Source organism: Centruroides vittatus, unplaced genomic scaffold (genome assembly GCF_030686945.1).
Source record: "Centruroides vittatus isolate TY-2023 unplaced genomic scaffold, ASM3068694v2 contig_273, whole genome shotgun sequence".
NCBI classification, from domain to species: Eukaryota; Metazoa; Arthropoda; class Arachnida; order Scorpiones; family Buthidae; genus Centruroides; species Centruroides vittatus.
Genome location: NW_027121739.1, coordinates 341,492 through 413,580, shown reverse-complemented (window position 1 = coordinate 413,580; position 72,089 = coordinate 341,492). Strand labels below are relative to the sequence as shown.

Genomic DNA, 72,089 nt, shown 5'->3' with positions numbered 1-72,089 from the left:
AAAACATTTCGTGGATATGTACATATTTGTTTGTGTCTGTGTTTGGGTGTGAGGTGGCATCATTTCCTCTTAATATCTCAGGATGTGGTAAATATGAAAAGATGAAATTTTGGCATGCTGGCTTGTATATGAGAGGCATTGACAATTATAAATATTGGTGCTAAAATGTAACGTAAGAAAATAGTGTCATATGTCAATTCGAGAGGAATAGGACTTGATGAAGCTTTTTTTCGTTATTAACAATTACACATGTTTATAAAACTCACCTTATCCCCGAAGTTAAACGTTTTGCCATTTTATTGTAATTAAAATTATAAAAACTTTTATAACTAAATTTCATAACAAATGGTGCCAAACATATATTTATATATTTTGCTTAATAATATAGAAGTTATTTCTTTTAATAAAGTTCTTAACATCCGGGAAAGTTATGTAACTCGTTGCTGTTACTCTTGGCTTTACTTTAAACAATAATCTGTTATGATGTATTTAACTTTACCTAAATTTTAATTTTTCTTGGAGTATTTTAAACACTTTAAAATATGTAGCTGAAATAATTTCTTTCTTCGACTCAGTCAGATTCATAAAATAGGGTATCTAAAATATTGAAAAAAACATTTAAAATTTGAATGAAAGTTGCATAATGTTTATAATAAATTATTACATCAAGTGCAGCAATTTTCCAAACGTAGTCTTTATTCATTTTCTTTCTGAAAATAAAAATTAAAATTACTATTACAAAAAACTTCATTATTATTATTATACTACTATCGCCAATATTCAATGAATAATCGATTGCTTGCAATTGCAAAATTAAAATTTTAGTTAACATTTTGTTTATTGCAAAATTCTTCCTTGTAGGATAATTTATAAATTTAATATATATATATATAAAATTATCATATATTATTAATATATAAAATACACATACGCAGACATATATATGTATACAGTTTAGAAATTTGTTTATTTTTTATTATTATTCGTACTCTTGTGGTATATATGGCAGAGAAAGAAGCCATTTCGTTTACATTGTCATTATGCCTACTAGAAGACAACAAAATTTCTGCGGGAAAATTTAAAAGGTTATCAACCGGAATATGTTTATTATCTAAAAATAAGGTAATCAGTTTTAATCCCTACAGATTCAACTTAAAGGATTGTCAGAGCATACTATCAGGATATATGAGAATAATTAATTAGAATATTGTAATTAAGCTTTTACTTTCTATTTCATTCTCAGTGAAAACGGCTATTAAAGCTATATTAAGTACGATATTTTAAATTATATTAAAGTTTAAAAGAAAATGCTTTAGAAAATAAACTTAAAAAGCAACGTTTTACTTCTTAAAAGCAAAATTTCAATTTTTTATTATTTTATATAAAAATTTTTAGTTATTGTGTATTAAATTAAATTTCAAAATACAGTATTTTAGTAGTCACATGAATAATACTAAATTTAATTTTACTTAATTAGTAAGAATAAAAAAATAATTTTTATTGTCAAGATAAGTAAGATATATATTTCATTATTTTATTTTTAATTAATACATCTTGACAAATGAATAGTCGTTGTGCATTTGCACTGTTTGCATCACTTTCCGAGACAATAAATCAGTAAAGAAAAAAAAAGGAATGCAAGCTGTGAAGCTTACGTTTCTATTTTTTGAAGCACAGTACATACATAAAAACTGCTATACACCAAAACATTCGAAATCCGCAATAATTATACATTATAAGTTGACTTACTTTAAAAAAAGTTAAATTTATTAAGTAATTAAGTTAATACTTTCGGTGTACAAAGAAATTTCATTCAATTTTTATATGACTTTCTATTAAATATTTGCTTGTTTCATTATTATGTCTAAAGCATTTCACAACATTGTCTATGAAAATGATATAGGTTTCATTTTTGTATTTTCTCGGGTAATTTCTACTTAGAAACTGTATACATATTTCATCTCTAGATGTAAACTTTTAAAAAGAGAATTGTTTCAAATCATTTTCTTTAGAAATTGCATAAAATTGGCGTCATAATAAAATTTCTTATAGAAAAATATAAGTAATAACTTAAATACATTATAAATAAATAATATTTAACTTTAAAAATGTTTCCACGAATGGTTCAGCTAAGATACATTTTTGTGGAGATAAATTTAAAATATAACACTGCAATCAAATCAGCAAGTCTTGGGATCTACTGTAATTATCTTAATTTAAATAAAAAGCATCTTTATTAACTTTTTATAAGGGAAAGATAATTTTTTTGAATTGATCGTTTCCATTTTTAAGCTTTATATATTTCTGACGAATTTTTTAGTGTAAGCCATTTTATATCCTTTTATATCTATTAATTTACTTCATTAAATGTTATTTAATAAACAATGTACAAATTAATCAAGTAATTTAAGTTTCTTCACAATCATATTCGTTGATCGTAAATTTTTCTGCTCTTTTGTTCCTCCCTCTCCTTCACCCACTAAGAAGGTTTCTTTTAGCAAGCCCATTATGGGTTTTGTCTAGCTCACAATGCGAAGGCCGGATGGCGAGAGACAGACCACCACCCAAAAATTCCTGGGGTTTCTTTGACGTTCCGAAGTTAGATTCGTCTGAAGTACAACGTATCAATCTATTTACCTGTACAAAATTTATTAATATAAAAAATATTTTTTAAGCTAGGCCCAAACTACGTTTATAAAAGTTATTTCAAATATTTATCTAAATATTATTGTATTTCTTAAATTTACGATTATATAATGTAATTGATAGTTTCTATTCATATTAATTATTAAAATTTGAATTTAGAAATTTAGAAAAAATTTTATGTAATTAATTATTACACAGTAGGAACATTTTCCTGATTATAAATTAAAAGTAAATTTGTTGAAATTATTTTAAGAAAATATTTTAAACTTACCGTTTCTTGTCAACACCCACCAATGTTTTTAATTTAAAAATCGTGTTTACAGAAGTCACTATAACGACCGCATAAGTCTGCATTCAATAATGTCCGTCACATCAAAATATCTTTTTTTATGAAACTTCTGTTACTATAACAATGTAAATTATTTTCAGTAAACATATATTGCGTGTCTCTAGTACAGTGGTTCCTAACCAGTGGTCCGCAAAAGCTAAAATATGGTCCGGAAAGATTTAAAAGTTTTATTCATTTTAAATTACTATTCCCACATTGATACAAACTGAATTTAATTTTTACAAAGAATGTTATGCTTTAACAGTACTATTATAATAGAAAACATGTTAGGCCGCGACTCCACTAGCGTAAAAACTGCCGTAAAACCCTTCGCCGTAGAAGCTTTTAATCACGTGACCTATTTGCGTTTGCGCTCGGATTGGAGTGGAGGTCTGGCTAGCGAACTTTTTACGGCGACGGTGCTGTCGAAGTTACGCCTGTACGGTTGTACACGAGATATCGATATAAAGACAATGATTATATTCTACGAGTTTTCTCTGTACTATAATTACAAATGTAGTAAAAATAATATCTTTACTTTCATATATTAACATTTATTATTGTATTATTAAGATAATATACAGCACTTATAAGCTTAGCTTTTTTATTATACACTCCTCTAAATGAAGAATTTTCTTTTGACCGTCCATATCTCGTGTTTTAGGCATTTATTATTATAATCGGGATACGTCTTGTTGTAGATATATGAATAATTTCAGATGTTTTCGATAAATCTTTCCAAATCTATTCTAGTTCTTTCCCAATTAGCTACGAGAGAACGTACACAAAAGCTCGTTTTCCGCCATTTTCACACGGTGTTACAATGTCCTAGATTTCACTGACTTCTGATTGGTGTATGGTACCGTTTTACGGCCGTATTCGCTTCGAAAGTTGAACACTGCTCAACTCGCTTTTACGTTGTTTTTACGACCTGCTCAGGCGTAAAATATCATGATCACGTGATTAAAAGCTTTTACGGCGAGGGGTTTTACGGCCGTTTTTACGCTAGTGGAATCGCGGCCTTACTCTTGAGTTTAACAATTACTTATGATAAAAGTTTTGATTAAAGTTTATTTTAGATTGACACAGTTTAATTTTTCTTAAATCTTGTGGTCCCTGCTAATAACAATGAAATCAAAGTGGTCCCTGATCGAGAAAAAATTGGGAACCGCTGCTTTAGCACAATTATAAATTTCTTGTCTAATCAATTTAATTATATGTATTTCCAACGGGTTACATTAACTCTTAATTTGACGTGTTCTACTTAAATATTGAGGTGAAAGGAAAAGTGAAATTTGAACTAAGATATAATTATAATATTTAGCAGGCTATATTTCTAATGATATGCCTATAAACTATTCTCTGACTGTAGTTAAATTTTAGCTTTATATATACAATGAAAAGTATCCAATTATATAATTATAGAAACAATAGAATAATTGCTTGTTATTTAAGTGCAATTATTGAAAAAAGTTCAATTCTTTTTAATTTCGTGTAATATATTCAATGAATGTATTATACCATAAACAGACTTCATTATCTGCTTAATATGATATTCAGATATTATTCGAAATAGTGAAAGTTACTATAATTAAAAAAGTTATCAAAAACTACATCGTTTTGAATTCAACACAACACACGCACCATTATTGTTTACAAATGGATTGCGTTTATATTATCAGGTAAGAATAACCCGCGGCCTCCTAGGATTAGGTAACGGTAATTTATGTTTTTGTTTTCTGCTTCGTGCTAGTTTAATTAAGTGGATATTCGTGACAATCGAACTAAACGTGACCAGTTAAAACAGAATAATATATTAAATAGTGTTCGCGAAAGGCGTGTATCCAATATTTTGATACTGTATATTACAATCGAATTTCGACTTCGATTATTATTGATATAAACTGAGAAATAGCTATTATTTTGATGAAAAAATCGCGTCCCCAAAAACCCTAGGAATAAAAATTTCATCTTCAGAACAAAAGTAGTTCCTTGTTGCTTAATATATAGCGCTGTTTAAGGGAATGCGTGACAGGAAATCCTAAACCCATTGTAATAAAATTGTTTTGGTTTCATATAACTTTAATCGACGTTGTTTTTCATATAAACTATTAATTTTAATTGTATACGAGAATCTATACAATTATTATTCAATAATAACTTAGACATTTTCTGACTTTTGTTTTTATTTGGGATGGTAGGTATAGTACAAATCAGGAATCGTTGCCACTCTAGAACCGTAATGGAACAAAAATTCAAATTTTAAGGTTGTTCCTCCAAGTAGTTAAAGTGTATCTTTCGACTTTTCATATAAAGTTTGAGAATAAAAATGAAGAAAAGTATAGTTTCTTCACGTAGCTTTGCCAATGTATTAAGAATTCAGAGTTTTAAAGCATAAACAAAAAAAGCAAACATTCGAAAAGAGCGCGAAAAATTAACTTTACTTTAAAGGAATATTACTTAAAGAAAGTTAAATTAAATTAAATAATATAAACGGTATTAAAATTAGAAACAACTATCTTATTCATTTCGTGAAGCAAACAAAATAAGATTAGTAGGAACCCGCTAAATTAGGGATTAGATATCCGACTCTCGAAAAGTGTTCGTAGTGCCCTCGTTGATCAAAATCATTCATTTCTTTGGAGATTTCATTTAGTAAAAATTGTACACAATAATATTTGTCTACATATATATAATCCTTTTCTTCTACTTTTATTACTTAAAAAAATTATGTTCGATAGTTTTAGTCGCCATGTTACACCGTTGAAGTGTCGTATAGTGTTTTAAAAGTTAAAGTGAATATTAATTGTACTGGAATATCTTCAACTTATAGCCTATTAACAGAAAATATGTGTAGTCACTACCTTATATACTTGAATGAAATTATTTATTCAAGTATGTATTTATTTGATATTCTTTTGTATTGGATAACTATTAGTGTTATAATTATTATATTGGTGCCATGTGTTTGTAAGGTAATGAGGGTTCGTTGAACCCGAAATACATACCTGAATTTGAAATGTGATTATTAAAGACTACATTTTTGTAAAAGATCTGGTCCTTTTTCTGTCAGCCTTGGTGTGATAAGCCCTCAAAATTGTTAAATCCCATTTATTAGGATATCTAACTCTATCTAATTTAATTTACTTTTGTTATACGTACAGAGCTAGTTCAGGTAGATGCAGGCCAAATCCCCAGGGTCGCTGATAATGGCTGTCATTTTCAATGCCTCTTTTGTCCCATTTACTAGTGTAGCTCAAAGGATGCGACAGATTGGCAGTCATTATTTTTCTTTGGAATTGCTTTATAATCAGGAATTTTTGCATTTTAGCAAATTTTGATGTTGTCTTGACAGTAGCTTGCATTGAATTGTACGAAAAAATTCTAGACAAATCTTTGAACAAAGAATTACTGAGAAGGTTATCTATCCTCATTATCATATTTTTCAATATCTATCATAAAAAATAAATATCCAAGATCTTCAGTGATTTGCCTATTTTAAAGATGCCCAGTGTCTACCTGTCCTCCCAGTCATGAAGTAAACAATAAGAAAAAGAATACACAGTTTTGGAATAAATCAAGAAAATTCGAGTCAACACAATACTCTGTATGTTGATTCAAACATTTTTCTTAGAATAATAAAGTCACATTACTTTTGTAGATAACAGACCGCAGTAGATTTTACATTATTAGAAATAAATAACAGTTTTATTTAAAAAAACATGAATCAGATTAGAAAAAATTCGATATTTGAAAAGAAAACAAATAAATAGAAATAATTAATTTTTTAAAATTAAAAAATTGATAATCGTTTTCTCTCCTTTTATACTTGTTACAGTTAAAACCCGTTTTTAGTTAGAACGCGTTTTAACTAGTTGAAACTAGTTTATACTGGATGTCTTTGTTAAAACCCGTTTTGTCTAGTTAAAACTAGTATTAACTCAAATTCATTTTTGACTAGCAGTAAATTCTAGTTTTTACTAGACAAAACCCGTTTTGTCTAGTTAATTTACTGCTGTACATGTTTTGATTTTAGATAAAACTAGTTTTAACTTTTAACATTAGTTAAAACTAATTTTAGCTACATAAATATGTTTGGGGGAAATAAATAGTTATGTATAGTGATTCAGGGGAAGATGCCTAACATTTTGCTTATGAAGGAAATCCAAGCGATAATTTGGGTTTTGGAGGCGTCGAACGAAAATATCATATTCTGGAGCATGTTTTTCAAATAAAACTTTGGAGTATATGAAAAATAATTGTATGTCATATTTGGAATGACGACTTTTTACGGTCTGGCAATTTACGCATCTCACCCCAAGTATCCGGGTGAGATGCCAAATGACATTAGGGTAAGATAACAAATATAATTGCATAAAATTAATTTTCGAATATCTTAACCAAATTTAATTTATTGCATACGTAGTACAAAGTACTTCATAGTAAGTATAACAGCACAGTATAAGTAATGTTAAGTTTCCGCCCATTCTAACGTGCTCTATAGCTAACTGAAAGCTTTTTTCAGTCCAATAAACTTTTTGAGAAGTCCTTATATAATTTTTACGCATATCCTGCAATAAAACGAGAAAACAAAAATTTATTGAAAATAGGCATATTGGAATTCAATTAACGAAAAATAGGCATGTTACCCCAAGAAAAATGTCGCATCTTTCCCATTTGTCAGGGGTAAGATGCCTAGTGCAGTCACGTGCTATAGGACGTCCGATCGGGATCGGCGGTAGCTCACAATGGAAACTTTAGAACCTTAACTACATCACACATTAATTGTTTTACTCAATTTTTAATAAATTCTATTTTAACTTTTAGTTTTAAAATGATTCTAGAAACATCTCACAAGAAAAACATCGTTCTTATCTTGCTTTTATTCTTTTCATTTAGAGAAAATGAGGTAACGGTAGCCAACTACAGCTTCCCGCACTCAATATTCGCCCAACGATTCATCATACAAACACATGACAATATCTGATGTCATCGTTTGACAATATCAAAAAGTAGGCATCTTCCTCTCCTTACCATCTTACCCCGAATCACTCTATATTTTGCAGTCAAAACCATTTTTTAGTTAGGATGCGTTTTAACTAGTTGAAACTAGTTGATACTGGATGTCTTTGTTAAAACCCGTTTTGTCTAGTTAAAACTAGTTTAACTCAAATTCATTTTTGACTAGCAGTAAATTCTAGTTTTAACTAGACAAAACGGGTTTTAACAAAGTCATCCAGTATAAACAAGTTTCAACTAGTTAAAACGCATTTTAACTAAAAACGGGTTTTAACTGTAACATATTCACACAAAAAGTTATTTAATGTTTACTTAAAGTTAAGTTAGGTTAGAGTTATTTATTATTTCAGATCTTTTCTTATGCATTATTTTTAAAAGATATTACAGAGAGAGAGAGAGTCTATTCATTCTGGTCTGATGCTAATGGCAAAGTTTTGCTACTTCTAAATGAATTAATTAAATGAAGGAAGATAGTGGAAGATCGCCACTATTTGATCTTCACTGACGGATTTTCACTGACTGATCTCCACTTCCAGATCTTCACTGACGCAATAGTCCACAGGATATTGCGTCAGTGAAGATCTTTACGATAATCCGTCTCGAGTTGATTTCTACGACTCGAGAATGTTCCGTTGGTCGGTTCGTAGAAAAGTACACCTCCACACTCAAATTATACACTATTTACAGTTTATTTACAATAGGTAGAATATACAAGCTTGAAAACACAATATTTACAAGATAAACAACAGGTGGTGTCTCACGTGTCAGCTTAACCTTCGAGAACTATTATACTCTGGGGAAGCCTCAGTCAGTCGGAGTTGGCTCAAGTATATGGCCTGTCCAGTCTCCGCACTTACTTGTCCCTGAGATCCTTGTCAGAGGAGTTCACTCCCTCTACGCTCAGCGGACTGCCCAAGTGCCAGAGACTACCGTATTATCAGTCTCTTGCCTTTCTCCCCGTTTCTCTCACCACTCTTACTATTTAAAGAGTTTTTGGACGACAACTTCCGACCAATCAGGATTGTTCTTTTCATCGGAAGCTTTCCAAAACGTCGGCCCTTCCCCGACAAAACAGCTTCCGATAACCTCTGTCACTTGTTTACATTTTTTTCTAGTAAGGTAACATGTGACAAACACATTGCCCGCCCTCGCACAAGTCCCATAAAGAAAGACGATACTCCCTTTGTTTTCCCGACTGTTTACAAATACAACACCAGGTGGGACAAATTTACAAGGTCATGTCGCTTTTGTCGCTACTCCGTTAAAAGCGATCCTTTACAAAGATAATCGAAAGGCCGACTGCTTTTTAAAAGTTTGGAAACGTCCTTTTTAACTGCAAATTATCAATTCGATAGTAAGTGAATCGTAATTTAAAACTCGAATATAATAACTAGTTTGAAGTCAGAATTCCGTTCGTATTTAAATATTAATACGCAATAAACAACAAGATTCGTTTTATAATACAGCAAAAAACATATAATAATATACAGAAACTTAAGAAAAAGCCCACATTATTTTAACTTTGTACGTATTCACGTAAACTCTAATAGTTCGTTAGTGACATGAATAAGTCCATGTTACTAACGAATGTCTATTGTCTAATGTCTAAAAATTCTAGACAAACGTTTAAAAAGTCAATAAAACTAACACAAAATGCCTTCAAATTGGAAGACGCTTTAAGTAATTTCTAATTTTTGGATGTGTTTAGTTAATTAAAATAAATGAAATCAAATAGGAATTATACATATATTTTCAAAAAACTTAAAATTTATAAATTTTAAGTTTTTTGAAAATATTTTTCTTATATATTACTTCAAAAATTTTTATTTCTGTGGGAGTATAATTGTTTTTAGAACCGACTGAATCAGTCGATTCTAAGAAAAACAATCGAATTACCGTATTTCCTCGCGTATAACATGAAGTTTTATTCGTTTTTCATTGCTTCAAAAACCTACGTCGTCCAATAAGTGCGAGCGAAGAATTTTTTGAGTTTTTGCAATAATTTTTATGGACCGCGTATAGTTCATGCAGGGTGCTATCTAGGTCGCTTTCAAAGAGATTGTCCTAAAATAGCTGGTCACTTAGCAATGATTATAAATGTAGTTATTTCATATTTGTTAAATTGGTATTTTTTAATGAATATTTGCACATTTTGAAACAGTAAAATAAACTTTTTCCGGTCATGCGCATTATAATTTTTTGGGTTTGCTATGTGCATGGAAAAGCATTTCACAATTCGGGACGTACTGTATTTTGTTTTTATGTGGCCCGCAGTTATACAGGTGGTCAAGTTAACTCAGTTTCCTATTGTACAGAATGTAGCTTTAACAGTCTACGCAATTTTCGCTGTATATCGTGATACGCTTTTGAAATGAAATAAATATTTTATTATGGAAACTAATTTATGGTATATTATGTATTGCTAAGCATTTCCTTGTTATAAAAATACAGTATATCGTATGTAATGCACAGACGTATGGAAACACTTTTTACGAATGTACAGTACAACTTGTCCAAAAACACAAAATAGCAATGTTTTGAAATTTTTCACATTTTTCGGAAAAAAAAACGAAATTTCACTTTTCAGTTACAAGACATATTCTTTATAGTTTTACGCGATGAAATTCTGACAAACAGAGAATGCGGTATTTCGACTTTTTGAGAATGTTCGTCGCTATATATATACATATATATATATATATTTTATCGTCTCTCTCTATATATATACTATGAAAGAAATTGGTTGTTTTAAAGTTTTTAAGGTTGTATATATCACGTATATATACGAATAAATGAAAAGCATTAGCTTACAAATATACGTTTTCCAGATCGAGTGATATGTCATATATGAATCATATATGACATATGATGCACTGTCGCCTCAAGAAAAACATACAGGCGCGTCATATAAGATGGATAACCAGTTATTACTAGTATAAAAGCTGCTGGTCTGTGTGCGTGTGAATTCTATATAACTCCTGCTATTTTTGTCTAATCCAGATGAAATTTTTGTATTTTTACGATTTATTTGATTAAATTATTGTTTGTAGAATTTAAATTGCAATTTTTTGAAAAGTGGTATTCTTATCTTTTTAATTTTATTGTTTTGTTGAGGGACGTGATCGACTGGCAATGGTAATTTGGCAACAATCTAATAGATATACGTACTTAACACCTTACTCTTGCCGAGAAAAAATATATTTATCAACAAATATTTATAAACAATCTAATAGCTCAATAATACACAAATAATAAACAAAATGAATTTTTTTATTATCGTTTTGTTTATTAAAATCATTTTCTTATTGATCTACTTTCCAGTAAATTTCAAAAATACTGTTTTGAAAAACTAATTAAAGAATGATATTAATATAAAATTTAACAAAAGCTCGCTGATAATTAAGTTTATTTTTATTGCGTATAATTACAAAATTGAATAAAAGTTTTATTAAATTTTTTATGCAAAAAGTGTCGTGTAGTTAATATTTTAGTGTATTATTTGATGATATACGAAGTACTTTAATCAGTGGCGTGCCGTCATTGGAAGCGATGGAAGCGCCGCTTCCACCTTCCAATGACCTTCCCTTGTATTTTATAAAATATAAATTTTCACATTTTAACGTACTGTACTTTGCATTAATTAAAATTAATATTTTATTATAACTGCATTATGTATCTTTTACAAATTTCTATACTACATGTCGAAAAAAAAAAACGATAGGATTGCTATTGTATATTCGAATAATTCGGTGGCGGAAGGAATGTCGAAACCGGGTCAGTTTCTAATCAGCCAGATTATATAGGCATTGGCACATGCGGTTTACAGTGCACCAACCTCGCCCGGTTTAGCTGGTAGAAGCGACACACGCGTAAAGAGTCCGACTTTATATCCCGGAGCGGTTGTGGGCTGTTAGCCGCCTGCTAGATATTCGGCCACCCTCACCTGATTATGTGAATCATGAGCAGACTAGATCAACGGCGGGCAACCCCCGGCCCGCGGGCCAGCTACGGCTCGCGCAAAGTTTTTATCCGGCCCGCGAGATCTTTAATAGATTATTAAATTGGAATTTTTCCAATTCTTTGTAATTTTCGAAAACGATAAAAGAAATAAATGTAGTAATTAACTTTTTATTTATTTATTTTATATTTGCAGACTAAAAAAATTACAAGTGACAAGAAGGCGTCAATTAACTACTACGGCCCGCGGAAAAAACGTAAAATTTATTCTGGTCCATGTTATAAAAACGGTTGCTCACCCTAGACTAGATTTATAACATAACCCAACCGATAGGAATTTACTGGCATGTTTTTATGATAGTTCTGTATAGTTGACAGGAGTTTAAAAAAACGCCATTAAAATATTTGATATACAGTGGTGCCTCGTATAACGTACGCCTCGAATAACGGACGCTGCGAACAACGGACTTTCTGTTTGGCCGTTACGTGACTTGAGCAACGGACTGGCTGCGAACAACGGACTTTCCAGCATAATTGGTGACTGTTTTATCCGTGCGTTATTTAATAGCAGTCGCTTTGCGTCTCCGCTACTACGGGAGTGCGCTGCTGTTTGTAGGCATTTAGGAACGACGGTGAAAGAAAGAAAGATGGCGGCGCCCGCGCTATTTATAGTATCGTGATGGAGGAATCTATAATTCTAAAATATAAGCTTTAAAAGGCAAAAGAAGGGTCCCAATTGTAAAATTCAACCATAAAATGAATTATTTGTTGAAAAAGCATTCAAAATAGACTCGAAAAAAAAATTCGTAAAGACACTTACAACACCGTATGCGCTAACTCGCGCTTTCACAATTTCTAAATTCTCACTCATAAAACCACATAATGGACCCGGAAAGGAAACTATCTGAGCCATGGAGGACGCCATGTTGCTTTCCACCGTAAACTACTGCTACAAGGGGCCGTTTTTGCCGTTCGACGGCGCGCACTCCCACCGGAATTTAGGAACGCATTCCGCAGGAATTTTTAAACGGATGTCGCTCGCGCAGAGTTACGCGGAGGAATAAAAGAACGCACCTCATGTTCATTTTTTATGATACAGTACGGATATTTTATGCTGCGGAACGAATTAGATGTTTTAACATGTATTTCTATGGGAAAATGCGTTTCGTATAACGGACGTTTCACTTAACGGACGTGCACCTGGAACGAATTAAGTACGTTATATGAGGCACCACTGTATTTATTCCGCGTTTATTCTGCTCTCCCATCTTATATTACTTACGGATTTCAATGTTAAACCGGTGATATTACGATTTAGTATGTCCCATCTGTAAGGGGATGCAGAAAAAACGTGTACAATTCTAGTACAGTGGTAAAAATTAACTGTTACTTTGGCAGCATCATTTACAACCAAATTTAATGAATAGAGCTTCTAGAGCTTTTTTTTGTACAATGGTACAAAAAAAGCTCTAGAATTTATTTTCCTTAAATTTACGATTTATATATTCGTTGTCATAAAAATTTGTCTTTCCACTGTTTTCCCAAGACTACAGGTATTCAGGTACAAAGTAACCGGTTTCGACTTATTTCTACTTAAGAAGTAATTAGATAATTAAAAAATTAGGGAATTAGAAACATATATAAAACCCTGATGAAAGAGCCGAAATTTTACTTAAACAGAAGCTTAACCGATCCAATCTCTTGCCGAGTACAGTGGGGTCTGATCTCTTCGTAATATTAGATGTAATAAAGACAGAAATTTATCCAGTTCAATGAGAGTGACCGAAAAGTTGTAAATTTTGGAAATTTCCGTGAACACTCGATCCTAAAACGAATTAGTTAGAAAACGAACGACAGACAATCTGTTAAGTTTAACATATTTAGATTTTTACAGCTATGGTGAGAAACGTTTAAAATCTACAACAACCCCGTCGCGTCCTTTGAGATATACTAGTAATGCGACAAAAGAGGCGTTTGACATTGACCGGTATCGGCACCCTCGGGATTTGGCACGCACACACCTACCTGGACCGTCTCTGATTTCATTCATTAGCCACTCGTAGGGAGCTATTTCACTAACTTGTAAGTGGATTGTTTTAAGATTTAAAAAGTAAAGAATATTTTGTTATTTTTATGTACGTTTCTTCACAAAGTTATATTTAATTATAAGTTTCTTTAAAAGTATATTCATACAATTGAAGAATTTTTTTACTAAGCATGTATATTCATCACACATTTTGTTTTACTAAGTAAGTTTTTTTTTATAATTTTAATTTTAGCCCTTATATCGTGGCTAGTGATTCAAAAATTTATTTTTAAAAAGTTTTGGCTCAAGATTATATAATGGAAAAGAAAACATTATTAAAAGAGAAAGACCAATGCCTAAATTAAATATAAATACGTCAACAAAAAATTTCGACATTTTGACGATAAAATTTATGACAAATGACGATCCTTTCGTAAAATTGAAGCAATTTGGAAATCAAAGAGGAATAGAATTTAACATTGGTAGACAATATAAAATAAATATTGAAAATTATAACAAGATAATTACGATTAATAGATATATCTAAATTAATAGACGTTATATGTTTTTTCTCAAAGCAAGAATTGGCATTTAGAGGGCATAAGGAATTTATTTAATCTAATAACGGAGGTAATTATATTGAACTTTCTTATTTATTAAGTACGTCGGATAATCTATTAAAAATACATTTAAAGAAGTATACGGTTTTTACTGGCTTATCGAACAAACGAATACGAACGGGCCCTGACGCGCAATTAATTGATTGCCCCTGTAAGTCGGCTTCTTACAGAAACACAGCTTCCCTATCATCAAATGTCACGGCACGCCACTGACTTTAATAAAATTTCAATTTCAATTTAAACACGATCAATTTTTCAAATAATGATTATTTTCTAAATAGTCTTTTATGATAATTTAATTAATTCAATTTATTTAAAACTTTAATTAGTTTACATTTTTTTAAAGAAGCTAAACACTTAACTATAATAGAACACCTTAATTTTGCTGAGAAAATATATATTTAATCTCAAACGTTTTCAACCTGATTAACAGGCCATCCTCAGGTCTACAAAACGATAATGGAACATAAACGTTCCAAGTATAGAACATAAATATTTAAATCAAAATTTAGAACAAGAATTTAAAAAATATACCATAGAAACGGAACAAAACATAAAATTAAAATACATAAGTGAATAAATAAAAATAAAGGTATATTAAAAAATTATAACTAATAGTTTTCCAATAACTAATTCTAGCATGAGTTTTCAGTGAACTTTTTAACCTATAAATTTTCTCCGTTGCGTGTCGCTTCGCGTGGAATTTTCTTCGAAGTTAAGCCTAACGTAAATTTTTTAAAACAATAATCGTGTCAATTGTATCGTTAAAATTATTTTTTATTTTGTACAAACGTAATGAATATATTGAAAAATATAAAAACAAACAAAATTATATTTTGGAAGTTAATCTAGTATCAAAAACGTTCGATTCAGCACAACACAGTCCAACTGGATCGCTTTCAGTTAACCGACGTTTCGCTTGATCGGCTTTCGGAATACGACGTTCTACTGTATTTTCAAAAATTAATAAAAGGCAGTTATCGAACATAATTTTTTCAATAGCTGCTTCGGGGATAATGCACTTTGCCAAGAAATACAAAATAGAACTAAATTTCAAAAATATGAATCTACGTAAAGTAATATGTGTATTTACGTTTGAACACAAACATATTAAATTCAAAAATTATTACAGTAATTATATCTAAAATAATAATAAATTATAAATATGAAAAACAGAGATAATTTCTTACTACAGTGTACAGTATATGACTTTTAATATATGTATTGTATATAGATTGGAAGTCATAAATATGTATAAAGAAACAAATTGCGAAAACAAAAAATTAGAAATGCAATACAAATTATGTAACAAAAATCAAGTATAATAAGACAATTGATTTTCTGATAGCTTAGGTCCAACAGTTTTAGTAGATATACCGAAATGATGTAATAACGAATTCATTAATCACAGACAATAAGCAATATGTGGTAAAATACAAAGTATGATTAATCTTCACATTACTGACACTTGTATACATCTTACACTTAACTCTAACTAAAACTTCGAATTACAAGGAAGTCACCTTGTGGGAAAAAATGAAACACAAAAAAGTTTCAGTTAAATGTGTAATTAGATGGTTTAATATAAAATTGAAAAAGCTTATGAAATATTACATTACTTCAAATACTGTAATCTGAAATTCCTAACACGTTCGTTTCTAAACGTTTAGATTTCTTTGCCGTTTTTACATTAAGTGCAAACAAGCATGTATACACATGTCTAACACCATATTTTGCTAAAATTACGATATTTGTTGTTTTACGTGTATAATGTGTAGAGATAATATAAATAGTCTTAATTGAATAGAGTTTCTAAATTTTCAATGCATCCCAATAAGAGAGTATTGTCTAGGAATGCGACAATATCTAAATGTAAAATTTACTTAAATTGCAAATATAATGAATATATTTTTTACACTCCATAAGTTATTTTCACGGAAGTGCTCTTTTCTACTTTTAACAATAGCAAGAAGTAATATAAGAAAAGTGAAAATTGAAAAAAAACGTGAATCAATACTTTCGAGTATGTGTACAACATTTTTTAAACAATGCTTTTTTCATGAAAGACTGTAACAGTATAAAAACTTAACTGTTAAATTTTTTGTATAGTAATAGATTTATAGATTATCCGTTATCATTTGTTAATAATTTCTATTAGACTTAGCGAAATAACCAATTATCAATTCACCAACAACGCAAATAAGTGATAATATATAACCAACAACAAGAATGACCAAACTTCCTGTATGTTCTTCTAACTTTAATGGATCTATTTCTTCTTTGTCTTCGTGTATGGCAAGATACTCTTTCTCTGTTATACGTTGAACAATTCCAGTTTCAAATGAACGAGATATTCTTGAATAAAAAATGTATACTACATTAGAATAACTCTCACTATTGTACAAGCCAGAGTTAAAGATATATTTTCATTCTTACATTCTGTTGACAGAAAGTTTGTATGGGAAATCTTTCCTAATCATGTATCCTGCATAAAACGTAATAAAATTATCTTCACTCAGTGACGATTTCCCTTGACATAACGGCATAATTTTTCCTCTTGCAACTATCTCTGGCGCAATAAAACTAAAACGTTCGTTATTTATTCTCTTAGCTGCTTCTGATGGGTTTACCAGTAACGTATCCGGGTTTGTTTCCACGTATTCTTTTAATATTTTCATGTCGGCTGAATTTTTTTCCTGAAATGAAATATATAAAATGAATCATATTTATTATTAATATATGCCAATGTTATATTTATAGCACAATATTAAAGATATATTCTAAATAATGTAGAACAATATCTATGTATATTATTATTAAAATATACAAAATATTTCTTTTAAAGATTCGACAGTATTTTCAGAAATAATCGCTATAAACACACAAATTTACTAAAGTTTTCATTGCGTCTTTTACCCTACATTTAAAAATAATTCATAAAGTTATGTTTCGAATAAAAATTTTTAGAATATTACATATTTTACACTCACATTTTCAGGAATTTATCATATTTAAACCAATACATTTGAGAAGTAGTTCACATTAAATCGTAAAATTTCGAAAATAAACTTCGAATATTTGATTTATAAAACGATAAATTCACTTAACTTGTAAAAATAAAGATAGTGATTCTGGAAGTGTGCCACATGAATACTTTCCGTTTTTGACAGCAGTGGCTAATTGATTTATGGTTCTTGGAGCCGGTTCGTAGGAAGGAGTAGTCAAGAAGGACATTAAGGTTCCAGCATAACCAAACCCTAACACAGAAATTGATAATAGCCAGACTCCGATGGATAATCTTGAAGAGCACGCTTTTATATCATTCAAATTATTTCCTATTAATTTATATAAGAAATAGGATAATTGCATATTATATATTGAGGATTGCATATTTTATATTGTGTATATTATGTGGTGTAAAGTATACATAGTGTACATACAAACCTTTCATAGAAAATGTTGAAAGTAGAAACAAAACAGTTTTCTGTATTGTCCAAAAATTTCTTGATTTCTTTATATTTTGTCCGCAGTTTATTATCTGGGGTAAGATGAAGCCAAGTAGCATCATGGAAATTCCCAGTACAATCCAAAGCTATTATATTAATATATAATAAACTTTAAATATAAAAATAAAAAATTACATTAATATTTTCATTGAATATTAAAACTTTATTTATAAAAAAACACGAAATACTAGTATTCAAATGTTTATAACATGTTTCTCAAATAATACAATAAATTATATATGTAAATATTTATTATTTTTTTAAAATTAAGTATTAACGACAATATCATTTCTTCTCTAAATATTACCTTAATTATTTGAATGGGGAGCATTTGAATGAGATTCTTTTCATAAAATTCGTTATTAAATAAAGATTTAATTATGTTCGTTTATCATGTTTTACATTTTACATATTTACAGAACTGAATTGAAACTTTATCTTGATTTCTTGTATGTAATAAACAGTATACTGTATTTCGAATTATTATTTAAACCATCGTCAATACTTTACAGTCGATTTCGTTATGATAAACGTATGGCCGTGCACATAATTCAGTTTAAGATCAGTTTCAAAATAAATACAGAAATTTAAATTGTTCTTCATTTTTCTTAATACTATACCAAATCATAAGCATTTCAGCTATTGCAAGAATCGAAATGCATTCCGGGATTGTCATGTCTTGTTGATTAATACTGAGTAAAACAGGTCATTCCTGCAGTGAAGAATAGTTATTCTTCACTGCAGGGATGACCTGTTTTACATATTTGTGCAGAGTACAAATATGATGTAATTGATGTGTAATCTACTGGAATGTCGTGTCTGAGTAGCCTTCAAAGAAAGGTCATCTCTGCAGTAATGAACAGTTGTTCCTGGTGATTGGACATGGCGAGCAATGAAGATATGTGTAGCATCTGTAATGTAACTTTTACTTTATTAAATTGTAATTTCCGCCAGCCCTTTTTACAAAGAATTATGTTATAATTATTTTCCCTTTAATGTTTTGCAAATGATTGTCACGTGATCAATTTGAAGACACAGTTTGTTGACGTCACTGAAAACATGTCAGTTGTCACGGAAATGTTAACTGGAAGGCAAAAGAACTAATCAGAAAGCAGCAGAAATCCCATTAATTAAGGTGACCAACTATACTCATTTACTGAGTTTTGTACTCTTTTTCTGCAAACCGTACTCTTTTCAAATCCTGTACTCTGAAAGTACTCATTTGTATAATTTTATACTCATTTGTATTTCTAAAACATTTTTTTAGATTATTTTATTTTAATTTTATTAATTAAATATTTAAAATTAATTTGACAGTGATTTAAATTTCACGCGCGCATATTGCTTGCCGTTTCCGGCACGTCAGAGGACAGGGCAAACACCAGACACGAGCATGCGTAGTATGTACGGCAAAGTTTTATGGAAATTCCCTTTCTGTTTAATTAATTTGAGGTTAGAGAAAACCAACAATTTCGTACTTTTTGTTCAAGTTAACAAGATTTGACGGGTACAAAACAAAATAAAATTTTATTTTATTTATCTAGTGAAGGTGAAGTTGCATGTAAGTATTAATATTATAGTTTCATTCTCATTTTACTTAAATAATATCAGATTATAATATTTATTTAAAATCAAAATAAAAAATATATTACTAATATAATTTTTAGATTATTAATTCAAATATGAGCGATAACAAAAGAAGGAAAAATCGTTTAAACGAAAATTTAAAAAAAGAGTTTCCGTTCATTGTAGTTAAAAATCGAAATGATGACTCCTTGGTTAAATGCACAATCTGCAATAGGGAATTTTCAATTGCGATTCATGGACGTAGTGCAATAACGGCACACATTGAAACTAAAGTACATAAAACGTCTCATGACACAGCAGCGTCAACATCCAAACTGACAACATTTTTTAAAGGGAATACTTTTGGAACTAATGAAAAAATTGGCAGTTATGGAGGGTACTTTCGCTTTTCACACAATAATCCATAATCAAAGTTTTCGCAGCATGGACTGCACTACTAAATTATTAAAAAAATTTTGTGACGAAAAATTTTCTTGTGCACGAACAAAATGTGAGTCTATCGTAACCAGCGTATTTAATGAATACTGCAAGAAAATGCTATCAGAAAATCTGAATTCTGTATCATATATATCTATTCTATCAGACGCATCGAATCACAATGAAATAAAACTTTATCCAATTTTAGTAAGGTATTTCGATATTAAAAACGGTATTCAAATTAAGATTTTAAATTTGGAATCAATCGAAGGGGAAACATCAGACATTTTGTCTAATCACTTATTTTGAGTTATAACAGACAACAATTTGAATAAGAAAATTTTGGTGCTCTCGGCTGATAACACAAATACTAATTTTGGAGGACGCACCCGTAAAGGTGTCAATAATGTGTACACAAAATTACAAGATCTTCTGAAACGAAATATTTTGGGAATTGGTTGTAATGCTCACATTATATCAAATGCCATCAATACAGCATCAAGTTCAATGTCAATAGATGTGGAAGTAATTATTACAAATATATATTTATATTTCAATCGGTTTACAGTACGGGTAGCAAGTTTGAAAGAATTTTGTGAAGAGGCTGGTGTTCAATATAAAAAACTGCTTGGTTATTCCAAAGTCAGATGGCTTGCTTTAACTCCAGCATTAGAACGCGTTTTGCAGTTATATGATCCACTACGTTCATATTTTTTAAGCCTTGACAAATGTCCTACAATTTTGGAGAAATTCTTTCAAAACGATATGTCAGAACCTATGCTTTATTTTATTCACAGTCAGGCGTCGTTGTTTCATAAAATTACTCTACAAATTGAAGGAGATAAAATTTCAGCAGCAGAAGTTTGTATTATATTAAACGATTTCATACTGCAATGTAAATCAAGATTTAATGATGGATTTTTACCACTAATTCTAAAGAATAAACTGACCGTTTTGGAAGATTCCAATCCCGGAATAAAAAATGAATTTTTAAAAGAAGTTAAAAATTTTTATAAAATTTGCTATGAATATATCGAAGAATGGATAGTGAACTTTAGAGCATTAAATTGTTTCAAATGGACCCTTCTAAATAGTAAAATTGAATGGAAAGAAGTTTCTTCAGCAGTCGAATTTGTAATGAAGGAAGTGAAAGATATTGTTATTAATGACAATTTTCTCTTTGAAGAAATTCGAAGAGTAAATTTATATTTAAATGAAGAAAAATTGAAGAAATGGAACGATGAGAAAATAGAACTTGACAAAAGATGGGTAGAAATCTTTCGGCATTTTAGAGTAGAACATATCCCCACATGAAAATTTAAAAGTTTTAATAGAAATTTCCTTATGTTGTCCAGGCACTAATGCTGCTGTTAAAAGGGTATTTTCACTAGGGAATGATTATTGGAGCAGTGAGAAGTCGCAACTTTCTGTAAAAACATTGTCTGTTGTCTTAACAGTCAAATTTAATATGCAAAATGAAAGTTGTTCGGATGTGGCTACATTATTAGACGAACATCGTCATTTAGCAAAAAAAAAATCCACTCCAAAGAAAAATATGTTTTTAAAAGAAAATAAAGTTTTTATCGTTTTTTCTTCTTTTTTTTCACCTATGAAATACTTGCAAAGTGTACTCTTTTTGAACAAAAAATAGTTGGTCATCTTACATTAATCATTGTTTTCAGTGTGATTTCTCCTTAAACTAAAAGCATAAACATCAATAACACTGCATCATTTCACATTTATCTTATTTGAAAAAGTTGAAACCTGGGTTTTAGAAAGAAAATTTTTAATCAAATTCTTAGAAATTCTTAGTCAAACATAAATTTGAAGATAAATTCCATTGTTCACAGTAGTATGTGACACGGTTTCGTTATAAAACAATTAATTTCATATTGGTACCAGTGAATATCAAACAGAATTTTCAAATATATAATGAGAACATACCTGAACAGAAAAAGGACGAATAACCGTTTTCCAATTAAATTCCAATTTTCTTTCTACAACAATAAATTTAACAGGATTCACCAGAACGATTGATGTGAAATCTACTGGAATGTCGTGTCTGAGAATTATAGGAAAACCAGTCATATCGGCAACCTAAACAAGAATATTAAGTCGAAATTCAGCCCTTTCAGTAAATAAAAGCAATGCAATATTTGCATTTACTCTTTCTGTATACAGAAATAAATAAGATTAAAATATTTTAACTTTGTCATACTTTTATGACTTTTAAAACTGCTTGAAATAAAAAATTGTGCAGTATTTTCATATGTGTTAAAACATTTACCGTTAACATTCTTTCATTTATTTATTTCATTTAATTATATTTAACTAGGCTTCTATCATGTTTTTACATCTTTCAACTGAAATTTCATCTACGTCGAATTAAGATTGAAAGCTGAAACTTATAAGAAGATTACGAAATTGAGAAATACAAACTTATTTTACTACTTTTGTCATATCAATAAATAGAAATTAAATTTTTTATCCGCAAAGTTTCATAAAACGACAGGGTATGGCGTAAGTTTGTTTAAAATAAAAGTATTGTTTGCAACAAAGAACAAAATTAAGCATGTTATTAGAAATGTCATATTTGGAAACATTCGTTTGGATCTCACTCTCTTGCTACTAGAACTTTGCACAAATTTCTTGCTTGATTTTACTCTTCTGATCTTCCGGTAGGAACAGGAGTGCTTAGTAAACCCAATTTTATTTTTTAACTCGGAGCCTTTTTTTAATTCGATGACAATGCATCTTAATGAAGATTTACGAGTCACTCTACTCCCACTGTTCGATCCTCTTCGTTTCCGAAAAACATAACGAAATGTGTAATTTAATTATGTGTGAGGTAAAATCATTGTAGTTATATGTATGGTGAGGTAGCATCATTCAATCTGGAAAATATGACCAATAATGAAGTCTTGTAATTTATTGAAATTATTATAACAAAATATTAAGAAGTGACTAAACCTAATCTTTGTATTATTTCATAATTTTGAATAATTTATATCTGATTTCTTTTTTTTTTGAAGATACAATTTAATTTTGAATCTGGAGGAATTACATTATAAGGAAAACATTTGCTTCTAAAGTAAAACACGCGAGTAATAAAGAAGTGTTACCTTATTCACAATTTGTCCCATCATTCCAGAATAAGTGCCATTTTCTTCTCTTTCGCCAACTGTTAAGGGTATTGGATGGACTACTTCGTATCTATATAAATTAGGTTACTTATTCAAATGTGAAACATTAATACTGTCTTTATATTTTATTTTAATTAATGCCCTTTTTATAAAAATTTCAAATGAGTTTTTGATACTTATTAATGTCAACACAAATTACATTACCTAAAATTTAACTTTTCTTGTAAAATTTTAATTACATCAAGAAACCAAGTGTTAATTATTTCTTTCTTTGATTCTGTAAAACTCATCGATTCGGGATGCTATAAACAAGAAAAACGTAATTTTAAAGCTAATACTTTATATATTAAATAATTTAAAAGTTAAAACATATTTACGTCGAATCCAGAAATCTTCCAAACGTATTCATTAACCATTTTCGTCTGTAATAAAAAAAATTATAAATACATCGTATATGTTTTTGAATAGGAGTTTTATAGGCCGACTTACTTTTCATCAAAATTGTTTATAAAATTCTGAAATACTAAAGTGTACAGCCTTTAAATTGTATGAGTTACTAAGTTACTATATCAAACTAGTTTAGTGATTCTAATGTAAATTGCAGAAAGTTATGTTAGCTGTATATTATGATTAAATATACAGCTAACATAACTTACAAAATTATTAAAAATTAAAAAAAAAATTATTTGTATTTTTGTTCATATAAGTTTATAGAAAATATCAATGGCCTAAATTTATTTTTAAAATATCCGTTTAAATTGTTTTGATACATAATATTATGAGGCTATACAGAAAAATAGTGGTTCGCAATTCACACAGATATTATTTGGCGAAGATACAGTGAAAAGGCAGACTTGGTACAATTTTTCAAGAGAAGTAAAGATGATGATTTCTTGCTTCAAAATGAACCTCATCCACGCAACAATTCCTATATTAATAATGGCATTCTCCTACAACTACTAAATGATAATCCACAGTATATATCTAGAGAATTTGCACAATACTAGTGTTTTCATACACTCGAAAAATTGAGAAATTTCGGAACCACCAGTATATAAAGATGATTAGAGAAGCTGGCTAGTCTGAGCTGGGAGACTCGTCCTCATTCAACTTGCAACTGAGACTTGATATCAACTGAATACCACCTATTTTGCGCCCTGCAAAACCTCATTGACAATATATAGTTTGATAATAATACCAATGTCAATGACGCTTGAGACATTCTTGAAAGCAAAGCCTGGTCATTCTATGCTCAGGGGATATAAATTTTGCAGCAAAGGTGAAGAGATATGACTGATATGTGATTCATATTTATGGTGATTACCTACGAGAATGAAATGTAATCTCTATTTTGAAAAAAATTGTTATTAACTATTTTTTTCAAAATATATAAATTATATATCACGTGGTAAAGGTACATGTGAATATATTACTTATATATATCTTATAGATATCTCCACGTATATCTTTAAGCATAAATCATTCTTTATTATATATCTAAAATGAATCGTATCTGTTTTATTTACAATGCATGTCAATGTACATTTCTTACAGTACTTACAATGTATGGATTTGTAATATCAAATATGTACTAAATGAAAATAATAAGTAAGTCATTGAAAAATGACAAATTCTTAATTTTTAGGAAACTTTATAAAAAAAAGTAACTCGTGTTCTTTCAGTTATGTCTAACCATCAAAAAAATGGCAGTCTTTTTCACAGAGACGACCTTCTCTGTGAAAAAAATCGACTTACATTCTTCAAATTTCTAATTTTTACAAAATGCATCAGCCATATTTAATTTAAAAGTTTTTTTATTCAATTTAGTAAAATATCTTCTGTGTGTATTGTACAACATAAACATTTAAAATTATTTTTTTTACACAGTACACGGTATACAGTATATATGTTATCGGCAAAACCCGATTTTACGCCAAACTAGTTTTGCCTAGGCCAAAATAGTTTGGCGTAAGCGTGTCAGGCCAAACTAGTTTAGAATTATTATTCAAGTATATTAATAGTTAAATATATTAATGGTTAAAATAAAATTAAAAGGCAATCAATTAAATAAACAATATTTATTCAAACATAGTCTACTTATTTATAAAAAACAGGGTTAATGTAGGGTAACATTAAACCCTACGTTTCGAAGGTGGCGGCTCGTGTCCGAGTCCAGCAATCAGAAGACAGGGAACAGTGAGAACGCGCGTTCTAACCTAATCTAATCTATTCTTCTCAATGTCAGATGTGGTAGCTGTATAGTAATGTGAATGTATGTCTCTTTAATCCGAATAAGACTTCGAGGAAGTCTACCGGATTTATTTATTCGGATTAACGAGACATACATTCACACTAACCTATTCTAATAAATTATCATAATTATTAAGTACACTATGTTTGAATAAATATTGTATATCTAATTAATTGCCTTTTAATTTTATTTTAACCATTAATATACTTGAATAATAATTTTAAATTAGTTTGGCCTGACACGCTTAAACTGACCGGCAAAATCCGATTTTACGCCAAACTAGTTTGGCGTAAAATCGGATTTTGCCGGTAACATATATATCGTGTACTGTGTAAATATATAAGTACTGTACACCAGACCTGTAAATATATGTAAAAATTTATCTGCAGAAACATTTTATTTACGGAAAATTATCAGTCAACTTCTATAATATCCGAAATAACCACTATATTGTATTTAGTAACTTTCTCAAATGTTTGTCTTCTAATACATGAAATAAAAAATATTGAGTATTTTTAAGACTTGGAATTTACTTTATATAACTTATTTTGACAGTTATACACTGTATCACTTGAATTTCACATATGACGATGAATAATTAAATAATTTATTACTATGTAAACGTGATTTTGTTGTAATGTGAACAAAAGTAAGTCACTAGAATGATATAGTGAGATTTACTTTTACTTTATAAGAAAAGTTTGTTGGAAATTTTTTGTTTTGAAACTTTTTCTTGAAAATGAAAAAAATTAGATTGCGTTAGATTCATTTATTTTTTAATATAAATTGTAATATCATTACATACATTCCATATTATTTACAGAATACTATTTACTGAGGAGAACTTTCCCTAAATTAGATCAGTCGGTCCTCTCATACCATAATATTTTGCTACGTTACTGCCTATACAAATAAACGGATTTATGTACCTAATGAATGTGGAAATGATGTAGAAACGGAAAGAGGATCTCCAATAAAATTAAAATAATAAAATTAAAATTAAAATTAAAAATATTCCAATAAAATTTAATATACAAAATAAAATATATAGCCCTGACATTGCACCTTCAGATTACCACCTGTTCGCCGCGCTCGACCGTCACCTGGCTGGCAAGCTGGCAAGAAGTTCAACAATGAAGCCGACTTGGAGGCCAGCCTGACCAACTTCTTCGAGTCGCAGCCGCCAGAGTTTTATCGAGATGGCATCCATTCCTTGCATAAGCGTTGTCAGGAAGTGGTCGACAACAACAATTGATGATTGAAGTTAATTCTGTACATAAAATTTTCTTGGCTAAATAAAATGCGTGCAAACGAGCGAGAACTTTCTGTTCAATCAGATATATAATACGATTATTCCCGAATACGAACCAATCAGCTAAAGGTGGCAATTTTTGTAGCCCTGTACTTCCCTTAATGCAAGTTTCTGGTGAGAGTCTTATCAACGACGACCTTCAAGCACTGGCAGAACAAGGAATTTAAATAAATCTGGAAAATAGTGATTCTGAAAACGAAGAACCCAAAGAATTTCGCTACAGATTTCCTTAGTAAAATTTTCATAATGATAACGGAAATCGTTGATCAAATTGCATCGAATGATCCAGATTTTGAAAGGAGTGCAAAAGCAAGACAAGGGGTTTTGAAATCGATCTCCTGCTACCGACAGTTTCTTAAAGAAACGAAAAAAGCAACAATTAAAATGACCTCGCTTAACGCCGTTTCATATAGTGCTTTGTCGTTTAGGAACGCATTCTAAGCCCTAAACGACGTCTTACTGTACAGTACATGTAAAGTACTAAGAATTTTATTGGTATCAACATTGTTGTAAATTTAACTGTAAAATTGATAGAAATAATGTAAGTATAAAGAAAATGATATTAAACGTCGCGTAAACGAACACTATAGAATAATAAAATAAGTAAATAACAAATTTAAATACAGGAATGTCGGTTGATGCATGCTCGGATAGTTTTGTAAAGTATAAAAGCACTAATGTAAAACAAGTATCACAATCTACGGATGAGGCAGAATAGTGTTAGCGAAATGCATTCGGATAAATATGGAAAAAGTAAAATAAATTTTTTTATTTCTTAACTGTTTATATCATATCTTCCTGCAGTTCAGTGCGGATAGTGTTTTTACTCGAAGACTATATTCTGAATATAAATTATTTTAAAACAAATACCTTATAATAGTAAAAATAATAAATAATAAAATGATCACAAGAGATTGTGTACGGTGTTACACATCAATGCATATGTAACACTCTTAAGCTAGTAGTCAGCAACGCTGAACGTAAAATTATTTGTAGAAAAGATCCTTAAATTTAATTCATATTTATACCATTCACAATACGTTTACATTAATATTTATACAAAAGACATGTTATTTTTTGTAAATTTTTTTTAAATTTTTTTTTAATTTAAATTTTTTTAAATTTTTTTTAATTTTTTTAAATTTGAATTTTTTTTGCATTCGTTAATAGTAAACAAAAAATTTTTTCTAAACAAAACTCTTACTGAGATGTATGGAAATTACAGTTTTGTTTTGAAAAATCCGATTTAACGAAATTAAAAAGTTTTGACTGGGGCTGGGAATAAAGGTTAGATCGTAACGGATTGATTTGTGACCGAAATTAAAACCACACACGAGGTACACAGATCGATCAGTCTTTCCAAACACCAACTATTCAAGTTGTTCTACTTAAAATATTAATTTGATTAACACACAAAAACCATTAATTATATTAATTAAAATCTGCTTATGAGGGTCTAAGTAAAACATTACTGAAAATTAATAGAAAATACATTTTAAAAGTTAAAATCGACATATTATAATGCTGAATCGATCGAAATTGATAATTAAAAATACGGAATATCGATAGCCATTATACAAGCTTTCTATATTCAAACACATGAAGAACTTTTACAAAGCGGCAGAAGTTATTAAAATTTCTACACGGTAACACTTACATATTGAACATTTCAACACATTTGCTATATAAGGATTGTTAATTTTTTAACTTTTGATACTAATATGAAAGTCATTCGAATCGTTGTAACGGATATATCAGAATTTAAGACAATAACAATTATTATTGATGCACAGAATTTAGTTAAAAATTCTTTACATTGTTAGAAAATAAGAACAGGCATTTGAATTCGACATAAACGTAATTTTTTTATCTTCTTGTATCAATGTGATTTAAACAAGTCTTACTAAAAGAGAATATGAAATGACGTGTGGAAAGAGTGAAGGACTACTCACCTCGAAAATAAATAAAATCTATGAAACTTGCATCAGATTTTTAAAAAATATTCCAATATTACATACAAGACCATCAGAAAAGTTGTTGATGGCCGTAATGTGTTTATACCACTAAACGAATCTAATTACAGAACAGAGTAAACATATCTAGAGACCTCCCTTACTCCTCCCTAGAGTTTTATTGGTGATGTCTTCTCTAAACAACCAATATACGCTCATAGGGTAATGTTATTGTGCATAATTATTATACCGTATAATGACGTCTTATTTTACGTGACCTGTAATAAATTACTTAATGATAGGGGTACTAATCATTCCAAAAAATTTACTTTAAAATTATTCCTATTAAACTAGTAGATTTTTAAATTTTTTCCCTTTATTTTTTGAATATCTGTAATAGTTCATAGCATAATAATTAACAAAAAACCACTTTAAAAATTTAGTCTATGTATAAAATACAAAAAAGAATTAATTTATTATATAAGTTAGAAAACAAAACTATAAAAATTATATCTTAAGGTTTATAAAACATTTCTAAATATATTAGAAAACATTTTTTGGTTTTTAACCGAAATATTCAAAAAAGTAAGAACAAATATCAAAGTGGCACGTGAATTAATTCAACACTAATTACAGTATGTAAATCATGACGTAGACGTGAGTTTATACTCAATATTCGACAATTTCGATAGTTCGATTAGTCAATTGAGTCTGAATATTTGTAACACTTGTTTATCTCTGATTTGCAAAAGAAATAGGGCTAATATTAAGCGTAGTGACATCATTTCAACAACGAAAAACACCACTAAGAAAAAAGAATGAAAAAACCTACGACTACATTCTGAAGTAATGAAAAGAGACGAGCAGTGACAAACCTGTAAAAAATTAGGATGTTGTAGAACGGGAATTTTAAATACAGTAGAGAGTCGTTTATCCGAATTAATTGGAGACTGGGGTTGTTCGGATAACCGATTTTTCGGATTAACCGATTATGTACGAAAATATATATTAACCTGTCCGATGTTGAAATATTTCTCCGTTGCGTATCGCTTCGTGTTGAATTTTCGTCGATTTTAAGCCTAACGAAAATTTTTATAATAATAATCAAGGCTATTGTATCGTTAAAAATTATTTCTTTATTTTGTACAAACAAAATAAATATATTGAAGAATATAAAAATATAAAAATTATACTTTAGAAGTAAATCTAGTATCAAAAAAGTTCGATTCAGCACGACACAGTCCGACTGGAAAGTGTTCGCATAACCGACGTTTCGGATAACCAGTGTTCGGATATACAATTCTCTGCTGTACATCAATTTTGTTTCAAATAGTAAATAAAAATCTGGCACGTCGTTCAATTTCCGGGCAAAAAAAAAACAAAAGGTATATTCTATTCAAGCATTGATTTTTATTGGAAGTAACGAAAATAAAACAAAATAATTAATAGCCAAAGAATCGGTAAAAAATAATATGTTTTCGACATAAAGCATGACCTATAGACAAGTGTAAACAGTAGATGATTATTAACGGTTATTCACTGCACGTTTTAATTATTTCTACTATTTTTCATCAACGTTATTACAAACAATCAATCAACGTTCTCATTTCAGAAAAACAACGAATTATATTATCTAAAGCGCCCAAAAGTTAATTACGTTTTTAAAACGTATTCATTGATAATTTTTTTAAACACTTCCATTAAATTTTTTTTTAAATTGAAAACGAGTGAAAATATTCGCGTGTACTTTTAAATTAAAAATAAAACTACAAATTGTAATGAACAATAGAGAGGTAAATATAAATAATTGTTATTTTGTTGTATCTAATTGTTTTATGTATCTTAATTGACGTTATTAATAATGATATTGAGCAGTGAGTGCTTTATTAATTAAAAGTTATCGAATATACTCTTGCTACATTCTGTTTATTTTCGTTTATTCTAAAACAGTGTAGTAGTAATAGAACAGTAGTAATGACTGCAAACTGTTGGTAGTATTTTTATAGACAAACTTTTTCTATTTCAAATTCTTTCCAATTAAATTAAATTACTGTAAAATCGAATTGAATAATTTCGTAGAATTATAGAGTCACCTCTTTCCAAGATAATATAGACCGACCACAACGTTAATAATCATACCATAATTCTACCATAATTCCTAATTTACATTTGATCATACAATCATTTTTTAAGTTTATGTTGATTCTGTTGTAATTATTTTAAAAATTGTCGTTATTCGACATCTTGTGCGGAATAATAAAGGAAAATATTAAATTCTGTAATATTTTTCAGTTGTATTTTACAGTCGAAACCACACTCAGAAGAACAAATAATTACCAAAATGATTACTTGACACCTTCTGCTGCTGAAACACATTTGCTTATAGCTTACACTAACGTTTTATATTAGTTTAAAAACGTAATAAATAAATATTCTATTTTATTTTATTCTAAATCAGTTAACAGAGTAATTAAAACTTTATACAATAATAAGTTGCAATAGACACAAAAAATAATTGACAAATTAGAGATGATGTTTTCGGGTTTTGCTCAGGGTGTCCAGTATATACAGCCATGTTATGTGGTCGAGACACGTAACAGTTGTCGCAGTTGATATCCTTGAATTATCTTTTTATTTCTGTTATTTTAGACTCCGTGTTCAGTATTTTTCTAATTCTCTATTGTGTCGATCGTGGAACGTGCCAAGTTGCAAAGAGATTGGGCATGTTCATTTGAAATGCGCATAGAGCATTTCAAATGGTCTCTAAGTTAAGTACCAACTCAAAACTTAAAAAAACAAGCTTTTTTCGCTTACCCAATTGTACTGTTAACTAGCACACGGAAAAATAATTCTCCTATCTTTTCTGACTTCTGGAGGCTAAAACATTCCAAGTGACTACTTCATTTACTCAAAACGGAACATGGACTGGTATAAAAAAGCAAAAGGACAAACAGGTTAACGTTGAGAGAAAAAAGCAGTTTTTTATTATTTTACAGCAGTCAGAGAGGATAGGAAAATTATTTTTCCGTGTGCTAGTTAATAGTACAATTGGGTGAAGACTGATTATCTGAGTAAAAAATATTTTTTTTTTGTTATTTAACACCATACAGTACTTAACCCTTATTAACATAAGCAACATTGCGTTTACAACTATTATGGATGATTAACTCTTCCCAGCATTCCGCGGGTATCACGCCATTATTGAAATTCATAACATTATTTTGAATAACAAATAATTGCTTGTTATTTTTAGTTTTCTTACAGTTTCTTTTTAAAATATAACAATGTTTATCATTTCAGTTAAATAAAGTGTATCCTTTTATAACCGATTAACATCAGTGTTATTCCAAATATAAATTAAACATTATAACAAGTAATATTAAAAAAAAAAAATGTATTATTTTCGACTGTATGACTGTTTCATGTAAGTATTCATTTTTCTCTATTACTATTGATTATAATTTTACAATTTAAACGTAATTTTGTTCAGGAGACTTCTAAGATTATATAAGAGTATTTTTTAAAAACTATATTAATAACAGTATTTCATGAGATGAGCTAACTTCTGAATGTGTCGTATATGACACGTTGGTTCTTAATGTTACAATAATTACATTACAGCCTATGAACTGTTTTCATATTGGCAAGTTATTTACTTTTATAGTTATTTTGTCATTTAGTCAGCAATATGTATTCTATTATTTATTTTCATTTTTTATTAATTTAATTTATAAATAAAAACAATTATTTATTTTTATTAATAAATTAATTTCTGTGATTTGTTTTTGTATAGTTATTTATCTGGTCTGCAGGATATTGTTTGTTAAAAATTTATAAATTATTAATATGATAAATCATATATTAAAACTAAATCATTGACATTTATTATAATTTTTTTAGTGTCAACAGATGAAATAAGGAAGGAACATGATAGGACACTTGATATTGATCGAAATTTGTGTGGACTGGAAGGCAGGTTTAGTGATGAAGACAGTGACCAAACATTTAAACCAGTCAGAACATTTATCAAGCAAATTGTCCTGAAGAATGTAAGTCATTAGATGATACATTTGACGATGATGAAAATGATGCTTCAGCTATGTAAATAGAGGAAGATTTCTTGACATCAGTGCAGTAACAGACTCCACCATGGCGTCATACAAACAGATTTAAGCCCTTGCTGCCAGCTCCTGCATTTCAGGAAGAACCCTGAAAGGGTAAGGAGTGTGAATCTGAAGTATATTTCTTAAATTATATTCCTGAGAATCTCTTTGATGTCAGTGCTTGATGACGACATGCACAAATCAAATATCACTGATTCACCTGGAAAAACTTTTGAACTTTACTGCTGATGAAATGAAAACAATTTTTGGATAGTCTACAGAAGAGATAGCAGAGCAATAAAAAAAGAAGAAAAACCCAGTTCAATATTTGAAATTTAAAGTAAAAGTGTCAAAATGGCTATTACATTCAGATAGTACAGAAAATTAAAAAAAAGTGAACAGTGAAGATGACAGAGAGTATTTTTTTATTATTTTCCTTTTCTTCAACTTTACATCCCAGAAAAATACAATGCAAAAGTGGAGCAAAACACATGCCAGAAATCATTGCAAATGGCAAAAATCACTGCAGCCAAATGCACTGATATAAAAGTGTATGGGCTACAGTGTACTGTATCAAATGCAAAATCCATCTGTGCCTTGTGACAAATAAAAATTGCTTCAAAGCATGTCATATGTAAATATAAAATGTCAATTATTGTATAAAAACAGTCAAATAAACCATTTTTACATGAACAGAACAGTTTGCATTTTGTACAGGTAGAGATCCATTGTGTTATATATGACACACAATTTTTTAATGACCGAAAACAAAAACCTTGAAAAAAATGATAACTTACTAACAAGTGACACCCAAAGGTCAATAATATAATAAAACTTCAATTAAAAAAGAATTTTTTTAGTAGTGGATCACAAGAGGCTAGGACTACGATTCCTACGAACTTATCGACGCATACCGTTTGTTTCCTCATAGAGATATTCTTGTTAGCTGTTTGTGAATGCTCTCTCTTCAGAAATGGGAATAGGCTTAGCAAAGAGTTGCCCTTTTGTATATATTTAGTATTTAATCGCATTTAACCCCCGAGGTGCCAAATGAAGAAAATTCTGCTGTGAGCCTGGTGGAGTCCCAAAGACCCCGAAATAAAACACTACATAATATGGCCTGTAAAAAAATTTGAATATTATGTTAGTGTATATATACAGTCAAACCTGTTTTTATGCAAGGGATAGGGACCGCATTAAAAAAAATCTCACGAAACTTCACGAATGGCTGTAAATAATAGTTTTCGCAACACAATAAAAAATAATTTTTTTATGCGGTCAACAGGGACCGCATAAAAAAAGTCTCACATAGAAAATAACTCAAAACCGTACGAAATAGAATTTATTGAGAACAGATGTCAGCACTTGACTGCATCGTCTGGTCTATCGTCTGTTTTACATATTTTTGTCCAGGTGGTGTTTTGTTGACTTAAAAAGTAAATTATTTCATTTTTCGCATATTCATGCAATAATATTACTATAATAAGTGCATTTATGCTATAATAAGTTTATTTAGCTATAATAAGTCAACGTGAGACATGACGAATCGCACGAGACTAGTCGCCAACTATACCGCACAAATAAAAACTCGCACAAAAAAAACCGCACAAATTAAAAATTCGCATTAAAAAAATCGCACAAATAAAAATCGCACATAAAATGAGCGCATAAAAACAGGTTCGACTGTATATATAATAGGTTTATTAAGACATATTTAAAATAAAACAATCATTGAATTACGTGAAATATTTATTCACATGACTACACAACAAAAAACATTAACTTTTTCTGTTTTAACAAAAATAAAAACTTTTTTTTTTGGAAATCATGGAATAATCTAATCATAACCTAAGTATTTTGGCTTCATTTTAATGGCACATAATACAATTATTTGTTAAGGCATAAAAATTAATCTTCTTCAGTTAAAATTTGAAATCAAGAATTCAGGCATTTTTCACATGATAATTTCGCATGTTCCATACAAATAGGTCTGGATCATTGTTTACAGATGCCCAGCAGCTTTCTAAACGTTTACCTACTGACACCTTGAACATGTTAAAGGTAAAGTACTGGTCAAATTCGGATCCTGAAAGAAGATAAAAGGTTGATACAATTGGCATGACAGTTCCTATTTTCAAATTAAGGGGTCACAAGTTCTCAATGTCTTGCAAAATCGTCTGATCTAAGGTTACAGCACCCTGCAAAGGCATTATTGGTAAAGACCTATTTTAGCAGGAACATTTAGCCATTGATGTTAAATGAAGACAATTAATTCTACTTGACAGCAAGGTTATCCACTTTTGTTTGCCGTGACCCCTTGCTCTCAACGAAAAGAAAAACGAAAATCCAAGTACATAGCGAAAGATTCGAATGTACTCTGCTTCATGCATCAGGCATTACCTCCCACAACCACTGGAAACCGAAAGAAAGGTGAACAACTCGAGCCAAGATCGAAACAGAGGAGAGCGACGATCCTCAAGTAATCTGAATTGTTTGTTTAACACCCCATACAAAGGAAAATCCGAGCTACCCAGAAATTTATACAAAAACCGAAGTCCTGAAAATTAACCACTCAGCAATAAGCGACATATATATATGTAATCTTTGACCCAAAGAACATTAAGACTTATCAGGCTAGCCTTAAAATGGCGAATTATTGCACAATCACCCAAGCAGAGCTTTGGGGTGTTTCCAAAGCCTTACAACATATTGACAAAAAATCCCAATGGTACAAGGGGCCTACAATAATATACACCGACAGCAGGGTAGTTATTCCCACCCTTAAAAACCAAACTAGAAGTACTTTACTTGCACACGAAATAATTGAATTGGCTCATAGAATTGGCGGCAACAAAAGTACTCAATTTCCATTGGATTCCTGGCCATAAAGGATACGAGGGAAACGAGACTGCCGACATGCTGGCTAAGAAAGCAGCAAAAAGTAACCTACCAATAACATATAGTAGAATACCAATCAAAGTAGTTAAGCAAAAAATTAAAGAAATAATAGATCAAAGATGGCAAGAAGAATGGGAACACTCGAACACAAGTAGAACTTTGTATAGCTTCATACCGACGATCGCCGTCAGAAGAACATGTAGACATCTTAAACCTACCTACGAAATTACTCAATGTTTACTAGGACACGGTAACTTTAATGAATATCTCTTTCGATTTGGAAAGAGAAATACTGATAAGTGCGATATAGACAGTGACAGCATTGACAACTTGACACATTACTTATTCCAGTGCTGCAAATCCGAACATCCTCGTGAAAACTTTATGAGACAATGTGTTTTGGCCGGCTCAAATTGGCCACAAAAGCGCACAGCACTTCGTGGCCAATTTGAGCCGGCCACCAAAGTGCTGTGCGCTTTGTTAGTAAAATGTTATTCGATAACCTCTGTAAATTTATAAAAGCAACGAAAAAACTGTCTGCAAGAAAACACTCAGAATATCCACCAGAAGACAATGAAAGAACTACTACAAGTGAAGAAATTGATTAAATTGTCGACAAACAACTGATCATCTTGTACATATTGTATATAATAGTATATATGTTACAACTGTTCACATTGTAAGTCTCAATGTAGGCAAAGTAGCCTAAATTGCATTTTTTTTCCTCAAGTTTGTTCTGTTAATGTATGCCGAGGCAAGACGACTCTGCAGACCCCTTTCCCTTCATATCCTAATCTTTCATCTAATCTATCACTATTACTTCTTCTTTCCTTTCATTTCTTTCAGGGCTAAGTCAGTCAACAAGATAGACAGCCCTCTTAATCTTTACTCGTAGAAGTAGTGGTGAGCGACGTGTTTTGTGGATATATATCCACAAGACAATTCAGATAAAATACTTGGACCATTTCGTAAAGTCATAGTATTTTCACAAGTAGTTGGATTCTCCAATTTTCGCTTGGAATATCCTTTAGTTCTCGAGAAATTACAGTAAAAAAGAAAAAATTAAAATTAATATGAAATTCTAGATGGCCATCTATCGACATAAATCGAATTTAAATCTCCCACTTGCATCTGATTAGTTAAAAAAAATTAATATTCCTAATTGGCTCGAGTCAGAAAAAAGTAGGTGTGACTTCTGTAAATCACGCTATCGCGAGAGCTACAATGCAACCTTGAAAAGCGACAGCCTACGTCATCAGTCTAACAATCCTTGTCTGACCTACTTATTGTGAAATCAACATTAGAGTAAAACGACGTAGTAATTTATAGTAAAACAATCTTTTATAATATTCGTAGTAGTTTGTAAAACTTGAATTTCAATTTAATAAGTGTTATTTAGTTCGGAAACATTAAAAATACATCATTAAGTAAGAGAATTACATAAAACTTCATTTTTTAGTATAATACAATTTACAAAATCAAAAGTTCGTATATCGTAATATTACGAAAAACTACATCGAAACATACAAAGTCAACTAGTTTACTTAAATTCCGCTCCTTATACAATTATCGATACACTTGCCTTTCTCAGTTTCGTCAAACAAAATTCGAAAACTTCAATTAATTGTGTAAATATTTAAGCGCCATTACTATTTGAATAATATATTATTATATCAAGCTGAATTTTCCATAATTTGTAACTGTGATTACAAATATAACTAAAAAATATTTTCGATATAAACACTAGGCCATAATTATGAAAACAAAATTCTTAAAGTATAAATTTTTCTAACATTTTCTGATCGAGTAAAACGTAATAATAGTTTTATCTATTAGTCTTCTTATATTCTATTTTCTATATTCACATCCATTTAGTTTCATCTCATTACACTTAAAATGTAAAAAAATCTACCAACAAATTAATTTGTTAATAAAGGGACTACTTGCTAATTGAACTTTGTATTCATCTTTGACGTAGTTCTACGTTTTAGCACTAAATTGGTAGACATATTTAAAAAGCATGCTTATAAACACTAAAAATATAAATGTTTCGAAACTACAACTAGATAATTATATGCACAAATAAATCAGTAGTCCAATATAATACATACTTTCACTTATATCCAAGTATTAAATCCAAAGATCAGTTCTTGCTAATTGTCAAAAAAATAAATTATTTTCAACTTTTCTTTCTGTAAACAAGTTCAAAGTAAACTTTACTCCTTGAAATATACATTAAAAAATACCCAAAATGTATCGATCCACGTAATAAAAATCTATAGCAGTGAACTTCAAAAGATAATGAGAATATACAAACACCAAACCACACTCTACGAAATCTGGTGCAAACTGATGCATATACAATAGACAAAATAAAAATGATCCTGTCCAATGTCATCATGTGATAAAAAGTTTCTGAATAAACGCTAAAAGTTTTAAAAATTCTTCCATGAAAACTGATGAATTAATACAAAATAACTAAATCTGTTTAATAAAGATTAATAATTTACTATTATAATTATGCAAATTAGATATAAAAAAGATCACTGAGCAAAATCTGCGAATCATGAGATGACTCTTATGTCTTTGACATTGAAACTTTTCTGCAAAACACTAAACATTTTATATAATTATTTAATTGATCCAGTCAAATTTAAATAATATAAAATGTCTAGATCTGTTTAATAAAGATTATCACAAATATTATTACAAATATGCAAATTAGATATGAGATAGATCACTGGGAAATCTCCTGCTAAGATAAAAATAGCTTTAGGTTACGTGATCACCAAGAAATACGAAGAAATGTGTCTAAAATTTAATGTTTGTGTACAAATTAATAAATTTTAACAAATGTCATCGTTTAAAATTTAATGTTTCTGTAAAATTAGTAAATTGTGACAAATTTCATCAAAGACAACAGAATAATTTTCAGCTTACATAAACTGTACAATAAATGATTATTTCTTTGAAAGAAGTCGATATACACAAATAAATAATAATTATTTAATAATGCTTTTATTCATTTTAAGTTGATATTGTAAAAATTAAGCCATTTAATTTGTGTGGTTTTTATTATTTAGAGTTTCCTAGTGTTTTACTGTTGTGACGGACGAAGGTGTTTAACCTAAAATTTTTGGATTTTGTCCCTCCATTTTATCAAGAGATCAGTTGGAAACCCATAAAACTTATTTCCCACAAACTTTGCTTCCTCGTTGAGGATGACCCATCTAGTTAGACGTATGCCACCCGGAACTTTTAGAAGAAATTTACGTATTGGACACCCGACCCTCATGAAAAAAACCCGAGTGGAAAAATAAAACGAACGAACGATGACAAATCCAGCAGTCGTCGTTTAGTTATCGTGAAAGTAACCCTGAACCCTTTCCGCCATCTTCCGAAGCGACCCCACCCAGCAGACCCGGATTATTTTGTGAACTGTTCCTTCTAATTGTGAATCTCCGTGAACCTTATCGTCTCAGTGATACCCGACGACGGCTCCAAGACTCTCTAAGGTATTTATCAACTCGCTCATCGTTTGTTTGTAAACTCTCTCACTCCGCGTATCTAAAAATACGTCTGTAATAACCATGCGTCTTGCTGTAACGTTGTTATACTCCCTTATGAAAATTAGCCTTGTTATTTAGCCGGTGTCTTGAGTGATTCACTTCCTCGGTTCTCCTACCTCCACCTCCACCGCGAACGTACCCGCTCACGCGCGACCGCTCGCGTGACGCAAGAACTCTGCGTCACGATTTCCGAGTCTCGATCGACTCGGTGGTGTCACATCCTGACGACAGGTCAAAGAGACTCCGACCCTCTGGTCACACTGTGAAATTCCATTTAGTAAACAGAGACAAGGATAAGCTATTAAATATAAACAGCACAATACAATAACTTTTGCAGAAATTGAGTGTAAATACAGAAAAAACGAATTATATCAAAGATGGGACGAATAACCTGACATCCCTCAAACAGAGCTCATAGACTCATTGTCATTCTCAGCCTGGTTCCCACTTTGACTGTTTTATCTTGGTAAAAAGTTAATTTTTTAAAATAAAAGTACATTGTTCTTAGTGAAGAAAGATAAAAGTATCGAAATATAACATTCACACGCAAAAATATTCATGTATGTCAATATTAGAAATGTAAATTTTTTTCGATATTGAAATAATATCATGAGAAAAACATTAGATATATGAAATACAGGCCATAAAAAATTTCTTTCTGTCAAATAAATTATAGATTAAACTGGTTTATTTAGAAAAATTCAATCGCAAATAACTGACGTTAAATATACGAAGGGTAGAATATGCGTTTTATGTGAGAGTATCTGCGTTTACAAATTAAAAGAATTTTTAGTTTTTATACACATTATTATGCTATAATCTAGGAAACTATGTTTAATAAATAAGACATACTACAGAAAGGATAATAAAGGAAAGTCAGTCATTGTAACTAATGTATTATTGAAAGTTTTATTCATATAGATAATTAATTTTATCAAGAAATATTTCTCCAAAAGAAAATTGTCGATATTTCACGTAAATATAAGTAAATTTTATTATAACTTAGATAAAAACACATTTTTTCCCCCACGCATGGCTTTTTCCCCCTCTTACTCTTACACTTGTAACATTCCATTTCATAATATGATGTAATAATAATGTTTAAAATGACTTCTACAAAAACTAATAATACGTAAAGTAGGTTAATATATATTGTCATGGGTCTCAGGTGTATTCAAAATAAAGTAATAATGGCTATATTAATACTTCATCACATGCTCCGTGTGTTAAAGTTTGCAGCTCTAATTGAAGGTAATATATAAAGAAACAAAATGTTTATATTATCAATAGTTATAAAAGAAATCTTATCTTCACATAGAAAAACAAAATACAGTAGAGTGTCGAAAATTGGAACGTCGGTAATTGAAATGGCCGGAAATTGGAACGATTTTCAGTCGGACTGTGTCGTGCTGAATCGAACGTTTTTGATACTAGATTAACTTCTAAAGTATAATTTTTTTTGTTTTTATATTTTTCAATATATTTATTTTGTTTGTACAAAATAAAGAAATAATTTTTAACGATACGATAGACTCGATTATTATTACAAAAATTTTCGTTAGGCTTAAAATCGACGAAAATTCAACGCGAAGCGACACGCAACGGAAAAAATTTCAACAGGAAGCGATACGCAACAGAGAAAAATTTGAACATCGGACAGGTTAATATATTTTTTCGTACAAAGTCGGAAATTGGAACAAATGACTAATTGGAACAACCCCAGTCCCCAATTGACGCCAATTTTCGACGCTCTACTGTAAGACAGAAGAAACAGACAATCACACGATATGACTATCGAGCACATTCTATAATTCATTTCAAATTTCTAATATCGACATACATGAATATTTGTGTGTGTGTATATTATATTTCGATACTTTTATTTTTCTTCACTAAGAACATCTTAAAACATTAACTTCTTACCAGTATAAAACAGTCGAAGTAGGAACAGGCTGAAAATGACAACGAATTATAAGCTCTGTTCTGGGGATGTAAGCTTGTTTGTTCCATCTTTGATATAATTCGTTTTTTTTTCTGTATTTACACTCAATTTACGTAAAAATTATTGTGTTGTCCTGTTTATATTTAATAGCGTATCTCTGTTTCTGTTTACTTGTAAGGAACTGAGTCCAAGCATTATTTTTATTTTATTATTATTTTTCGTTTTATTATATTTTGTTTGGGGCTTATGTTTAGTTAGGACAAAGGTTTCCCACCACTCTCTTATAACCAAAAAAGAAGATCATAAACCAACTCACGAAAAAACGAGTGCCGTAGGAAAAATCACGCGCACTTGCGCTGCCCAGCAGAAATGAACAGTCCGCAGAAAAAAATGTAGCGGGGAATCCCCACACTCACTAAAAAAGAAATACTTACTAAACCGTCATAAAACATCCCAGAAAATTGTGCTAAATGTTTTGTAAACGGTTTATTAGATTTTGTCCAAGAATTGAAGCTGCCAGAAAGAAATTTGATGTTAGACAATTAAGTATGTAAATAAGGGGAGTAACCTAACTGAATTGTGACGTCACCTCATAGCATAAAACTAAATTGCTAACCAAAGACGAACGAGGTGATTCCTGATCGAGGTGATTTCCAGAGTGAGGTGATTCCTGATCGAGGTTATTTCCAGAGTGAGGTGATTCCTAATTGAGGTGTATTACTGAATGAAACATTCGTGGCAAAGTCCAGATTGAAAGTTAGGCGATCCAAGGTGTTTAAAGAGGAATTCGGTTTGATGATAGCAAAAGGATTGAGGAAACAGGTTCTTAGTATAGTGAGGTGACGGATAGGCGTTTTGTTCATAAGAGATTTTGTTCATAGTTCTTAAGTATTTGATTTGTCGAATTTTCAAAAGGGAATTAAGATTAAGTTAAACTAAGTAGCTCAGTTTTATTGTCTAGTTGACTTGTTTATTTTCGTTTATAAATTTTGTTTTGGATTATAGACATTTGCACATAGTTAAATTCGATTTACTAATTAAATATATTTGAAACTTTTTCTTTGACTTGATATTTGTCATTATTCTTACTAATTTTTTTGGTGCACGTGTAAAAGCCCAGGCCTGGCAAACTAATCTCGAATCCGCATAAAGTACCCGTTAGGTTAACAGAAGTTTCACTGGCTGCAGTTAGTGTCGGTTTCCTGAAATACTAAAAATAGTACTTTAAATACTAAATTGAATTTCACAGTAAAATACTCTGAAACTCTAAATTATAAGAGCCACACAAATTAAATGGCTTAATTTTTACAATATCAACTTAAAATGGATAAAAGCATTATTAAATTATTATTATTTATTCGTGTATATCGACTTCTTTCGAAGAAATAATCATTTATTGTATAATTTATATAAGCTGAAAATTATTTTGTTGTCTTTGATGAAATTTGTTACAATTCACTAATTTGTACACAAACATTAAATTTTAGACATATTTATTTATATTTTTTGGTGTTAGCTTTTGGTCACATTATCAACTTGACTGCAGATTTCTTACAGTGATCTTTGTCATATCTAATTTTCATACTAGTGATAGTACATTACTAATCTTTATTAAACAGATCTAGACATTTTATATTACTTAAATTTGACTGGATTAGTGAAATAATTATATAAAATTTTTAGTGTTTTGCAGAAAAGCTTCAATGCCACATGACGTAACAGTCATCCCACAGTTCGTGGGAGATTTTGCGCAATGATCTTTTTTAAATCTAATTTGCATGATTATAATAGTAAATTATTAAATTTTATTAAACAGATTTAGTTATTGTGTATTAATTAAATTCATTGGGTTTCGTGGAATAATTTTTTAAAACTTTTAGTGTTTATTTAGAAACTTTTTGTCATGTGATGACATTGGACAGGAGCATTTTCATTTTGTCTACTGTATAGGCATCAGTTCATGTCAGATTTCGTAGTTTGCGGTTTGGTGTTTGTATATGCTCATTAACTTTTGAAGTTTACTACAATAAATTTTTATTACTTCGATCCATACATTTTGCATTGTTTTTAACAGATGAAACTAAAAAGTTTACTGTGAATTAGTTCTAAATTCAGAAAGAAAAGTTGAAAATAATTTTTTTTTTTACAATTAGCAAGAACTGGTCTTCGGATATAATACTTGGATATAAGTAAAAGTATGTATTATTGGACAAGTAATTTATTTGTGCATATAATTATCTAGTTCTAGTTTTCGAAACATTTATGTTTTTTAGTGTTTATACAGTAAGTGTTATTTAGACATGTTTACCAATTTAGTGATAAAACATAGAACTACATCAAAGACCAATTAAAGGATTTTAGAAAAACTTATACTTTAACAGTTTGTCCAATATCACTTCCTAAGCCTTTTAAATTTCCGGTACTTCATACGAAAATTAACAACTAATTAACAAACATTTTCGATCGCCTCCGCGATCTTCGTCAGGTTTTATCGACGGTTTGAAATAGAATGCAAATAGAATTATTTCAAAATTCAAACGATCGAACCTCTCCCGCGTGCAATAATTGCGAATGATCTAACATGCAATTAATCTTCCTGATACCATCATAGAAATGTCTCTGTCCATCCATACAGGAATACTACACTATTCTGAGATGCTACCATTGTGGGTGCATTTCGGATACATACCGCCACGCATATGATAATACGTCGCCATCCTTGAAATTAATACATTTCCCTGATTTTGACGCCTTGTAAATCTCAAGCGTCTCCAAGGCCCTGATGCGGTCCGTGTCGAATGATGTTTTAACGAGGCTGGTTTTATCAAAATCTGCCTTTATCTCGGGGTCGGTGGCGTACATCGACAGGGCGGTGGTGTGTCTTTTTTTGGCAACGTCATATTTGTGTTCCGAGATCCTTCTTTGAACGGACCTCTTGGTAGATCCGATGTATATTAGGTCCCTTTGGGACCTGTGATCCCTTATCGGGACACTATATACCCCTGGTGCTCTTAGAAAATCCGGTTTGTCTTTGGCGTTCCTGAGTAGCGAATAGATCGATTGGGTTCTTGAGTACGCCAACTTGGTGCCCTTCTTCCGCGCTATTTCCTTGTATAGGTCCTGCATACCTCTGTTGTACTGGACCACCGTGCGCCGGTTCGGCCCCGAATTGGACCTATCCCGTGCCACCGAAGCGCTAAGTGCCGTGTTTGTATTACGGAAGTTACGCGCTAATCTACGGACGAGGCCACGTTTATATCCATGGCTAGCGGCTATGTCTTCTATGTGTCCCAGCTCTGTGAGCGTGTCCTCCCATTTAGAATTATGAGTGTACGCCCTCCTAACTAACGCCCTGAACGCCGCAATCTTATATGGATACGGGTCTTCAGACCCAGCAGGTATGTACATAGGTAGGTAGTCGGGCTTGTAATACACCCGCGTTTCAATACTGTTTACCTTGAGTTGAATGGCGACGTCTAAAAAGTGCACATCGGTGCCTGATAGTTGATCTAGTTTAAGCGTTAGCCCATACGGGTTGTCGTTAACACTGCGCAGAAAATCATGGACGTTCGGCTTGTTCTTCCATATGACCATCACGTCATCCACATACCTACGATATAAAATAATATCGTGTGTAAACCTGTGAATGACATCTCTCTCTAACTGCCGTAAAACCAACTCACACAGGTCGCCCGAAATTGGGCTCCCCATGGGGACCCCCCTTTTCTGTAAATACGTGGCGTTGTCGAACCTAAACAGCGAATTGTAGCACACCAGGTGTGCGAGCTCAAGTACGTGTTTGCGGTGTGCTGGTAGGCTATACTTGGTTAGTAGGACGTCCCTAAGGGCGCAAAAGCAAGGTTGGAGTTTGATGGATGGATATAGAGCCTGAAAATCCAATACCGTGACGTGAGTGTTCTCTGTAACCTGTGTACGCTTCAATTCATCGACCAACTCTCTGGAGTTCTTCACTGTTAAGGGATAATCTTGGAGATGTCCGGCCAATATGCGGTGCAACTCGGTTTCTAGCAACTTCGTAGGGGCTCTAGCCTTATCCAAAATAGGTCTGAGCGCAGGCGTAGGCTTGTGCGTTTTCGCGAAAGCGAAAAGCCTGGGTGTATCCGGCGACGCCACCACCGCCCTGTTTAATCCCTGCGCCTTCGCCAAGGGTGTGCCCGTGAATCGCACAACCCGTGCATGCAACCTGTCTACGTAGTTATCCGCGACCTGCTCACTGTCCGTATCCACGATGTATTGCATCAACATAGCTTTATATGTCTCTTCCTTGAGTAGAACGAGTGCTCTGTTCTTATCCGCCCTTAGTAGAATGATACGCTCCTCCGCAAGCCATTTCTTGGTTCTTCTTATATGCATCCATATGCTGCCTTTTCTACAGCTTCTGTTACAACTTATTCTCATGGCAGCCTTCCATCTGTAATGTTCCTTGAAAACCTCATCCATTCCGCAGACCATTCTTTCAATGTCCGGCATTACTGTCTCCAGCAAGGGTTTATATGAGCCCGGAGTATACATCGGCCGTGCGCTACCGTTTCGATTAAGTAATGCGGAGGAACTATGCCGTCCCAGCAGACCAGAGGGGTGGGGGGTACATTTTTCTTGATGGGTTTTTGCTTACTCATTATCCACTGCAATTTCTTCTTGTATCTCCGCGCCAAATTTCTTGCCATTATTTCTTGAAATAAGGCCACTTTTCGATTTTCCAGTTGTAGGTAATTGCGGTGGTGTTCAAAGAGGTCATCTTCCGTTTCTATCACTTTGTCGAGGCAGGAGTATACGCACCTCTTAGATGCTCGAATAGCTTTTCTCAAACACAACCATCTAAGTTTCGGTGTTAAGGATTCGCATCCTAAGGGGGGTCCCCATGGGGAGCTTAATTTCGGGCGACCTGTGTGAGTTGGTTTTACGGCAGTTAGAGAGGGATGTCATTCACAGGTTTACACACGATATTATTTTATATCGTAGGTATGTGGATGACGTGATGGTCATATGGAAGAACAAGCCGAACGTCCATGATTTTCTGCGCAGTATTAACGACAACCCGTATGGGCTAACGCTTAAACTAGATCAACTATCGGGCACCAATGTGCACTTTTTAGACGTCGCCATTCAACTCAAGGTAAACATTATTGAAACGCGGGTGTATTACAAGCCCGACTACCTAACTATGTACAGTACCTTGAGCAATGAAGTTGTCGCCAGATAGATCGATCGCGCAGCTCAGGAAGTTGATCACGTAATACGCCAGGACGTCCTACCTGTTAGCAAAGGCATTTCAGGTGGACTGGTCCGATTTGCGCCGTAATAGGGGTGAGGAAATCGAGCTGGAGGGACTAATTGTGCAGTCAAGCGTGATGCAGGTTGACAACACTAATCGCTCATCGCTTGCCTAATGCTGGGTTCGAAGCATCGGTCGTTTGTTTTTTTTAATTGTAAATTTCCGCCACTGATCATCAGAAATATAATTTTATCTGTTATTTTCATACTTTTCTTTCTTTATAACGTTTTATTTGCGTTTATTTTTTGTAATTAGAGACGATACAGCTTTAAAATAAACAGATCAGGTCTCACTTGCCAATAGACTATCTCAACTTTCACCGATTGTCGTCGGTTCCTTTGTAATCGGAGAAAAAGAGATCGGATGTCAATGTCCAGTGTTAAGTGCTTATTGCTTTTGCCGTAATCTGAGTAGAGCGGGAGAGGTCACTTAATAAACCGCCAAGTGTTTTATTACCCTTTAAACAACTCCTCCCCACTTGTTATTCTTAGTAATCTGAGAAGGGTAGATCGTGGGTCAAGGTCAGTAAAAGTTTATTACTTTAGCAACAGGGTGTCATATGAGCTGCCACCCACTCCCCACCCTTAATGACAACAACGCGGTAAGTGCTTTATTACTGTGTAAACAAAAACCTCTTTCTCTATCAGAAATGGGTCAGTTGTCAAGGCTACTGTTTGATTGTATTGAACAGAATGCTGTCCTTGATATTTACGAATCATTTTGTAAAAACTGTTTACTTTTAATTCCTTTCTTGTAATTTATTTCCCGCCTCGGTTATAAAATTGCTTTTTATCATGTTTTAAATCTGCGCGTTTTATAATACGCTTGTATAAAGTAACGAATTAAAATTGAAATGCACATTTCGTTGTTTCATAAAATATTTATTGATTTTGATCAGAGTTCAAGTTTGCAAAAATGTTTCCATATCTCTACATCTTCGTTATTACATATATATGAATAAAATATATTGTCATTTTATAAACAGATCTTATTGAATTCAATTTGTTTTATTTTCTTGTATTTATATTCGTATTGTATTCGAATTCGCCATTTTATAATTTGTAAATATGCACGTATCACATTATATTTCATTCGTTTAATTCTATACTACTTATGTAAAAACTATTTTTATATCATTTAATTTCCTTTTATATGTTTTTAATTAGTTTTTTAAGCTAATGCGACCTAATCTACGAATGGCAGCTTCCCCGCATCACATAGAATTCTACGGGAAAGCCATCACTGCAGGCGTAAAGTAGCCTCTGTAAAGTTGTTTATCCGGGAAACATGCCGTTCAGGAATCATTTTCGACATTTTAAAAGAATATAAATATACACACTGTTTTATATTTTTAATGAATATTTATTTCAATAATCAAAAGCTATACATTCTTCTGGGCATGATTTCGAAAGAAGCCTTCTAATGAATAAGGTTAAACTATTGTAAACAACCTGATGGTGTTTTGAAATATAATAAATATAAATATTTTACATGGCATAATTAAACGCGACACATTGCATTATCGCCATGTAATTCAGATGCAATGTATCGCTCGAGAGCGATACATTGCATCTGAATTTGATTTCCCTTCCCCTTTTTGCAATCTCACCACTTTATTGCTTACTGATTAAGTTTTGCAAGTTCAAAGACAAAACACGACGTATATTGGTTCGTTATTATCCAATAAAACATTCGAAAATTTCCTTGAATATGATTTGTTAAAAGGTGTAAGCCACACCTTGTTCTACTTGCTTGATTGGGCATTCTTGTTGGTCACACCCTGCATACAGCTATTGGCCGTGAATCGTTACCAAACTATATCAGATTTGCGAATCAGAGACAACAAAGATATGTAAGCGACCAATCTGCCAGAAATGCACATTAATGTCAAGTAGAACAATCAAGAGGATGCCCAATCAAGCAAGTAGAACAAGGTGTGGCTTACACCTTTTAAGAAATCATATTCAAGGAAATTTTCGAATGTTTTATTGGATAACGTATATTGGAACGAACCAATATACGTCGCAATTTTATAACCGAGGCGGGAAATAAATTACAAGAAAGGAATTAAAAGTAAACAGTTTTTACAAAATGATTCGTAAATATCAAGGACAGCATTCTGTTCAATACAATCAAACAGTAGCCTTGACAACTGACCCATTTCTGATAGAGAAAGAGGTTTTTGTTTACACAGTAATAAAGCACTTACCGCGTTGTTGTCATTAAGGGTGGGGAGTGGGTGGCAGCTCATATGACACCCTGTTGCTAAAGTAATAAACTTTTACTGACCTTGACCCACGATCTACCCTTCTCAGATTACTAAGAATAACAAGTGGGGAGGAGTTGTTTAAAGGGTAATAAAACACTTGGCGGTTTATTAAGTGACCTCTCCCGCTCTACTCAGATTACGGCAAAAGCAATAAACACTTAACACTGGACATTGACATCCGATCTCTTTTTCTCCGATTACAAAGGAACCGACGACAATCGGTGAAAGTTGAGATAGTCTATTGGCAAGTGAGACCTGATCTGTTTATTTTAAAGCTGTATCGTCTCTAATTACAAAAAATAAACGCAAATAAAACGTTATAAAGAAAGAAAAGTATGAAAATAACAGATAAAATTATATTTCTGATGATCAGTGGCGGAAATTTACAATTAAAAAAAACAAACGACCGATGCTTCGAACCCAGCATTAGGCAAGCGATGAGCGATTAGTGTTGTCAACCTGCATCACGCTTGACTGCACAATTAGTCTCTCCAGCTCGATTTCCTCACCCCTATTACGGCGCAAATCGGACCAGTCCACCTGAAATGCCTTTGCTAACAGGTAGGACGTCCTGGCGTATTACGTGATCAACTTCCTGAGCTGCGCGATCGATCTATCTGGCGACAAGTTTATTGCTCTAGACTGTACATACCTGCTGGGTCTGAAGACCCGTATCCATATAAGATTGCGGCGTTCAGGGCGTTAGTTAGGAGGGCGTACACTCATAATTCTAAATGGGAGGACACGCTCACAGAGCTGGGACACATAGAAGACATAGCCGCTAGCCATGGATATAAACGTGGCCTCGTCCGTAGATTAGCGCGTAACTTCCGTAATACAAACACGGCACTTAGCGCTTCGGTGGCACGGGATAGGTCCAATTCGGGGCCGAACCGGCGCACGGTGGTCCAGTACAACAGAGGTATGCAGGACCTATACAAGGAAATAGCGCGGAAGAAGGGCACCAAGTTGGCGTACTCAAGAACCCAATCGATCTATTCGCTACTCAGGAACGCCAAAGACAAACCGGATTTTCTAAGAGCACCAGGGGTATATAGTGTCCCGATAAGGGATCACAGGTCCCAAAGGGACCTAATATACATCGGATCTACCAAGAGGTCCGTTCAAAGAAGGATCTCGGAACACAAATATGACGTTGCCAAAAAAAGACACACCACCGCCCTGTCGATGTACGCCACCGACCCCGAGATAAAGGCAGATTTTGATAAAACCAGCCTCGTTAAAACATCATTCGACACGGACCGCATCAGAGCCTTGGAGACGCTTGAGATTTACAAGGCGTCAAAATCGGGGAAATGTATTAATTTCAAGGATGGCGACGTATTATCATATGCGTGGCGGTATGTATCCGAAATGCACCCACAATGGTAGCATCTCAGAATAGTGTAGTATTCCTGTATGGATGGACAGAGACATTTTTATGATGGTATCAGGGAGATTAATTGCATGTTAGATCATTCGCAATTATTGCACGCGGGAGAGGTTCGATCGTTTGAATTTTGAAATAATTCTATTTGCATTCTATTTCAAACCGTCGATAAAACCTGATGAAGATCGCGGAGGCGATCGAAAACGTTAGTTAATTAGTTGTTAATCTTCGTATGGAGTACCGGAAATTTAAAAGGCTTAGGAAGTGATATTGGATATTGGAGTACCGGTATGAGGATTGTTTTCTTTAACAGTTTGTTTTGATTATTATGGTTAGTGTTATTGTGTATCCTTGTACTGTATATTACTTCCTTTTACCATGTTAGAGAAAGTAAGTCACACATTGGATTGCCGACGTAGACTGTTTGCTTTTTCAGAGTGAAGCGGACCCTCTCAGTGAAGTGTCTTTTAGGGAAGTTATGGATTTTTTTTCTGATGCATGCCAATGATAAATATTGTTTTTAAAATTTAATATCGGTCAATGATGATAACATATGTAACCAATCTGAAGATGAATATAAAAATATTTTTACATATTTTTATTGTTTTGTTGTTTGTTAAAGTTTAATTTATTTAAATTTATTATACATAAAGTAAGTTTATTTACCAAATGCTAATATTTTAATCCACTTTAATATTCGGTGTAAATTTGAACAACGAATTTTAACATTTTAAATAAAAGATATACTGAAATGTTCTTTTATTTACAATGATTATGTCACTTCTACAGAAAGTAGAACATGAGACGATCTTCACTGTCAACTACATTTCCTTGAATTTGATTCGCAGATTGGAAAAAATCGTTATTACTTAAATGCCTGAAACTTTAAAAAATTATATAAAATTGGAAATATGTTCAAAACTTTTGAAAAAATCGTATCGGATGGAAAATTAAAAAAAATTTAATATAAATTTGAAAAAAGAAATTTTAGGAAAAAATTACCGCGAAAAAAATTCACATATAAAAAAATTATGTGACAGAAAAAGATTTTTTCTTTACTAGACGTAACTGTTTAAAAATTTTTTTCCTAAATGGAAATGAGAAAAACGCATGGGAAAATTCTTAAAAAATTTCCCACGCTTCTACTCTGCAACTAAGTGGTAGCGCAACGTCTGACTGTTCCACTGTTAAGAGGTTAATGTGAAAGCTAAATTTTGTTTAGAATCAAACAAGATAGAAGAGAACATTGAATTCTGATGATTTACAGTCCATGAGACGACACAACAGAAGTAAGTCAAGCAGAAATTGAAAAACTTCGAGACAGCTTGAAGCAGCTCGAACATCTTTGTAGGATGAATACGAACCCTGTTGATTATCATTTCTGTATTATAGGAGGCAAGACCAACTTTCAGAACCGACTCTACACAAACAGTATCTACCTTAGATGTATCCCCAAAGTTACGACCAAGTCGCATCCCTCTCCCAAACCATTCAACAACTACATTGCTACGAATTAAGCTAGCGAAATTAGAGGAAAGAAACCTCTCTGCTGATACAGAGCATCATTCAAGTAGCGTGCTTTAGATAAACTTAGGAATTCGTAGTTATAAAAGTTAGAACAGTTTCAGAGAGTGTTTAGTTGCACAAAATTTCTAATGCTTAAATCTCTCATCTCTGCAATCTCTAATTTTTTCAACTGTTTTTTGTTAATGAACTGTGTACACTGCAAGTCCCGAATTCAGCAAGGACTATTCAGCAAGAGAAAGTCCCCTCAAGATACATCCAAGGACTCAACAAGGTCAATGTCCGTTCAACAAGAACGTCAAACATCGGACTTTATCACCATCTCTACTTTGAACTGTCAACAGACGTTATGTCATTGACAAGAGAACTGTGACAAGAGAACTTTGGGGCTGACAGCACATGTTACGCGTTAACTTTGGAATCGTCACGGAGAATTTTCGTCAGTTAAACATCTGCCAACCTGTGGGGAAGCGGATGTCAAAGTTTAGTCATAATGTCAAATCACTTATGTCAATTCCGTAATAGTCAAAGAGAGAGAGCACCCTACAAATTTAAAATTATACTCGAAAGTATAATTTTAATGAAAGCAGTGAGTAGTGTAAAATCAACGAATTTTGGGAGAAAATTCGAAAAAACAATGTAATGCGAATTTTTTTGACAGATTGTAAACATCTGCTGAGAAAAAACTATCCAATAGTTTTGGATCAGATGTCACCCCGATTGTCAGCAATCAGATGGGAAAGTTGACACATACATGTCAGAAAATTCCATCATCCTCAACATGGACGATCACGTGACCCTCTTCCCAGGACAATCAAAAAAATAGCTTGAGCCCCGGAAGCTCAGGCTATCCAAAGAAAGTTATACTTGGCAATGTGATACATTTGTCTCCCAGCTCAACAAAAAGAGAAGACTCTAGTAGAAGACAAATGACGGCTTCGAACTTCCATACAGCAGGCCATATTGACTAGGACTACGATTCCTACAAACGTATCGACGCATACCGTTCGTTTCCTCACAGAGATATTTTCGTTATCGATTTGTGAACGCTTTCTCCCCAGAAACAGAAATAGGCTTAGCTAAAAGCTGCCCATTTGTGTATATTTAGTATTTAATCGCAATTAACCGAGTTCAGCCTTGAGGACCTCTTGTATGTTAACTTTAGAAATTCATAAATGCTTGGTTTATTTATTAAACCTGTCTCCAGTCTATCCAAGGACACTTGCTGATTTGCTCAACCCCCTCGCAATTCGACAAAAAGCTATCCGAAATGACAACACGAGCGAGTTTTACGACTGCACGTGTATGTGGAAATTAGGGTATTGACCCTGTGTCCTTGAATTCTCACATTAGTTACTAGCTGGTATGATAGGTCTGCATTACAAATGTCTATTTTATTAATTTAATGACACCTAATTTTTCATATTGTATCTAGTTATTTCTAAATCATAAAGCCTTCAAAATAAAACTAAAAAATACAAATAATAAATAAAATATTCACAGCTATCAAGAGAAAACTCATGATGATATTATTTTCAATAATAATAGTAATATATGCACTAACAGATCAAAATAAAATGAGTAATAAAACCATGTAGAAAACCGATAGAATTCTTGAAACACACTAAGATCCTGCTTAACGCTAATTCGATTTAACGCGGTCTGCTCGAAGCCTGAAAAAAGCTCAAAATTTACGCTGATTTAAATTATTGTGGCATTTTATTGATTCATATATTATACGATTATTTACGAACACGATCCGATCACCAAAAGGTGGCAAAAAGATGTACTTTCTTTAAATCTATGTTTGTTATCTTTCTTTAATTTTGACAAAAATATGATATCATGGACGCCATAGGCAATATCGAATTCGCATGGCAAGAATTAACTGATAAATGCGTGAAAAATGTGTGGAAGAAGTTATGGCTGGAGGTATCCAAGAATTCTCAACGAAACGAACTTACCGCTGTATCGTTAAGTCGACCAAATTCAACCTAATCGATACAGCAGGTCTAGTAGATGTAGACGAGCAGGATATTGAAGAGTTTCCGGTGAGAGTCTTACCAACAACGACCTTCAAAAACTGGCAGAACAATTCATGTACAACTGAAAAATAGAAATTCTGAAAACGAAGAAGCCAAAGAATTTCTATACAGATTTACTTAGTAAAAATTTGGTAACGATAACCGAAATCGTTGATCAAATTGTAGCGAATCATCCGGATTTTGAAAGGAGTGCAAAAGCAAAACGAAGCATTTTGGACGCAATCTTCTGCTACCGACATTTGCTTAAGAAAAGAAAAAAGCGAAAAAGCAACAAATGAAACTTCATACGGCTTTACTGTAAAAAAACAAGAATTTTAGAAAAGTCAGGACCTTCATCACATAAAAATGAACTTTACATTTCTGTATGCATATGTTTATGTGTTATTTAACATATATTATTATACAAATTAATATAAAAATAACTTAAAATTTTAAAATTAAAGTAAAATTTGTTTAGTTTTGGTCGCGTGTTTCCCTATCCTTATTTATTCTATGTTAAAATGACTTCGTTTAACGCTGTTTCGTTTAGCGCTTTGTTGTCGAGGAAGGCATCCCCCGCGTTAAGAGAGGTGTTAATGTATTCTCCTGTCACATGAATGCCTTTTAGCTGTAAATATCATAGCTGGTGGATTATGTGATGCATTACATACTTTTGTAAGATTTTTAAATATTTTTCAAGCTGTACCATTTTTTTTTAAATGATTATATTCTATTAGAAACAGATACAAAACACCTTTTCTGTTGCCATACGTATTTCTTGGCAACAGAAAAGGTGTTTTGTATCTGTTTGTTAGTTTACTGAGTACTTTCTGACACTATATTCTATTCTATTCTATTAGAATGTTTATAAACAACTTTTTTGGATGATATTTGTTGTTTTATAAAAAAGTTTTTGTTTTTCATCTTATTGTTTTAGTAATAAATGCATAGTTAATAATTGTGTTATGAGCAGTGGTGATATTCAGCGGGTTCGCACAGGTTCGGCCGAACCCGTTGTTAAAATTTTCAGTTTTCCGAACCTTGTTAAACACACAGAACATTTCTCAGTGGTTTTGTTTTATTTAAATATACTAAAATATACGTATTATACACTGTAATACTACTAAACTAGAGCCTTATACTCCGTTCGCACCGAGCATTTCAATCTACATTGTGAGCAAGGTCGGGGACTATGTCTTGGTGCGATCTCTCTCGACCGTTTCAATCTCGACTGAAACGAGGTTTAATCGCGATCGATTCAAGACAGTTCTTGAAACTAGATCCAGTTATAAGAGAGGTCCCACAATCCCACGCGCGCAAGATAATACAAGATGGCCATGGAACACGTGTGGGGCTATGGACAGCGAAATAAAAAGGATATTGTATTACGAGAGATGATGACATCTGTTTACTATGAGTAGTGCCGTTCGGGGTGAAAAATTTCTCTGCCTAAAAAAAAATGGTCGACAGCACTAATATACTATTGTTACCCGGTCTTCGCCCAGGATCGTTACGTTCCAAATACGCCACTGATTATTAGATATATCGCAAGAAAAGGCATTGTATTTGTTTCTACCCAAAACTTCCATTTCGTTTGTCGGTGGTTGTCAGGGAAAATTTTTTTGCTAGCGAACCCTTTATTAACTATTTCGAATATCACCACTGGTTTATGGGTAAAACATACTTATTATGTGGAAAAATACAAACAGAAAGTTAGTTATGTTATTAATTGCAGAACTTACCGGAAATAAAATAATACTTTCTCTGTTAAGTCTTTAATTAGGGTGATCTGTAGATACTTCTTAAAGCTTGCCACTCAAATAGAACACTATCGAATAATTGAACGACTTTTAAAGATAGGCCCAGCTTTCGTGACAAAACAACAAAGAAATCACGAAAGACTGTTTACTTTCGAAACGCGATCCAGCAATATATTATTAAAAAACTAAAAACGTTCTGAAATTTTTAATTTTTCCGCACTTAACATAATTGAAAATGCACATTATATATAGAAAACCATAAAGTTAATTGAGAAAATAATCCTTCAGTTTATTTGCTGAAATGATTTTGTAATATTTTATTTCTTAAGCGAAAATGCTTTCTGCGTTTTAATTCGTATATCGTGTTGACAAATATTCCACATTATTAAAGTTTGAATACTTTTCGGTAGATTAAAAGATATTCTAAAATTGTAATTACAAAACAGAAAATTAAAGCAGACTTTTCTTTCTAATTTACCAAACTCTTTTGTGCTCTATAATGTTCTATTTTTGCAAATGTGCTGACTCCAGAAGTTTCTGCTAACATAATGGTAAAACCATTCGCTTTGCCTTTTATAACGATATAATACAAATTACTTATCTCGTTGCCATAGGGATGTCCCGTAAGAACGCGACCTCTGAAAAGTAGCAGAGAAACCGAAATTGTCCAGTAGAAATGTTGTATGCTAGAGTTCCGTTCATAAGTTTTGTTAACTGTATATATACAGTAGCTACCTGCAAGATAAGTACTGTATATGCAAATATATCATTCTCCATACTGATCTGTAGAATAACTTGTTCGTTAACTTTTTGCAGTATATTCTATCTCAACACAGTATAATTAATTAAGATAAAATGATATGCCGTGATTGAGAGTCGTTCCATCCGCAATAACTTGCTTATTTTTGCATTGTCTTCAAAGTAAATTTCTTCCCTATCAGTGAGTAGTTGCTTCAGTACCTAATGCCGCAAGATAATTTGCATGGCAGATGCATTCGCAACCATTTTTGCTGTGATGTTCGGGATCGGAATTGCCTCGGCCCATCTACGAAAACGGTCTATAAATACTAGCAAATATATGTTGCCATTATGTGTTTTGTCTGAAAAGAACCTTCGATATCCATGTCAGTTCTCTCCGTCGATCTTGATGCCCGAGAAAAAGTTGCAAAGATGCTTGATGCCCAGGAGTATTTAGTGGATTAAGTTGTTTTGGGTAAGAAAGTTATTCTGTGTTCTCAGAGTCTTGCAATACTGTATAAATTTCAGTATTAAATATTAATTTTTTCAACCTTCGCCAATAGCTATCGTATCCTTTCTGCGTTATAGTTATGTGTTTTTATTTTTTTTATACGACACATTGATTTTGGTAATAATTGCTTAAAAACAAAATATTAGTTTTGTCTGTTGTCTTAATACACACTTTTTCGTTTACATAGAAAAATATAGTTTCTAATTAATCAGATGACAGACTAAAATCACAACCTACGAATGGAGCAATTGTTTGAAAAATGCACTTTTTACGTTAAAATAAAATATTTTCTTTTACAAACTTGCTAATTTTATTAGTTTTTACACATTTATGTGATTTTTAAATTTTTTTCATTTCCCAAAACGTGACCTAGAAGAAATAGATATAAACCACTAATAAAGAATAAGACTTGTGATTGAAACATCTAATAGAAGTGTGAATAATTATTAACTTAGTCGTCTGCATAAAGATATGAACTCATGAAAATCCATAAAGAACCATTACCAAACTCAAGATATAAAATTGAAATAACGACAAAAGCTTCAATTGAAAGCAAGATTAAAAAATAAATGCATAAATCTACTTTTTTCATCTTCATCAAATCGTCGAATATTTGGTCCATTCCGTGAATTTAAATGTAGTGCACGTAACATTTCTCATTTTGAGATCGTAATAAATTAAAATGAAAGATGATTAAAATGGATTTTTATATCATTTGAAAACAGTAATCGAAGTTTAAAATTTATATTTTAATAAACATGCAATTTTTTTTTACTCTGTTAGAAAATAACTCTAAAGATTAAATTGCATTGGTGTTGGTTTGTTCTCAATGCGTCACTTCTCCAACTGAAATGAAACAAAAGAATCAATTATAATGTCCGAAAATAGAAATATGATATCGAGTAGAACGAAGCACGCTTCATAAAATGTTATTATATTTGTATTGGTTTGAAAATAATCTTCAGTTGTTGGAAATTGTTTTACCATAAATTAATAAACCCACAAACGCCTAAATAATCGGGCTGCTATATTGCTATAATTAAATAATAAATATAAATGAATTTGGTATAGAGGTAAGCGTTAGCCATCTCTTATGTAAATTAATAATTATAATTTTAATAATTTAATAAATAACTTAGAACATTCTGGAAGAAAATAACTGACCCGAGGCAGGGTGTGAACCCGCAGCCTCCTCTTGCCATGCTGTGCTATACTAAATTTATCTATATTTATTATTTAATTATAGCCACATAACAGCTGATTATTTAGGCGTTTGTGGGTTTATTAATATATCATTGGGCTTTGAGATGTATTTTATTTATGTTCTACCATAAAAGTTTTCGTTTTGCAACTTTTCTCAAAAATTAAGCTCAGAACAATACACAAGAAATTATTTAATACGATAAGCAAAAAACTTCTAATGAAATTATGCAGATATACGCATGTATTGTACATGTACACACGTATAATTCATTTTACTTATTAACAATATTTTCATCATCTACTGTATAAAGCTGAAAAACTGTGTTCTAATCACGGTATGCCAAAAACGGCAACTAGAGGTGCCTCTAGCTATTATTTAAATTAACAATATAAATTATTTTATATTTTTACAGTATAATATTCAGTATATTATTATTTTTATTTGTAATTTAGTATGCGGATCGCGCCTTTCGACTGGTAAGTGGATAAAAACCGTTTACATGTCTGTCGTTATTTTTATTTTAGTCTGAACCAACAAATTTCAAAACTAATATTAAGTATTTTAATAAAATCATATTATTAATAATAAAGATTATTTTAAAGCATTTTTCTCCACATGCGAGATGCTTAGAGAAATTTTTAATTAATATATTTGTTATTAATATATAAATGTTAATAATATATTTGTAATAAAAATATATTAATAACATTTATTCAATATATTTATTTTACACACTTGTCACAGTGATTACTAATTCGTTTTTTTATCACTTATGAAGCTATATTATGCTTTCGTAATTAAGTTTCATTAGTAAGTTACCTCCGTTGAGAGATTGTTAATAATTAGTTTAGACACAATAATTAATAATGGGAGAATGCTAATTTTATAAAAGCAATGAATAGTCACACACAGTGACGTACAGAACGTATTACGGAAAACTAGATTATACTATTATTTAGAAACTCCTCGTGTAATTACGAGAATATTTTATATTAGCTAGTAGAAAATAAATATGTATAGTTTCCGTTTGTTTTGAATTGAAACGATCTTTTCACTAAAAGACAAAAAATTTCTAACAAAACAAATATAGTTTTAACTTTTTGGCAGACGTAAGATATACGAAGTATATTTATTATTATTTTTCCATTAATCAAAACATCTGACCAAGATTAGTTATAAACCTTACACGATTGTTTGTAATTTTTTGTAATCTCATTTGTTTCATACCCTTTGTTATTACTAATCATTTCTATTTTCAAAATAAATTACTTTGGTAATGTTTTTCAACTTCTTTTCATTAAAAGTAAGTTTACTTACAATCATTGAATTTTTCAATTTACTTATCTATAATGATTTCTATCGATATAATATTTAAAATATTACATCGATATAATATTTAAAATATTACATCGATAGAATAATATTGGTAATTTAAAAATATCATTTAAATTTCTATATCATGACAAACAAATGCTACGAGCAGCGCAGTGCCGTTTAGTCTATTTTTATTACGAAACTAATAATTTTTAGTTATGCCACTGAAGACAGAATATATTACTTACACTGCTACAGAAATTTAACCAGAAATTTCAGAATGTGGGTCAACTGCACAGGTGATTGCTTCACTGACTCAGCATAAGAATGTAGGCTATCGTAAAAAAAGCAAAAGCCCAGGATTTAGGACACATGGTTGTACACGCAAACCAACGATACACATGACAATGTAAAGAAACTGTTGAATACGAACAAGTATAAATTTCAGATTTCGTTACCACGAGTTATTTCTGTAGCCTGGTGTTTAAGTACGATGTGTCTGTCTCTCTCAATAATAGGACAGAATGCAACGTTATCAAGACAATTTAAAATAAATAAAACATTATTCTTATACGAAAAGCTTCTATTCAATGTAAACTATTGAAATATTACTATAATATTAATTAATCCGTATTTCAAAAACAGAAAAGTTTTTAAATATAAATTTGTTAATTTGAAACTTTAAAATATTACGCAAGTTTAAACAATTACATTATCACTCACCTTTAACCTCTTTGTTTTCAACTGTCACACATTTATTCTGGGGGAGAGAAAAATATGAAAGTAGAACATCACTGTCAAGCTGGCCGCAAGTTGTAGCTCTACTTCTTTTAACATAAATAAAAAGAATGATTCCACACGCTCAAAATGTGATTTTTTGAAGTTATAATCAATTCTACTGTTTGGTATAAAGCTTAATTTAATTGTGTGGAACTGCATTTCGTTGTTTCTAACTTCGATCTGATTACAGTAGAGAATCGATTATCCTACCCCCGATTAACCGACTTATCGGTTAACGGTTAACCGACCGCGTTCTAGTCGGCAAATTCAAATATCCACTAGTGATCTGGCGCTTCAATATTTGGTTATGTCTTGGCTACTTTAATATTATTTTTGTTAAATTTTTGCATGTTTTAGCGTGCAGCACTGGCTCGACCATGAAAGGGAGGCTAGTATTTAAACCAGGCCTAACACACTATACTAATAATGTATTTTTTCATACTTTTCGGTTATCCGACTTTTCAGTTATCCGACGAAGCCCAGTCCCCAATTAAGTCGGATAATCGATGCTCCACTGTATTTCAATGCCCGTTCGATTTCGTGTTAGTTAACTTTACTAAGAACGAAGATTAGCTAAAACGAAATTCGAAGAAGTAATTCCATTTAGGAATTACTTCTTAGGAAGAATTAATTCCAATTTCCTACACAAATTCTGTGAGTTGTATGCTTATATTTTATTTGTAAACGGTAAAAACTATTTTCGTCAAAATTCGCTGTAATTTCGAAACTTAGTCCTAAATTTTTTAGTCTTAAAATGTCGAAGTTAGAAAATTCTTTTACTATTATGAATAATGTCTTATAATTATAGATAATCTGAAAACGATTTTTTAAGATAAACATTTAATGAATGAAAAACGGAATTATTGAAATTTGAATTTGAAATGTGGAAAATAAAATGTATATTATTAAATAAGTTACATTTAGATCTTCGATAATAGTTTTCGTAACGAATTACAATTAAGTTTTTTAATTAGAATTTCAAAAACAAAGTTAATTTATTTTAAACAGTTTAAGTTCACGTTCTATAAATTAATTTTGTTCTTATATAATTGAAACGAAATTAATTAATTTCGTTTCAGTTAAATCAATTTAATAAGAATATGCAAACTGATGTTTTCACAATTGTATATTGTATTGATTTTATAGAAAAGTTTATTCGTGAAAACGTACTAAATTATATTGAAAACCTATTAATAAAATTTTTATAGTAATATTTTCTATGAGAGATAACGCATACGAAAAATTTCAGGAACAAAACCAAAAACATGATTTTACCAAAAATATGGTGTCCTTAAAATTATGTTACATTTTTAAATGCAGTAAATTTCAAAAACAGTTAAAAATTATTTCAATTAACATTAAACATTAATGATAATGATTTTTAACATTTCTTTGTGTTTGTTATTATGTATCTAAAATTTCAAACGTATATTACAAATTGAAGTTGAGTAGTTAGAACTACATTCTTATCCTCATATTTCTTTTACAGGACCAAAAACAAAAGCCAACAACTGTAGAAGCGTCAGTTTATACTTATTATTTCGGGCTTGTGTGCATTTATAAAAGTTCTGCTTTTGTCTCTGTTGACTTGTCACCTAATTCTTTTAATTTCTTTCCTAATTCAGAAACTGTAACGTTCTTTAAGTCTATGTTTTGATAAGTAGATTAAAACTTCCCGTTCAGTTTTCACTGTTCGCTCACTACCAGAAGTTAAGTATACATGAAGCCGACACTTGCGCTGCAAGTGACGAGATTTAAACCATTCACACATTTATTATGATTTAAACCAACACAAAAATCCATTTGTTTAGTTTATTTCGTTAAGTCAATCCGACTCGTGAGCGATCTGCCAGGAAGGAATCATCTCGGAAATACTTATAAAAATCTGGCGAAAATTTAGGTGTTACTAACGTGACGAAAAACCGGAATGGCCAGTTTGTAGGGGATGCGCAAACCCACGACTGACTACCGATGTTAGGTTCTTTTATAGATTCAGTTATTAAAGAGTACTTATTGAACTGCAATTCATTAAGCTAAAATTTGAAAAATTTGTAGACCTGTGAAATTCCCATTGTTGTCTGTCTATTTATCTGTCTTTCCTTAATGTAGAAAACACTAATAGGTTGAATGTCGAAACTAGATATGGAAAGCTCAAAAGCATGATGCTCGGATTAAGTCTATAGAAACTTCTGATTTTTAACGGAAATCACGTTATTTCAATTCAAACGAAGATAGATACGACTCTCCTGACTTCAACTGATTTCTCTAAACAAATTTTCTCCTGAACGGAATTTTATACATACCTAGTACTACTCTTTCTAACAAGGAAAGTATTGATATAGCGCGTTAATTTTGCGCTATGTCATTGTCTCAGTAATTCGGTGAATATAATATGTTTTTAAATATATCATTGAATCATTATTTTCTTAAGTTGTTTGCCAATAAATGGCACTAAGTGTGTAAATCAGCAAATCAAATGTAGACAAAAATTGATTTACAAAAGCCAGATAGATATTTTGGGGTGAGATGTAAGATATTAAAGTTAGAAGTATGTGAATATAACTGCTGAGTTTCGTGGCAATTGGACGAACTCCTAGGAGTGTATAGTTAACAAACAAACGTCATTTATAAGTAAAATATACGGTAATTGCACTAGTAAATGACCGATTAAGCACCTTGATAAAGAGATTTATATATAATCACTTAACAAACAGACATTTAACATAAGTACTGGTCACTGCTGGTTAGCAAGAACTCTCACTACTCATTCAAACAGTGAATTTTTAATTTTCTGTAATATTTATTAAATTAATGACATAATGTTTTGAAAATTTAGAAATCACTAATGAATGACTATATGGCTCTAGTAGTTGACCAGCTGAGCGCTAGTGAATGACCGCAAGTGAGTAATAATGAATAACTAGAGTTTTAGGATACTATATACAATTTTATACCATTGTATACCATATATGTGTTGGCAATTTTATGCAATTCAGTCATGTAATTTCAGATTAAGAAATTAGAATAAAAATATTAATTTTTGGAAAATTTAATTCTAAAATATCATATATACAATGTTATAAAAACTATCAGTTTGATCATCTATATAAAAATGTGTTTCATACATAGGCAATACTGAAATAATAATTTTCTAAATTTATCTGATTTTTATTAGATGCAATGGCTTTCTTGAAATCTGACAACAAATTAAGTGGAATCTCATTTTCTATCATTTGTAGTGCCCATTTATATAGTTTTCCATAATTAATTGATAAATCATGTTCATTTCGGAAAACAATTCCTTGCGCCTAGCAGAAAAACACTTTGAATGGATCAAAAGGAAACAAACCATCTGTTTCAAAATCATGTTGAATTGTTTCTGATTTCAAAGCTTTTTTGTAAGCTTTAAAGAATTACGCTGCAAAGTTATTTTTAGAAACTGATTTTGATGACTGTTGCTTGTATTTTCTGACAACATTTCTCCACTGACATTTAAGCTGTCGAAAAATTGCAACATTACGAGGCTGGATAATATGAGTTGCACTTGGCAACAAACAAAAAAGAAGAATTCTTTTCTCAACACAAAAATTATACATTTTTTTCATTTTTATGGGATTTATGCCCATCAAGAAGCAACAATACAGGAAAATAGATATTCTTATCCAGATACCAGGGGTAGAAGACATTTGCAACACATTCATAAAATGTGACACTTACCATCCATCCTGAATCACTTCTGCCTATAACAAAGCCATCTGGAACTGAATTTGCAATATGCTTTGGAATTCTTTTGTATGGGAACACTATCATAAGAGCCAGTCACTGGCCACTTGTAGAAAAATTACACAAAACTGTGATAGACTGTTTTTCTTGTCCTGATGCAATGTTATAAAACTTCTTATATGCTTTAGGTCCCAGAAGTTTGTTAGTGTTTGGACAACATAACATACTTGTTTCATCTACTTTGAAGATACGGGAACGGTTTTGCAGAATATCACTTGCATGTTCTTCTCTCAAATAATTATTTAATTCTTGAAACTAATTCTTTATCATCTCTTCTGAAACTGCTGCTTGAGCTTTGGATATCACTTTTGTATTCTGTGAGGTTGCCGAATTCGAGATTTCCAAATGTCAGGACTTATCGTATGTGGGGTGAAGGAAAGTGAGGAAAACAGCTGCAGTAACAATCAAACCCGTTTATTAACACTATCTCTTACAGTCTTGCGTGTCTTGTTCCGATGGCGCTGTTGGACGGTGGGTCGTTGGCCCCGGGGCGGTCGGTCGGTGTTTCCAGGAGGTTCGGAAGTCCTTGGGTGAAATGAAGGAAGCCCAATGTCTAAATCAGGTTTCTGACATCAAGGAAAAGTCCAGATATTTAACTTCAATTCGAAGCTGGAAGAAGTCTAGAATTCTTGGAGGAGTCTTCACAAGGGGAGGCAGAGGGAAAAAAGTCTCCTTTTTCCTTGAGACTCAGGTTTTTATAAGATCTCTCTTCCCTGGATCTCCAGATCCTGATTGGTCGGTTTCCTGTATCTAGGCAGATGACCGACCATTTCGAGCTATCAAAGGTTTAAATTCGACACTGTGTTTTATTCCGATCAAGGGAATTTAATCGCAACTTGAAACCTCTGCTCGTATTCAATTGTTTCGAATTCTTATAAGTCTGATACATAATATCAGCGCTGCATCTCCTTTTAAGGTTAAAAAAAAGAACATTTTTCTCTCGATTAATAGCTTTAATATTTCCCGATTTAAAGTTTCCTTCCAATTTCTACGAGCATCAGAATCAAAAGCTTGTTCCCTTGATTTGATATTTTTTATGATATCAAAAACACATGAGCTCGAGTATCGCTCGGGCTTCACAATTCTTTGCTGCAACATTAGGGTGTCTTTTTAGAAAAAGCTTTAGCCATATTTTTTCTGGACGATAATCATTAAATGAGTTCTGTCGTTTCATATCTTTCATAACTTTTTGAACTGCGTATTTTGCTTCAACAGGATGCATGGAAAAACCCAATTTGGCTTTCCCAATAATCCATTTTTCCGAACTGTCTTCCTCTGCTTTAGTTAATATTGCTGCGGGGCCTATTTTTCGTTCATTGGTACCTTTCCATAACTAATTTATTTATTAAAGTTTCTTCTCGAATATTAAATTTTTTGCTAGCCTTATTAGCACTCATTTTATTTTCACCTACTGCTTCTACAGCTGAATACAAATCTTTTTCACTATATTGAAAACGTCTGTAGGCTTTCGTCTTTTTATTTATTTCATCTGCCATTTTGAATTTATCTAAATAAAAATAAATTCAAATGTCTTTACTTATTCATCTCAAACCATTTTAATGTGCAGCAATGAATGACCACATGAGTTTGAACCATGGGTCATTTACTGGTACAAGTTAAGTTTTTGGTCACTCACTCATAGCTAATTTTCCAAAAATAACGATTCTGATTTTTCAATAATATCAAACTATGTTGCACACTTATTACATTATTATTCATGTTAGTAGATGTATGTCGTAACTAAAAGTTTTATATATACTATTTTTATGTTGATTATTCGTAAAAATATTTATGAGTTGTTGAAAATAGCAAGTGTGACTGAAAAGTTTGAACTGCAAGTTATTTCAATCAGTTTTTTACTTATATTTGAATAATATCAACCAAAAGTTTTTGTACACTTTATTTGTACAATCATTTATGTTAGTAACTATTTATTATAACTGAAAATTTTACATCTGAAACTTAACTGTTGATAATAGATGACAATAATTATGACCAGTTGAAAAAGCAATCTGTACAAAAAGTGAAACAGCTCTTTATTTTAATGAGTATTTAGCTCATTTTTGAATAATATCAAACAGATACATTATGTACACTTATCACATAATTATTCATGTAAGCAAACGTTTATTATAATTTTACATGTAAGATTTTTATGTTTATAATACGTAAAAATAGTTATGAGCAGCCGAAAAGACATGAGTGAAAAAAATTTTGAACAACATGGTTTTCTAATCAATCTTTAGCTCATTTTTCAATTATACCAAATAAACATTTTGTACACATATAATGATTAATGTTAGTAAACGTTTATTATAACTAAAGATTTTATATCGAAATTTTTACTTTTATAATGCATAAAAAGTTATGAGCAGTTGAATAAAGCATCTGCGACAGAAAAAATTTCAGAACTCAACTTATTAGATATAGCATATGTCTGGGGTAGACTGGTTGTTGTTTTTATATAAAATGTTATATAAAAAATATAGATAAACTTTTTTTAAATATGTAGTGTTGTGTAGTATAGATTATATATACTGTACTGTACAAGTCAGGTTTTCGAAAAAAGACATATCTAGATGTACTCAGGCGAATGACTTAAAGGAAGACTTTCTTTTTTGCGTAGATACAATGCAGTGACAGTTGATTTAAAACACTGGGCAAATTTTCATCCTTTATTCGGAAGACTTTCTGTATATGCACGCTCATATCATAATCTGGCTGAGAGAAAAATCTTTAATTCAATGGTAAATCGGCAGTCTTATAATGTCTTAGTTTCCGAATCCGGAGAAATGCATGAACTTATATGCAGTAGTTTCGGGAAAATATGATTCATGCATTGTGTGAATATATCAGTTTGCAGAATGCATAAAAGATAGAGAATGTACAAACGCTATTTCAGAGAATTCATAAATTATATACAAACAGGAAATGATGTTTATCGTAGGTTACAGGATGCGAGCTTTAATAGATAGGGAATAGAGAATGAACACCGCGAAATTGAATATGATAGAATATACAAAAATAAATTAAATAACAGACTGGTTATACAGTCAAACCTGTTTTTATGCATTCTTTTTTTGTGCGATTTTTTATTTGTGATATTTTTTTGTGCGATTTTTTATTTGTGCGGTATAGTTGGCGACTAGTCTAATGCCTTTCGTCATGTCTCACGTTGACTTATTATAGCTAAATAAACTTATTATAGCATAAATGAACTTATTATAGTAATATTATTGCATGAATATGCGAAAAATGAAATAATTTACTTTTTAAGTAAACAAAACTGTAAAGGTCGCCTTTGGCGGCCTGAGTCGAAGAAACCGCCCGACTGAGATAATTGCTCCCACCTGGAGCCGGGGCCATAAACGGCCGGAAGGATCAAAGGTGTAGCGTCTCCACTTAAGGGTCAATGTGTTGGCCACGTGCCGGCCAGCTTGGGAAAATAAATGTAAATAAAGCACGGACGCAAATGTAAGCTACGTCGGCGGGAAATAGGACGGACGTCTTTGAAGGCTCTAAGAAAGGGAAGGAACTGATTGGTCGCAGGAGGTAGTAGCAGAATCCCTTAAATTGGAAGGGTGGCAGAAAAACGAGGAGAAAGGGCGAGAGACCGGATACGTGGTGGTCTCTAACACTAGGTAGGCCTTTGAGGCGTATAGAGAGAGTGTTCTCCTCTTGGAAAGTCCTCTGGAAAAAGGTTGGTGTAGAGACGGACGACCACGCGGTTAAGCCATCTCCGGAAAAGTGACTCGTGTTCCCCGGCCAGACAAGCCGACGTGCGGCATCACAGCTTCGGTACATTAGCGTACCTAATGTTATTGCATAGTGTACATCTTTGTAAATATTTGTAAATAAACTGTATATAACCACTTATTGAGTGTGGAGGTGTGACTTTCCACGGACCATCTAACGGACAATCTCGAGGCGTAAAGAACAACTCGGGACGGAACATTTGTAAGGATCACGTGACGAGTAATAAGGACCTTCACTAAAACAACACCTGGACAAAAATATGTAAAACAGACGATAGACAAGACGATGCAGTCAAGTGCTGACATCTGTTGTCAATAAATTCTAGGTGTGTTTTAATTACGTTAATTAAACCTTCAAAGTGCTTTCACATTCCTGGACCATTAAGATAAGATTCATTTCAAAGCGTAATACGAAGGTATTATTGTACTGTATTATTTTTTCTATTTAGATATAAAATTTTAGGATTTTTATTTTATGTTTAGACATAACCCCCTGCAAATGAATAAGGGCAAAAACAAAGCGAAGAGGACGGTAATTTCCTTAGAAACTAAGACTACGATTTTAAAACGAGTTATTTTCTATGTGAGACTTTTTTATGCTGTCCCTATTCACCGCATAAAAAAATATACTTTTTTAATTGTGTTTTAATTTAATTTAATATTTTAATTAAACTATTTTTTATAGCCACTCGTGAAGTTTCGTGCGATTTTTTTTATGCGGTCCCTATCTACCGCATAAAAACAGATTTGACTATACCATATTCTGTACATATTTAAAAAGTGTTGCAGACACACAATAATGTCCAATACAGTTATTAATTGATATCGATCATATATATATCTAAATGTGTAAACAAAGAATCGACTGGCCGTTTCTGGACTCGCATATAAAAATTTTTCAACATATTGACAGCAATGATGCTGTTTTGCTAATTCCCAGTTTTCCGTTCAAGAACGCCATTTTCTACTCTAGATATTTCTCGTTGCGTTGATCATTTATAAAAGAGTCAACAAGTGACCATTGAAATGATAATTTTGTGCTGTTTTTACTCATGCCCCGAACACAACTTCCACAGCCTTTTTTCTATTATGTTAACGAGATCTATTTGCAAACATATTACTATATTCTGATGTTTCAGGATATTACACGTGAAACAAATCCAGGAGAGTCTTGTTCAAAAGTAGAAAGAACGTGCAGTTCTAGGACAAGATGAGGTTGCAAATGACGCCAAGAATACCGGCCACTCGCATGCTTTTCTACGGTTTTAGTTTTTTACGATAACTGTAACTTATACTTTTTCAATCTATTATATAACATAATACCGAAGTGAATTGGAATATCAGTTGATATTCAGAGATGTAAGTTTTCACTAACGGGTCTCGTAATAGTCAAAAATACAGTATATCTTGTAACTGGGATTCTCTCATTCCCGAATACTTCCTATATATACAGAGAAACCGCTTACGTAAAAGGTTGAGCAGACTTAAAAATTAACAATTTATTCCATCAAGAATACTAATAATACTTCTAAATTATTGTTTTACTTAGAAGTACTAAAAAAATTAATTTAGAAGAGAGTACTTATTTTAAGTGCACAGTTCACATTTAAAGTTGTATATAAATCTGTTTTTATCCGAACTACATAATAAACTAAATGACGGTGTAGATTTTTAAAAAATCAATTCCATTAAGTTACTAGTGTTTAAATGGATGCTTTCAACTTTATAGATACATTGATTTAAGTACACTCGGTCATAACTTATAAATCTAATCAAAGTTGTCCGCTACACCAATTTAAAGATATGTAATTTATTACAACGAATTTCGATAATCAATATTTTCAATTTCGTAAACATACTATTTAAGTAAATTTATCAATAGTTGTGAAGAAAACTGTACATAAAATTTGAATAATTACTTTAAATTTATTGGTTATTGACACGTATATAACCTTAAATATAAACATAAGTGCCCAAAAGATTTAAAAATGATTATTAAACTGTTATTAATATTTAACAGTTTAGAATGAGGAGTATATTTTATTCGTGTCAGAAAGCATTCTCGCGTGTTTTAATAATGATATGATTTTAAAATTAACATTTCCTCGAAATACATATTAATGGATGAAATATTACAATAAATGAAAAATGACGTATCTACGACTTTTATATCAATTATTACTATGGTTACAAAATTGCAAGGATGTATATCGAGTGAATGCAAGTGGTCAGATTAATTTGCACTACATTTCTTATAATGCAGAGTTATGTAATATTATAAAATTTTATAATAATAATAATAAAAATAAATATTATATACTCTTAATCTTAAATTAGATTCAATTATAAAACAATGTATTAATCTTATAATAAAAAACTACAAATTATATATTTTCGTTTTTATTAACTTTTTATATTTATTCATTTTTTCAATGATTTTTATGTTAAACATAAATAAAAATTTAAAATTTTTCCTTTAACAAAGGTCAAATACATATCAATAATTACTTTAAAACGATATTTAACCGAATATTTTATAGGAATAAATGATATTAAACAAAAACACTTGAATTATTGATATTATTTTAAAATTTATAACTTGTTTTTTAATACGTGTTTTTGAATATCGGATATCGGAAATCTCAAAACAAGAATAATCAATAAATGACTTTTTGAGATCTCCATTAATGTTTCAGAGAGTAGATTTGAAATAATGCAAGCATTTCGTGTCCTTCTTTATAACTGACGTACAGCAGTTCTAAATAATAATATTGCAATAATTTAAAATTTGTTTAGTATAATATCAAAAAAGTATCTTCTATCAACCGAAAGACTTTTATAATATCAGGTAGGTCTTATTATATTTTTATCAGAAAACATATAACATTAATTTATATAAAGGAAAGTAACAATCTTGGAAATTTGTAAACTTAGTAGAAAAAGAATGTACGGTCTTCCTTATTTGCGGCCTTTTCTGAGACCTAGATGTAATACGCAATGTTTTAATAATTCTTAATTTACATACTCTGGAATTCATTCTTTAGATATCAATTTGATATTAGCATGAATACACCTTGCACTCAAACAAAAAGCGACAGGCTATAGAGACTTGATTTTAACTTTTGAGCTCAGCCTATAACTTCAATATGAAATGTCCATAATTTTTAAATAATATCAAATTTCTCTATTGAATGAAAATTTCACATAGTGTGTATTTACGATTTACGTTATTACTATTTATCATTAAAAATAGAACCTAGAAGTGCGTACATATAAAAGAACTTATAAGTTACGTTTTTATAAATGTATGAATTAATTGCAACGATTATAATGAACATAAATAAGTAAAAAAAATTTTTAAATAATCAAAAGTATACTTAAAATAATTGTAATAATCAAATTTAAATTTTATATTTATAAATTTTACATTTCAGAAGAAAATGGATGAAAATTATGTTTGGAAGATTTCTGGATACGACGTAAATTTTAATCTTTAAATCGATAATTACCTGAATTCTAAATTTTTAAACTATTTTTTAAAAATAACAGCAGCCAGATATGATGCGTTTTACAGAATCGAAAAGACAAATGACAAAGACTTGGTATTTTGATGTATTCAAAATTTTACAAGAAAAGATAAAATTTAGGTGAGTTTCTCATCATTGTGAGATCCTTAAATAATAAGATTAATATATTTAAAACGTCTAAAATAACCAAAGTATTAGAGTAAATATATTTCACAATTTAATGAAAGGAATTTCGTGTAGATACGAAATAGTGCACCCAATTCCAGTAAGTCTTGGGAAAAAGGAAGTAAATGGTTCTTACTCTGGAATGCTGGGACAAATTGTAAATAAGGTAACACTTATTGTGTCTGTTTAGAATTTTGAACTTTTTATTTTATTTAATTGCAAACGTTTTTCACCAAAATATAGGTTTTCGAGATTATACATTAAATTAAATTTTAAAAAATATTACTCGCAAGTTTTTCCAAAAACGTAAGACTTGAATACAGTTAACACTGCCAGTATTTATTCTCAGTTATAAAGTTTCATAAGAAATTTAATGCCTATGAAACAAAATAATCATTTCTTTCTAAGGTACGATAATTTTATTTTAAAAAAATTATCCCAAATTTTATTTTAAATAATTTTAAAATATATTAAAATATTTCAAATAAATCAATGATATTTACTTCCCGCAGAGAAACATGAAATAAAAATTCTATTATTTCGATTTGTTAAAGATTGAATTTAAATTTATTATACTGTAAAACAAACTCGGTTTTCTGAAACGGCTTTAAAATCAAGCTGAAAGTATGCTAGTACAGTACATAACACAGAATAATATCAGAAGACCAGACTTTTCATGCAAGTAAGATTACTTTGTCATCTGTCGATTATAGCGCCGCGGACATAGGTAATCGGTGATACGTAACATTACGTTAAATTTTGAGTTAATTTAT

At 31.3% G+C, this 72,089-nt stretch overlaps 1 protein-coding gene across 1 annotated transcript; it reads right to left on the bottom strand.

Moving 5' to 3' along the window:
• Positions 1 to 22,014: 22,014 nt before the first annotated feature.
• Positions 22,015 to 45,767, bottom strand: LOC136971903 (uncharacterized). The gene is made up of 3 exons (XM_067266428.1): positions 43,966 to 45,767; positions 23,229 to 23,319; positions 22,015 to 22,203 (listed from the first exon to the last, which is right to left on the bottom strand). The coding sequence occupies exons 1-3, from the start codon at positions 45,765 to 45,767 to the stop codon at positions 22,015 to 22,017; spliced, it is 2,082 nt and encodes a 693-aa protein (XP_067122529.1).
• Between the last annotated feature and the right edge of the window lie 26,322 nt (positions 45,768 to 72,089).

Excerpts from the sequence above, each read along its gene's own strand:
- LOC136971903 (XM_067266428.1), bottom strand. The coding sequence starts at position 45,767 with ATGCCGGACATTGAAAGAATGGTCTGCGGAATGGATGAGGTTTTCAAG. Across the intron at positions 23,320-43,965 it reads GTATTATCATATGCGTGGCG|ATACGAAGTAGTCCATCCAA; the intron begins GTATGTATCCGA and ends TAATTTATATAG. Across the intron at positions 22,204-23,228 it reads TGGGACAAATTGTGAATAAG|GTTGCCGATATGACTGGTTT; the intron begins GTAACACTTCTT and ends ATTCTTGTTTAG.